A 71,882-nucleotide genomic window follows, 5' to 3' on the forward strand; every position below is an offset into this window, starting at 1 on the left:
GAGATGACCTGCAGTGTTTTCGTGAAGACACTGCACGTCATCTTGGATGCCTCTTTGACCGTGTTGACCTAATGGGACGGGTCACCAGTGCTGGATTCCTCCGTGTGCTGGACCTTCTTCCGACCCCCTCCTCACCTGAACCCCCTATGCGCCAGTCATCCTCCATGCCATCTTCCCACCCATGAAACACCTGGGTACCATGTGGAGCGGCCAGGCTGGTGGAGGACACATCCCTGCCACAGTCGGGAGCCGGACGTCCAGCAGGGGTGGCCACCACAACAACTGCACCCCAGCCGGAGGACGACGTGCAGGCAGCAAGAGCCAGGGCACAGGCACAGCAGCAGCAACAAGGTGGGGGCGATGATGGCTCGGGGCCATCAACATCTGAGGAGCAGGCATCGGCCAGAGGGCAGGAGGACCCAGGATTGGGAGTGTCTTCCGTGTGGCAGCGGTTGGGCCAGGTCATAGGGGCAGAGCGGCGGTGGGCGGAAGAGGCACGGCTCACAATAGTCAGGGCGGAGAACTCCATGCGGAGGGCACTGAGGCGGGCCGAGTGCCTCAAGGCAATTCGCAGGGAGTTGGAGTTGAACATGGCATCGTCCCTGCAAACCCTCGGGCCATGGAAGAGGACCACCTCCAGGACATAGAGCAGGAGTTCGATGATGCTCTGGCCCGGGAAATCGGAAAGTGAGCCGTCGGACTAGCCCGCCCCCATTGTATATAGTTTTTAGTGTTAGGTTTCATTTTCGTTTTGCTTTATTTTGGGGTGATTGGACTATGCACCACACTTTTGTATATAGTTATTTGTTAGGTAGTTTCTTTGATAGGTTCCATTTCTTTCGTTGGGCTCATGGACCCTTTGAAAATTCGTTGTAGATTGTTGAACATTGGATTTTTGAGAACTTTTTTGGGGGAAATCACCATGGATCAATGGATTTTACGTTTCCTTTGGATTTGCTTTGGTGGACGGAGAGTTTGGACGATTTTTCTTTTGTTTTTCTTTGGATTGGTTCTACATTTCATTTTATTATGTTTTGGACATGCATTTCATTTCATGTTTGACATTTTATTATGCTTTCATTTCATTACATTACATTAATTTTGTTCATAATACATTTAGATATTTTACTTCCATGTGTGGGATTCGCTCATTGGGTTCATGCATGTTAAGATGTGGGTTTACACAATCAATGGCACCCAGTGTGTGTGTGTGTGACAGACATGGGTTGATGTACATAGTTGACTTTTGGTTTGTGTCATGGAATAGGCATGTCAGTGTGGGGTGGCAAATTCATTGCGTCTCAAGACTGGGGTGGCGTGCTGTGGGATTTTGGTGGACATGAGGCCCATGATTGGGCATCTTTATGACGTGTTGGGGGGGCATGAGTCGGGGCCTGCTGGCAGGTGTCCGTCAATGCTGGGGGGTGTGGGGGTGCAGGGGGACATGAGTCGGGGCCTGCTGGCAGGTGCCCATCAATTCTGGGGGGGTGGGGGTGCAGAGGGACATGAGTTGGTGATCACTAGTGCAAGGTGACATGTGGCCTGGCTGGGGGCCTGCCCATGGTGGATGGGCTGCCTGCGGGACATGACCAGGGGTGCAGGGTAGTAACCTGTGGTGTGGGCTGCCTGCAGGGGCTGTGGAGGGGGTAGAGGGCACACCTGGGAGGACCCACACTGCCAATTCACATGTGAAACACCCTGCGCACCCCACTGAATTCACGTAGCCCGCTCTGCAAGCGAAATCGCGTGTGAAAATACATGTGCACCCCAGAAAAACACGTACCCCGCTCACCCAAGGCCTATCGCGTGTGAGACTCACCGCGCACCCCACTGGATACACGTACCCTGCTCTGCAAGTGAAATCGCGTGTGATACTCCCCACGCACCCCAGAAATACACGTACCCCGCTCGCCCATGGCCTATCGCGTGAGACTCCCAGCGCAACCCACTGGATACACAAACCCCGCTCTGCAAGCGAAATCGCGTGTGAAAGTACCCACACACCCCTCAGAATACACGTACCCCGCTCTGCAAGCAGAATCGCGTGTGAAACTCCTAGCGCACCCCAGAAATGCACGTACCCCGCTTGCCCAAGGCCTATCGCATGAGAGACTACCCGCGCACCCCACTGGATACACGTACCCCGCTCTGCAAGCGAAATCGCATGTGAAAGTACCCGCGCACCGCTCAGAATACACATACCCCGCTCTGCAAGCAGAATCGCATGTGAAACTCCCCACGCACCCCAGAAATACACGTACTCCGCTCGCCCAAGGCCCATCACGTGTGAGACTCCCCGCGCACCCCACTGGATACACGTAGCCCGCTCTACAAGCGGAATCGCGTGTGAAAGTACCTGCACATGCCAGGAATACTCGTTCCCCGCTCGCACGATTGCAGTGTAGCGGCCCTGTTAGCTGGTCCAAGTTTAGCGCGGCCCTTTGCGCTGCATTGGTTTTTCCGTGCGCAAGGGGCGTTCTTGGGGGCGTAACTGCCGCTGCGGGATGTTCTCTGCGCCAGCGCTCAAAATGGCTTGCCAATTCCATGAATACACGGTGTGCCAGAATGCTGTTTAGCGCACATGGCTGGCGCACGCTCCCTCTCTGCGCTGCTCGCGTGCATTGCCTCTGTGCTGAAATCTATTAATTACCCCGTTTCTCTTTTGGGCAAGTCACAGTGCATGAAATATCTACCATTTTGGAAAAACTCAAACCTACATCCTGTAGCCGTGATATTTTTCCTGCACCCTTATTTAAAAAGTTTTTCTATAGTATTGCTGGCCCGGTCAAATCCTTCATAAAGCTTTCATTCCAACAGGGGACTGTTCCAGAATGTATAAGAGAAACCTGGATTTCTTCCCTGTTAAAAAAGGATGGGCTTGACCCACACGAGCCACTTAACTACCGTCCTGTCACATGTTCCTTTCCTTCTCAAGATAATCGACAAAGTTGCCTGTATTCAATACGATACCTTTATTGAAGAGAGAGGCTTACTGTCGGCCAAACAATCCGGTTTCAGGAAACCTCATGGCACAGAAACCGCATTGGCTGACGTTAAGTCCCTGTTATCTGGGATAGTCGACAAAGGGAAAGTGGCCATGTTGAGGTTGTTAGACCGGTCTGCCGCTTTTGGTCTTGTCAAAAATGACAGGATGGCAGACAGGATAACTGAAGTGGGAGGATGTTCGCGGTCAGCAGCTTCCTGGTTTCGATCATTTCTGTGCCCCAGGAGATCAAGGGTGGACCAGGGGGACTATAAGTCAGAGGAATCAATTCTTGAATGTGGAGTTCCTCAGGGCTCCAGTGTCTCCCCCATGCTTTTTAACCTTTACTCAAAGCTTTGCTTTGATGCCCTAGACGATCTGTGTGTCAACTTTGAAAACTACACGGACAACGACCAGATAATCTTGGAACTTACAGGATCATAAGAGGCAGATGCATTTCAGGTCACTAAAGTTTACAATGCTATAAAAACCTGGATGCAGGACAGTTTTATGACACTTAATGATAAAAAAAAACAGATCTTGATTGCTGACAGTACGGCCAAATTGAAGGCTCTTCAACCCCAATGAGTAATTTCTTTTGGGCGGAGTCACTATTCATGTCGCCAGATCTGTTAAAACTCTGGGCATGTTCTTTAATAGGAATTTAAACTTTGAAAAACATGTTTCTAATATTAGTGCCAGTTGAACACCTACACCAATCATCTTCTCTGGCAAACTCGTCCTTACGTCTCGGAAGGAAATAGTGCCATGATCGAAAATCCACTACTGTAATAGCCTACTGGTAAGCACTACAGCAGTTAATATAAGAAAATAGCAGACAGCACAAATTGGAGTTGTTGCGCAGTGTCTGGTCCGAGACACAGAGAGCAGGTTACGCACGCACGGCAGAAGTTGCATTGGCTTCCCGTCCGTGAGAGGATTCTGTTCAAGGCCTCATGCCTTGTCTAGAAGTGCCTTGAAGGTACTGCCCATAGGTATCTCATGTCACGAATCAGGAATCAACAATTTAGATGCACCTTACAATCTAATAAGGATTTTTTATATCAACCTTGCTTTAAGTTGAGGACATATGGGGACCAGAGCTTTGATGCTTGGGGGCCCAGAATTTTGAATGGTCTCCCTTTGTCTATTAGACAAATGCTGTCTCTGGCCCAATTCAGGAAAGCCCTTAAGACTCCTCTTCGACAGAGGTGGCATGTAAGTCGTTTGCAATACTGACTACCCATTGACTATAGCATGCTGATGCTACCTGCTACTGCCCTCCCTTATTTGTTTTGTGTTTTGAGCGCTCTGAGGCCTGCGGGTTAGTTGGCGCTATACATAAAGAAATTAGAATAGAATAGGGATGCATGATCACAAAGTACCCTGGCCATATACTCAGTTTGTGCGTACTCTCCAAAATGCTCTCTCCCAGTGAAAATGTAACCGATTCGCGGGTGTACTCTGTGGAGCCGCAAAGTGTGTATCCCTGTGTTTCTACGTGTTGCTCTTCAGACATCTACCAGTCTACGGTCTTGCAAGAGGGTTCCCAGGGTTTGGCCCGGCGGTGCTGGCTTCTTGATGTTCCTATCTGACCTGTCCAGGGTAGGATCTAGTGTAGAGTCGAAGTCTCTGCCCCAAACCCATGTGGATTCCCTGTGTGCAGGGAGCTTGGTACATAGTGACAAAGAATGCCATGGCATTATGATTCGGGGCATAAGTGTTAATGAAGCAGACATCCTGGTTCTCCAGTAACCCATGTACTAAGACCAGTAAAGCCCCGCCCCCGATTGTCCTTTTTGTATTCTAGTGGCTGAAAGGGAACAGTAGGTGCCACCCAAATAAAAACTCCCCTAGCGTACGAAGATTAGGGCGAGCCATACATTTTGCCTCCCCATTTCTTAGCCAGTACAGCTTGTCTGTCTGTGGTGAGGCGGGTTTCCTGCAGCCTCGCTACTTTAATACCTTTCCTGATCAGATAGGTGTGTACCGACAGTCTCTTGACGTAGTTGAGGCCCCTTACATTCCAAGTAACTAATCGCAGCCCACTAGTTGCCATACCCGATCGAGACCAGGGCCACCTGTTTCCCACTGCCCTACCGCTCGACTTTGAAGGGGGGGTAGCCTAACCATGCCCACAACTGCATGTTTATTCCCATCCATGATAGTCATATTTTGACCCGTTACATAACCCAATATTTCCCTCCCACCTTGCCAGCTGCATGCTCCCCTTTCCCGCCCTCCAGCCTCCACCCCCAACTCTAGGCACTAGTCTGAACCCTTCTCTCAGGTGCCCGACAGCATCAATAACATCCCAACAGTAACTTTGAACTTCAAACAATAGCCCAGTGTCGATTCACCCCCTCACCCCTCCTCCTCCCATAGCATGCAGCGGCTTGATGCCTAAAACACAGCATCTTGTGTCTGGGTCATGTGGCACTCGCTGCCAGCAGCAGTTGCTCAGGCTCTTTTGGATGTCCCTGTACCCTGGTTCTGCCACACCCAGCATTTTGCTTCCAGTATCTCGTCTCCTCATCTAACCATGCAAGGAGAAAAGGATTCAGAGGCGTAGTTTGTAGTTCATGATCCTCGCTATTATCCATTTCGGGATGAGCCCACCTCGGGTCTTTTTGCAAGTGACCTGTGAGCTCTTTCCAGAGTTAATCCTTGCGTGAGAGTGCCTAGGCCGACTTCCTGCAGGAGCATGTTCTCAATATAGGATGTGGGGTCTCTGCCCTCTTCCCCTTCCAGGAGACTGAATATCCCAACATTGTTCCTCAGTGGCCTTCCCTCTGCGTGCTCCACTCGTGTGAGCACATCCGCTACCTAGCGTTGAGTTAGAGTGAAGTTGGCAGTGTTGTCCTGCAATTTCCGCTGTGGCCAAACAGTCTGCCAGTGCACACACATCCCGGCACAGCAGGACAATATCCACCATGACCATTCATTGTGCTCCATTGTCATCTGCAGGGCTGATATTGCTGCCAAGTGTTGGGAATTGGAAATTATCCAATCCCACCCCACTAGGCTTGTCCGAATTAGGTGACCTCTATACAAGGACAGGGGTGGAGCAGCCCCCACCTCTAGGGTGCGTATAAAAGCCCTATAGCATATAGCCATTGCCCTGCCCTGTGACTCCATTTTGTATTAGGCCCAAATACAGACATACTGAGAACTGCAGCGCTGGCATCCAGAGTTCACACAGCGGTGCCAAGCCATCAGCACACAAGACCAGCTCTGCACGAGCCCTGTTCCCACGGAAGTCCATTTCCCTTCTCTCCCTCCATTGCTGTGAATGCCTAGTATCACATTAAGGAATGTGCCCAGCATAGAGCGTGAAACAGTGCCAGCCCCTGCTATGCACCCATCCATCTCCACTAAACTGCCATTGGGCCTCTGATCCCTGGCCAGCCTGGCTGTAGTGAGCCACCCTCCACTGACCCGGCCCCCAGTCCCTAACCTCTCCAAGGCACCCACCACAGATCTACAAACACACACAACTGTATATCTTCCCAATAGCAACACATCCCCTGTAACATGAGGTAACAGGGAGGATAAATTGGAGCCAAATCCCCCAGGGAAGCCCTGATTGTGGGGGTCAATATAACCATGTTATCCCTTCTCTTAGACAACCCTTTCATAAGAGGTTCAGGTGCCTCCCAGGAGTGAACTATTTCCAGTTTAGCTTAGATAATAGTGTTTCTAATGTTCGCTCTAACCTTCACTGCAAGGTTGAGCCCAGCTGACCCACATGCACCAAGATAGACTGGGAAGAAACAGTCAAGCAGGCTTCGCTATATGTCTGCACCAACCAGCTGGGTGAATATCTATTGTATACGATTTCGTCACTGATGAGTTTGGCCTTTCTAATGTGCTGCCTGTGTTATTTTTTTTGTCAGAGCGCTCTCAGGCAGCAGAGTTCTTTGCCTGCATTCATATTATAGAACGTATCCCTAAACCCTTTGCGTTATTCCCTAGCAGATTGTATATATGGTGTGCCTTCAGATGTCTACACTTTCACAAGTTAGGCCCCTGTTGCTGCGTAACTAGTGGCGCTTTAGCCATGTCTCCTGGGCTTCCAGGCTGTCTAGTGTTGTCTCCTCCCTTGTTCGTATAGGCTTCCATTACAGTTTGCCTGACCTTCCCTTTGCAGCCTTTGTCAGGCATCTGGTCACGGATGTTCAGTAGGTTGGTCACACTTTCACCTGGCGGTGTAGGCATCTTCCGCCTTTGGTGGGGCATCTTCCCAGATCTCACTGAGGTGTCATGCGCAGGTTTCACTTCACACCCGGGCTTCTGCCAACTCTTGCTCTTGAACGTCCCTCTAGTTAGTTAGCGGTGCCCCTGCCAGGGTGCAAACCTCAACTCAGGTTGCACCAGGTGGTTCTGTCAATGTATGTTGCACATCGGGCAGTCGCGCAGTATTCCCTCCAGGTGAATCAGCGCACCCAGGATCACTGGCTTCCAGGCAGGGTGCATCTACTTGCCCCACAGCCCTATCTCCTCACCTTTTAGTGCCACTCCCTTTTCGGGTGCTTAGAAGGGTTACGCCAGTCTCCAGTTGCTCCTTGTTCTGCACCTGCCAGAGCGGTGCAGGCCTGCAGGTGACCGGCACCTAATGCTCCTCTTCCCCTCTCCAGCCTGCAGGCTCAGAGCACAGCTTACATATGTCCATGATAGCCCCAGAGCCAAGTCACAAGTGCTCACCAGTAGTGCCCTCCAGTTTCAGAGGGGGCGCTCCGGCGATTGCTCCCAGCAGGGCCTCCAGCACTGCTGCAGCCAGCAGTTAGGCCGTGAAGCAGGGCGGTGCGACACCCACTCTCTGGCGTCTGTGTCTCACCTTGGTCAGCACCCCTGGCAGTTCTATTCCACATTTTGGGTTCGGCACTCTCAAGCTCCGACCAGGTGTATGATCATCCGGCTGTGTGCCAGCTCCTCGCCCACTCACTGAACTTCGGTCTCATGTGCCAAACAAAGGGTCACTAGGACCCTGCGGCTGTCAATATTGGGTCTTGCCACCTGCTTCTTTTGAGGCTCTGTTCTCCCTCAGCTCCCAGATCACACCATGTGTGTGTGCGGTTTAAGTCTGTATCGTGTCAGCTGCTGGATTCTTTTTGGCAACAAAACAGGGCATTTATGAGAGGGTCATTTCATCACCTGCTGTTTCACTGGTGTTGCTCAGGGCTCCGCTCATATCCGCAGGGAGCGGTATCCAATATCCAAGTTGGCAATTGCCTTGTCAGGGCTAGGCACTCACAATTGTGAGCCAATCTGCCCCTTGTAATTAGTCCAACAGGGTGTGCTGCCAACCGTGTCTAATGCAGGGGTTTCCCTTGCTTGTTCCCCCTGCCACACTCCTATGCAGCAGGGAGTGTTACTGCAGTGTGCTGGGGAGTCTCATCACCTGCTGCTTCCGGGTCTTTGCTTGCCATTTGGGCTCTCCACGGCCTTGGGCAGGCTCTGCCAGGTGTCTGTATCCCAGGCTCTCCAATTGTCTCGCACCTTACTCGGCGGGGTCTTGCCAGCTACGGCAGCTGTGCTGTCTCTGGTCCCTTGTCATTCAGGCTGGTCCTGCCGGCTGCAAAACCACTGGTCGGGCCAGCTAAGAGTCTTCACCCGTGTCTGCCGGCTGGGAGGTGAATTAACAGGTCGGCTGGGACCCGGATGCCATCTTGGGAGCCACAGCTGCACTTTTCAGACTGCTCGTTCCTGGCTCATTGCAGCAGCTGCTGTGCTTGCTTCGCATATGTTCTCGGGTTAACTATCCGGTCCTCTGATTTCATGCAAATGAGAATTTTCGCAAAGGATCTGCCTCAGAATCATGCAGGAGCTACATGGAAGTGCTTCTTGTCTACATGGCTGCTAGTCCCCCCCTCCTCCAGTATACCCCATTACTTCTGGATTTTCTCAAGGGCATCAGTCTTCCACCTAGCTCTTGCTTCCTGGAGTACAAGCAGCGATGAATGCAAAGTGGTTGCAGGTTACCCACTACAAACTGCTGCAGCTGCCAAATTCGACCGAAATGGCTCAATGTAGTGCGAAAAGAACTGTTGACAGCAATGGAGGGTGGTGTATAGCAGTGGTACTCGCCAATGATGCCCCAATGGCACCCTCACTGAGGCAATAGAAGATTGCTTAGTCATATTCTCATGGAGAATACAAACAAATGGTGGCAGCAGACTCATAGTTAAACTACCTCATCTCGTGGGTCCACACTTGGCTGGCGTACTTTTAAAGTGGCTGTCCCTGTTAGGTAGAATTCTCAAGGATGTGCTAATTTCCCTTACTTTTTGAGACCCCCAGCAACTTTGCTGGATTTCTAGGATTTTAATTTCTACCTGTAAAGAGTGAGCCTTTTTCCCCACTCGTTCATGTATTTTGATGTGCGTTTTACTTGTGTTCTTTGGGTATGGAGTTTTAAAACAACTCCATAGGCATTGTTTTCCTGTGTGTGACAGCACCCCAGACTCCGGTCGACTTTTTGCCATTTCATTTTGGAAAGGTCCTTCTTGTGTTTGACTCTGCGCGCCAAACCAGGTTTGGTCCCTTTGTTTGTTGGCCTTTGGCGGGCTTCAGTGCTGAAGCTCTCTGGCGCTAGTGTCTGGGGTGGACAGGATGTGAGGGAGGTGCCCGAAACGCCCTGTGCTTAGTCTCCTAGGAGACCTGAATGCACTCTGGCGTGATTGGCCGGCTGGCTGGCAAGGACAGCCACCCTGCTGTGCGAGTGACAGCCAGGCTGGAATGAATGGGGAAAACATTAAAAGCAGGTCTCTGGGACTTGGAAAGCAGAGTCGACCACTGGAATGAAAGCACCGAAGACGAGCTGAAGGAGACGACTGCTGCAACTCCTGGTCCACCGGAGAAGCCCTGCTGCAAGTCCAAATTGCCTGAAACTCCATTGACAGAGAAGCCCTTCAAGGTTAACGTCTTCAGAGTTTAGTGGGGACCACCAACTCATAAGCCGCCTGGACACTGTCCCAATATGGTCGAATTTTCTCCAGAGTGCTGTTGAAAACCGGATAGCCAGAGGGAAGGATACCAGTTTGTGGTCTTTAAGGCACTCGCACCGTAAACCAATGTTTTGCAAGCTTGTGGCCTCTTCCCTGGGCAGTGCAGGAACCTCCAACATCCATGTCCCCACAACTGAAGCTCAGGAACAACTGCCTTTAGCTACAGCTTTTCTTCACTTACAAGTTACTGTGCAAGTGCAGTGCAGAACTCTGTTCGGCCGCGGTGAAAGTTTGTGAAACTTTCGACTTTGAGGGCGTGTCCTTCCCTAAACCACCATAACTTTTCACCTGCCCAAATTCTTCTTTTATTTATTGGCATTTTCAAATAAAACAAACAATACGGCCATACACGGTCATTTCGCAAGTAGTGGTGTCACGGTATTAGTTTTATGACGGTACAATAACCTTCTTGCCAAATGACGGTATATCATGGTTATCGCGGTATAGCAGGTGGAGCCAACTAATCTTAACAAATATTTTCTAAAAGGTCATAAATTGTCAGATTTATCATCACAAACAAAACTAGGCACCCAGGGCCAGAATTGGGCTTTTCAACATACTTTCCACTGAAATGCCACCCCTTGCTTCCACCAAACACGTGTGGAGAGGAGGGGAGCGGGGGCAGGGGGGAGCTCTGCTGCGACTGGCAAAGCAAACTGAATAGCTTTTCTTAAGTGGTCATTTAGGCTTTTAGCTCCCCCACTGGCTACTGGTGAAGATTAACATGTTGCCATCTTGATAACCTGCATGCCACAGATCAATGGAGGCTGATGGTAGTATACGCTTGTGCGCATACACACACGTACACGCACTCTCTTTACGTTACAGCCTTTAGTTTACTTGCTGGCGAAAAGGTGTTCAGTAATCACGGACATGTTACCCTTTGGTATGGCAGCAGGGAATACCCACAGAGACTACACAGACTAATTATATGTAAATTCAATGATAGAATCAGGGAAATCCCCCATTGTCATATTTTTAGAAAACATTATCCATTATAAATATATAAACCCCAAAGCCGCCAACCCAAAGTAAACCCTCTTCCTTCTTGGCACTGTATTTATTCTTCCTATTGCTAACATATTGATTTTGTGACAGGCACGTGTGGTTTATGGAATGGCATTAAAAACTGCTCCAACTGAAACTACTTGGCAGACGGCACATCCACATCCAACAGTGCAAGACCAAGACTGCGCAGCACTTGCTTACTGCAGCCTTTCCAAATTAGATTGAAAAGCACACTTAAAGGATAGTTCCGGGACTTTTTTTTTATTGTCCCTACGGTTCGGCCATGTGTTTTTAAGCATAACTCAGTAGATCGTAGAAAACTTTCCTATGGACCTTACCCGACTTTTCGTCCATTAACGCACTCGAAATCAGCCGCCATTTTCTGATAATCCTATCATTTCCCCCCCATCGCCCTGGCTCACCTGCTTTTGCGGCACTAAATCAAATCCCCCACCCCTGAAACAGACTATCAAAACATTCATATTCCCCGCCTCTATCCGTGACGTGACTGAGCTGCGTAGGCAAACGCGCCCAGGCGTCTTCTACGCGACTCCACACAGAACCCGGAAATCAACACAGATGAGCTCACACAACACAGCGCGCCACAATTGGGAATATGAAACTGTACTTTTAAATTAAACCGCAAGATTGTAAATTTGGTAAAGTACATTTATTTGACATCAAATGTTTTGAGAATATTCAGCGATTTGCATTTTTATTTGCTCACGTTCAAAAAGTTCGTTTTGAGGCACGGGATGTTCCTTTGCTGTACACAGGGTCTTAGATCATCTCACAATACAGCGCCACAATTCGGAATATGAAACTGTGGTTTAAAAGCAAACGGCAAGATTGTACATTTGGCAAAGTACATTTATTGGACATCAAATGTTTAGAGAATATTCAGCGATTTGCATTTTTCTTTGCTCTCGATCCAAAATAGTTCGTCTTGAGGCAAGCGATGTTCGTGTGCAGTACACAGGGTGCTGGTTTACGATAAAATAAGCTCTTCGGTCGCACTGATAATCGCATGGCTGTTCCAACAACGAGGCACTAGGCCACCACAACGGTCTGTATGTTGCATCTAGCCGTTAGTACCGCGTAAGGGCATACTTGTACTTGGCGATCGTCCCATAAAATGGTCAGGGTGGTAACGTTGTTCACGCGGAGAAGCAACTGGTGGTTGAAAAACCCATCCGCCGGTGTCTGGTACTCGTGACACATGCAATAATGAAGGATGTACCTGTTTGAAAAACATAAAAAATGAAATTAGTCTCACCATCAGATCTTTATTAAAATTATTCATTTTATATATTCGGTCGGGAAATTATTTCATAGCTAGGACAGTGCAACTGGGTATTATACGTCAAGGGGGGGCTGTAGGATACTGAGACAGTCCCCCAGTGCAGGGGTTGACAGGGAGGCAGTGCAGGTGGAGAGTGCAAGGGCCCAGGACCGAGGTCGCAGACAGTGGACCAGTTGTAGCAGGGGAGAGGGAGAGAGAAAGCAGAAGCAAAGAGGAAGGTTTTGAGGTGCTTCCGTAAAAGGAGATGGTTCTCCTCAAGATAGTGCGCGGTACAAAACAATATGCCACATAGAACGAACAAGTTTAAATTGCGGTATAAACTCATCTAAAGAGTTACTTACATTATATTTGCATTTTCCATTGTTTCTGTGCGTAAGGCAGCCCCGAAATACCACTCCTTCTATGCCGACGTTATTTCTTCTAATGAACGAACATTAAATGGCTATCGTTTCTGAAATTTTATTCATTATCGTTTCTTACGTTATTGCACCACACCCCCAAAAATAAGTCTTTCGGGATGGTCCCGGCCTGTCAAGGTCAAATAACAATAGAACCTTATACTGAGTCGTGGGCCATTCCGGCACCCGAGCAAAAAATCAAAGCAGCTGACCTTCACTTTGAACGAGCACACTTTGTTGACGGCCAACATTATGGTTATGTGCCAAGACCGCTAGAAGAGTCAGATTTATCATGCCCTCCATGCCAAAATGCAATCGTTTTGGCCTGTACTTTAGGCACATATTGTGGAACACCTCCAAATCTCCTGTGTGGCAGAATTCCGTGAGTCCCCTCAAATCTCTTGTTATAGTTTTATCAAATACAATCTTTTCAATGGCTTTGTGAGTGGGTGATGAAGGAATCAACCACTTCTTCTTCCGTGCCTCCTCTGTGGACAAATGGCCATGTTCACAATTGTTGAAATGTTGGTTTGTGTTCCAACGGTGAACGTTGGTACAGTGTAGCATTACTGACCGCCATTTTTCCAGTAGAATTTCCAACGACCCTCCACATGTTTTTGAGCTCCACCAAAGATGGTTGCTGATTGACTTGGACCACTGTGAAATACCTTGCATATCTTTTTTTTTTACCTGCAGCCGACATTTTTTTTATTGATTGTTTTTGCAAGATGCCAAACGTCAAATTGGTGATTTATATTTTTGTACTCTTCTCTCATTGTCTTGGCAATTGAAACGTGTCTGTCCGTGGCTATAAGGTCGATCACCATTCCCCGCGATTGTAGTTCTTGCAATGATGCTACAAAGCCAACTTTCTCCATGGCCACTGAGGATGTACTTTGTGACACCTGCACGACCACCGAACTCACAATTTTCTTACTTTCCATGTCCTGAAAGTGGTAGGTGCAGTACTTGGCTGAAAATCCTGGGCTGTCGCACTGTCCATCACCGGCTAGCCTGAACCGTTTGCCCGCGAATGTACTATCAATAGACATTTTTTCCATTCTCCAAGCTTCGCTAATGGCTGGAAATAGATAATCGGTTTGGTATTTGTAGAACTGAGTTTTCGCAATGAAATGGATTCCCACAAACTGAAAGAAAGACTAACTTTTTAAAACTTGAACCACTAAAAAGTGCAGCCGCTGCACAAAGTAGATTGCCTGCTGGCAGTTGCCCCAGCATGGGTTGTGCAGACCATGAGAAAGGATGATATTTTGTACAGGTGGCATGTATTTTAAGGTTAGTGCCTCGAATTGCACGAGTCACATTAATCAATGGCTCCCCACATACTTCCCCACCAACCGATGCCCACATTTCATCCTAATAATGATATCAATCAAACAACTATCGAATACAATGAATTTGGCCTCTTTCCTTATACTGTCACTCTGCATCCCAGCTGGTTCGGCCTGTAACGTTGAGGACATGTCACTCACATGAAAGGTAGAATCTCTGATATCGTCTTCCGCTATGTTGAGTGATATTGATGGTGTTTCATTGTCGTCCACTTCATTCTCTTCCATTGCAACATCTGTTCCTTCTCCGGCGATGGGTGAATAAAACAATTTCTTCAACTTTCTCGCGGTCTTAGTTTTTGCGGGTGTGGATTCTGTGAATTGATCTCCGACTGCATCCGAACTACCAGGAGGACATTCACTATCAATGGCTGGTGGTGGTATAGATCCGTTGTCAATCACTTCATATTCTTCCCATTGGCACAATGCATCTCCAGTCTCAAGTCCCTGCCAAAAGGTTTGACAAGCAACATCTCTCGTTCGCTTCACTGTCTGTGTAGATCTAGTTCGTACACCCACTCGCAACTAGAGGACAGATTGGAAAAGGGATGTTCAGTTTAAACACAACTTACAGTATTGAACTAATAACAGTGAAAAACAACATAATATAGTGACCAGGACACTAACCTTCTTTTGCTTAATTTTCTTTGAAACTTTCTTGCCTCGAACTTCAACATCAGGACGCTGTTGCTCCGACTCGTGTGTGCATGTCTCCACTTCCTCTTGCGCTGCAACGACTATATTTTCATGATAAGCACATCCATCACGCACTGACGCTCCATCGACTCCCTGAAACATAGAACTTTCATTAGTATGTATAATAATATCGAAAACACAAAATGTACTTGGGGACTAATACCCACGTACATCTCAATAGCAAAACACGAATGAACGCTTTGTGTAGAACACTCAAACGACAATTATTCACGCATTGTTTATCTAGTTAGATGGAACTGTCAAGATCCATACCTCGGGCTCCTCATAGACTTCCATTGATGATATTATTGAAGATGATGCTTCAGTAACTCCCTGAAACACAGTAATTGCATTAGTATGGTTTTCTATTTTGTTAAAAAGAACATAAACTTTGTGCAGGCGTCAACGGCTCATCTAAATAGACCTGCACAAATGATCAGTTGTCTAAAATAAATAATGGATATGTAAATATGATTCGATTTGCTCGATCGTTGGAAGTGTCACCACCCAGAGATCTGCATCAACTACTAGGGGTGATGTTCTTGTAGAAGAAGCTCCGTCATCTCCCTGAAACATAGTACTTGCGTTAATAAAGAAGGAAGTATAGCGGATGTAATCACGTCATATGATTTCGCTTGATCGAACTGTCAGTATCCATACCTCGAAATGCATAACAACATCAAGGGATGATGTAACTGCGGTGCACACTTCTGCAAGCTGTTGCGCCGACCCGTAACTGCATGCTCCCGCTTCTTCTTGGACTAATGCTCCATCGACTCCCTGAAACATAGGACTTTCGTTAGTAATGAACACAATATTGAAAAAAGAAGAGACATAGGAGGGCGACGACAGAAGGACATATCAATGACTAAAAACAAAAGAAACATTGTGTGTAACGACCAGAGCACAGAAACGAGTCACAGAATACTCAAAGTAACACACAGAGTAATGGAATCGAAAATCTGCTGCTGTGTGTTGTGAAACGGTGTGTTTATACTTATTGAGGAAAGAGGCGTCCTGCCATTTCCATGGCGACACTTTATTAGCTGAGGCGCAGCGATTGTTGACACGAAACGTGCTTTGGCGTTGGGAAATGGGCGGTACGCGTCTGCTGATGTCAGGCTCAGGGGCGGGGGATTTGATTTAGTGCCGCAAAAGCAGGTGAGCCAGGGCGATGGGGGGAAATGATAGGATTATCAGAAAATGGCGGCTGATTTCGAGTGCGTTAATGGACGAAAAGTCGGGTAAGGCCCATAGGAAAGTTTTCTACGATCTACCGAGTTATGCTTAAAAACACATGGCCGAACCGTAGGGACAATAAAAAAAAAGTCCCGGAACTATCCTTTAACGGTATGAACGGTATACTGGTATAAACAATGTGACGGTTATTATTGTTCAATTAAGTGGTTCACGGTATCTTTAACGGTATACCGTAATACCGTTACATCCCTATTCGCAAGTGCCTCTCTCTCCCGCCGCAGCAGCCTTGTCCTTATACTTGAGCAATTACGATCATTGTGCCATTCCCGTGGCCTAGCCATTGAGCGGTGGATTGGTGCTCGAGTTCTGTGAAGGAGATCGGTGTTGCGAGTCTAGTACGTCCGTTGTTGAAAGCAGGTACGCAATATGGACCCCAGATGTCTGGGGGGCGTGAATGGAGTGGGAGCGTCTTGATGAATTTAGTTTCCACATCTTGGCAGTACGTGATGTCTTTGAGCCAGAGTTGCGAGCTTGGTGGGGGTCCTCTGCCCCAATTATATGCCACCCTCTTTCGTGCCAGGACTAGGAGTAAGTTTGTTAGCTTTGACTGTGCTAGGCAGCGATTTGGTCAGTCCTAGCATTGTTATTTTCGGGTCTAGATCGAGGACCGTTCCTATTATTGCCGATGTTTTCTCCAGCACTGCCTTCCAAAAGTTGGCTACCGGTGGGCATGAACACGCCAGGTGTAGGACGTCCGCTCCCGGCTCTCCGCTTCTGTCGCACTCTGCCGATATAGTCTCTCTTTGGGCATGGAGTTTCGCAGGTGTGTGGTATGTTTGATGTAGGAAATTAAAAGTGAATCAGCTTGAATATTGAGTTGACTGGGCCTACATACTAAATCTTACTCAAAAAGTAGCATTCTCCCTCTGGGATTATGCTTCCAAGTGATTTTTCCCCCCCCATCTCCTTTTGGCGCCTGAACAGGGCAGGTTTGATATCGCTAAGGAGAGCTCTGTAGATGTTTGCCACCAAATGCCCTTCTCCTGGAGCCTGGATTGTGTTGAGTAGTGGCCAGACTGACGGTTGTTGTGGAAAAGTCGGAATTGCTGTCTGCAGTGAGTGTCGCAGTCTGAAATAGATGGTGTTGAGGGCGTTATTGCTTCCTCTCTCCTGGGCTTGTTGGAGGGACAGGAACATACCTTCTGGGAAGAGATCCTCCATAGTATTTAGTAGTAGTTTTTCCGTCCAGAGTAGGAAGACCTTTTCTGTGGTGATACGGATTCCTGGGATGTGTTTAATCGGAAGGGGGGAGGGGGGGAGAATCTGGATGTGACATTGCTTTTCTTGGCTATCTTTTTCCAGATTGGGTACGTGGTGGTGACAGTGTTCATGGATGGTTGGGTGACTGGGAATTGGCCAAAGATAATGAGGCAAAGGAGATGCGGCGTTGCCAGCGCGCTCTAACTGGACATGAGGCCTTATGAAATGCGTTGCATACCAATGGCTAAGGAAGTGGGCTTGGGCCGCCCAGTAGTAGAGCTCCATGTCGGGGAGAGCTAGTCCGCCCTGTCACTTTGCCAGAGTTAGTGTGGAATAGGCCACTCTCGCCACCTTGCCCACCAAGATGAGGTCAAGGATCAGGCTTTTGATCCCTTGTAGGAGCTTATGTGGGAGAAGTAGAGGGATGTTGGAGAAGAGGTATAGAAGTTTCGGTAGGATGATCATCTTCACTATTGATGATCTGCCCCAGATGGCCGAGTGGTAGGGATTTCCACCTGTCTATTTTGAGTTGAATAGCGTCCAGTGTGGCGTCGTAGTTGTCTCTTAGGACGTCTTTTGATCTGGACATATTGATACCGAGGTATCTCATGTGCAAGTGTTGCCACTGGAAGCCAAAGTCGTCAGTGAACTCAGTGGTGGCGGCAGTGAGCGGGAGGATGACTGATTTGCTATTGTTGATTTTTAGTCCTGAGAAATGGCCAAATTGGATTATTGCTCTCATTACCGGGTTCAGGTTCTCAGAGTTCTGGAGAAACGGGGCCACATCGTCCACATATAGCGAGATGATCCTTTTGTGTGGGTTGAATGTGAGGCCTCTATGGAGGAGGTGCATGCGCAGATCGGAGGCCAAAGGTTCCATCACTAGGGCAAACAGAAGTGCAGAGAGCGGGCATCCCTGTCTGGTCCCTCTTAGATAGATGTCGGCTGATTGGATTCCGCCCAGTGTGATGTTTTTAGTAAAGGAGTGAGACCAGTTGTATGAAGCATTTGCCCAATCCCATCCCTTCTAGAACTGTGAAGAGGAAGGGCCATTCGACAGTCGAAGGCCTTTTCGGCGTCTAGTAGCATGGCCACCGCATGGCGCTCTGGGTCTAGGGCTTCTATTGCGCCAAACCTTCTTATCCCGTAGGATGTGTACCTTCCTGGAATGATGCCAGCCTGGTCGGCCAGTACCATGGCGGGCCTAAGGGGTAGTAGTCTCTTGGTTAGGATCTTCACGATTTGATCGTTCAGGTTTATCAAAGATATTGGTCTGTATGAGCCACATTCTGTTGGGTCCATGCCGGGCTTATGTGGGATTATGTTGGCCAAGTAGAGTGTTGGCAGCAGTTGATCATTGGTTAAGGCCTCGTCATATAGCCCGAGTAGTGGGGCAAGGAGGTCTGCGTAGAAGTTGTAGAATTCTGCGGACAGGCCATCCGGGCCTGGTGCTTTTGTATTTGGTAGCTCTTTGATGACTTCCTGAATTTCTTCGATGGTGATTGGAGCGTTCAGTGGTTCCCTCAGCTCTGAGTCTGTCCAGTATAGTTCAACAGTATCCAGATATTGTTTCAGTTCAGCCAGGTTTGCGGAGTAGTTTGAAACAGAGCCTTTGGTAGGAGTTGCGGAATGCTTTGATGTCGGTCGTGGAGTGGACAGTACTGCCTGTGTGGTCGGTCACTGCTTCAATCGATGTAGGTTTCCTGTTGGCAGCTAGAAGCCTTGCTAGGAGGGCCCCGGGTTGTTGCCCTTCACCGTACTGATGGATTTTGTGGTGACTATTTAGGAATTTTACTTCTCTTTCTGCAGTGGCGCGGAACAGCTCTAGTTCCTTCTTGGTCGCCGCCAGGGCCTGAGAGTTGTCATCGGTTCGGAGTAGGCTCTCGAGTATCTCGAGTCAGGTTTCACTGGCATTCAGTTCTCTTCGTAACAGTTTAAGGATCCTGCATTCTTTGGTTATGCATATTCCTCTGGTGAAGCACTTGTGTTTCCCAGTGTCCCGGCGGAGGCCACTGATCCTATGTTGGTGTCCAGGAAGGACTCTGTTCGCAGTTCTTCTGCAAAGTCTTGCAATGCTCTGGGTTTGAACCTCCACAGTGAGGCTTGGTTTTGACCGTTTGTGATGTGTTACATTCTAGGGTCACCATGGCGTGATCTGACAGGGATCTCGGTAGGATTTGACAGTCTCCCCACTGCAGGCGGCTGTGAGTAGACACAAGGTAGTCTATTCTTATTCTTGAACTGGTGTTGTGAACCCAGGAATGGAAGGTTGAGTGTTTGGGTGTTTATTTCTCCAGATATCGATAAGGTCATAGGCCTTGCAGATTTCTATGATTTGCAGGCTCGCTTTGGACGCGACTGATTTTATCCATTGATGGGTTGAGTGTTGTGGTCTCCGCCCCATATGATCGTGGACCGCCTTGTTGCGTTCAGGTGGGTCATCACCCATTCGAAATTACTGGAGCCATCAATGTTTGGGCCATATGAGTTCACTAAAGTGACTTCTTCGCCATCGATTATACCGTGTATCAGGAGCAATCTGCCTCCGGTGTCCTTTTTCTCTGAGATCAGTCTAAAGTTGGTTGCTTTGTTAATAAGGATGGCCACTCCACTGGCATACGACAATGTGAAATAGCGGTGGCACCCCCAGTCTTTGGCCCATGGGTGTTCAGTCAGACGTAGGTGTGTTTCTTGGAGAGCCATGTCCATTTTATGACTGCAAAGGTATTGTGTTATTTTCCTCACTTTAGCCCGTTGGTTCCCTCCTTTAATTTTCCATGTAGCTACGGTGAAGGCACTGTCTTTTTACATCTGTCTGTACACTAGTTTCTCCAGTTGATTGCTGAGAGGCGTAGGACTTGGCATTGCGGCAGTGGGCGTGGTGTGGTCTTCTTGCGGGCTGCGCATGTAGATGGCCATGGATTTGGGAGAACTTGTTAACCCCCAACTTATAAAGAAACCCCAACTGTTTCTCGCAAGCAACCCCCAACTTGCTCGTCATTTTCCCCCTTTCCCTAAACATGTAACTAGTAAACTTCGATTGCTGTGCAAGGGGTGCAAGGGGCTTCCCAGGCTGTACAGCCTTGGAGTACATTGCTTCTGTGGTTATTCCGGTGCAAAAAGCTGTTCTGTATTTATAGGATTTGTACTTTTGCTCTTGAATGGTTTATGGTGGGTTTCTGTGGAATCTTTCCCTCTGTGCGCGTGGCTGATTGGGATTTTGTCCGGGGCAGCCAGCTCGGTCCAGGAAGTTGTTTGCCTCCTCAGGTGTTGGGAAGAAGTGCGCTCTACCTCCATGCTGCACCCTCAGCCGGGCAGGGAAGATCATGCAGTAGGGAATTTGATTGTCTGAGCCTTTGTCTAACCGACATGAAGGATCTTCTGTGTCTGGACTTCAGGGGAGAAATCGGGGAAAAAAGTGCATCTTCTCTCCATCGTGTTGCATTTCCCCTTTTTCTATGGCCAGGCGGAGGATGGTGTCACGATCCCTATAGTTCAGCAGTTTGGCTATTATCGGCCTCGAGGGCGCACCTGGAGCAGGTCTGGCAGATGGGACTGTGGGCTCCTACTATCAACATGTGGGAGAATGCTTCTTTGCCAAACAGGGTGGTGCAGAGTGACTCGATAAGTCTTCCATTTTGGATTGAGTCGTCTGCTCTCGTACCCCGACAATTCTGATGTTGCTTCTTCTCGACCGCCCTACCAGGTCGAGGTATCTAGCGATGGTTGCCTTCATCTGTGTTTCTAGTTGGGTCACTTTTGCCGGCAGGGTCATAGCCCCATCATCTAGATTGGATACTCACTGCTCCACTTAATTCAGACGTTCAGTGTGGGTGTCCATGCGGTGTTGCAGGAGATCTACTTTGGAGGCGAGGCCATCCATTTTACTGTTTAGGTTTCCAATGCCGGCTTTCAGATCGAGGAGCGCCTTGATGTCGGAAGTTTCCTCGTCCATTAGGTGTGAACTGGCCATCGAGGATTCAGGGTCCTCTTGGAGTCTGGGGGTCTTGGGGACTGTACCGGTTTTGAAGTTTAGGGATCTGTTTATCCCATTGGATCTGGGTGGTTGGGGAGACTGGATGCTGCAGGAGCTGTGCAGGAGCGCAGGGCGCCATGCCCGTGGCAAATGAGCTCGCAGTGTACCTGTGGGCCCCTCTGCAGGAGGGGTGTTGCCAGGATCCCTCGGTCATCTCGTAGCAGGCGCGTGATGGTGTTGGTCCAGAGGGGGGCCGGCAATCACAGCTCCCAGGCCCTCTCCTCACACGTGGCGAGGAGCGCGTCGCGGCCCGCCCAGCTCCACAGGCAGGGAGAGCGCGGAGGGAGGGGAGGCTCTGGGGAGGAGTGCACCGCCGCTGCTCGACTCCCACCACCCTCCGCTTCAGTAGTGGAAGATTCCGCTCTATCCAACTTCAATCCGGGGCCGCTGCTCACAGGCCCAGGTCTACAGCCTTGGTGCAGTTTGTGGGAGGATGGGGAGGGGGGCCAGGGCCTCGCGCCATGGCCTTCGGGACTCTATCCTCACCCTCCAGGAGATATTCGGGAAGCGGGATGGTCTGCCAATCAGGTCCCCGGCTCGACTCAGGTCCGCTGCACGGCACCATGCAGCTTGTTGGGGCCCCCCCCCCCCTCGGATTGGCTTTGGAGCTGGACACCTGCATTGGGGTCTTCCCTTCCCCGTTTTGATTCGGGATTGTGTAGCAGTGGGCCAGTGGTATCTCAGCTGGGAGGTCGAGCGCCAGGGCGATAAAGTACCAAATTACGGCAGGATTCCTCAGGATTTATTGCAGCCGTGCGGGAGCTTGCTAAGAAGCGGCCATCTTGGGTGGCCCTCTAGCGCCCTCTCCGCCTGCCCAAATTCTTCTAAGAACCGTGGCAAAGACTTTACTACCAGAACTATGCTATCCTATACAAGACTCAACCATTGACTTTGGCCCAGGCCTATTGAATTGCTGGTTGTAGTGAACTGAAACTGTTTGCCCTTCCTCTGCAAAGTATTTGTGACATCTTTCTTTTAACTTTTTTTTACCCTTTTTAAAGTAACTGAAGTGCCATTTTGCTCCCACTTCAGGGGAGCTTAACTTAAGAAACTGATTGGTTGTTTAGTGTATTAGATTGTGATATTGAGCTGCTCTTACTAGTGGAATGTTTTCCAACTGACTAAATAAATGTCTTACCAAGAAACCTTGAGTATGCATTTGTTTGAATCACTGATTGCTAGTCCTTTGTGTAACCTATTGTACTGCTCACTTTACTCTTGAGACAAGTCTGGCTGCTCAGCCACTGCTACATTACTGTCTAGTACAGGCTTGTATCAAAGGTGAAATGGTACTTACACTTAAACCTAATTGTGTGTAGTGTTCCTACTGCATATGATTCTGCCGAACAGTCCCCCTGGCGCTCATCGCCTTAGAAAGAGGAAGGGATACATGTCCATGAAGGTGGGTGGGGAGAAGGACAAAACAAGGGGGAATAAAGAAAACATACCACATTCAGAAGCATCCGAGGGATATGTAAAAGTGGGGATTACAGGGTCACCCCAAGACTTCAGGACTACAATGTGTTCTGGGTGGCCTCTTCCGCAAGTCAACAAGGTGCATGGTATTGGATTAACAAGGAAGAGTGAGACAGGACCAGAGCAACAAGGTTGTGGGTCCCAAGCAGGTAAGAAGATGGGCCAAACCATCACTTGATAGATCGAATGGGAAATGCAGTTATGGAAGAAATGCAGCAGTCAAGGGAGGCACACCAATCAGTTACAGTAACTAGTAAGGGGATGGGACATCATTTACAGCTGCACCATGTGTCTTATGTACTGCATGCGCAGATGCAGCTTGAGTTATAGAATGTAGTTGGGGTGGGGGCACCCAGGGGGAATAGAGACCATGGGACAGGGCTAACAGGGAAGGCAGTGGAATGTGAAGCTTGCAACCGCCATAATCATCCATAGGCCACAGGTAAGTAATCCACTTGAGATCTCACTGACAAACCCTGTATTTTGAGGCAATCATGTATTTAAAGTACTCCGCCCTCGCCGTGTGCTGGAGAAATGTTGCAGACCAGCCGTTCCCAGGAGAGGAGTCCAGCCAATAATTTAGGTCAGTGAGCCAGTCTGGGAAAGGAAGATCTTTAAATTGAAGGAGCAACAAAGCAAGGTTAGTTTCAAATTGCCCCTCAGCAATGAGCCTGTGAAGATGGAGAGCGGGGAGGGGACCAATCAGGTGGAGAATTGTGATGTCCTGGGGTGCAAGTGTCTTGTGCCCATGCCAGTCAGCAGGGCACCTCATGTGCTGTGTGAATTGTTTCCTCATTGCCAAACCCAGGTTGCATTGTGGTTAAAGTTCCGCTGGTCAGTACAACTAGGTCATGAAAGGGTAGTCATTGTGGGACGGATTGGGATGTGAGGATGGTCTCGGGCATAGGTGTCAAGAGGGCTTGCTCATATCAGGTTTGATTAATGTATGCCTAGCTATAGGAAGCAGACTGTCCCAATAAGCTTTGTAGGAACCAGTGTTGTCAACTCGTGCCAATAATGACTAAAGGAGTTGGCTGCGGTAGGTGGGACAGACAGCTCCCTCAATCAGTTCTGTTCCACTGCGTTCATTGAGTTGTGCTCTCCCAGCTGTGTGTGGAACTGCAATAAACCTTGTTACTTCTTGCTTGGTGTATGCGCCTCTTAAACTTCTTGTGGTGTTTTGCCGTGATCTGCTTGAGTTTTAACAAAGAATGTGCCTCATCACTATTATGTACGGACATTGAAGTTGAAATTCATTAAATAATATTTTTAAGTATTTGGTATACCAAAGTGCTAGCCAATTTCAAAGTTATCTGAAAGCAGAACTCTACAAAGGGCAACATGAGGGGTAGATTAAATGCCATATGGCAGAATCTTTGAGGGTGCAGTTGTGACCGAGGTAATCTATGCTATAGCCAGGATTAGTTTCCTCTTCGCGTTTCGCATGCTATAAAGTTGGAGATTTTTGCACAACTACATTAAAGTTGCTATTAGCGGAGGGATGAAAATCAGATCTATTCCTCTTTAAAGGAGCTGGTGAAGCTATGTGCAATTTTTGGACTATGATCAGGCAACTAGATTACAGAGAATCTGATTTTGCAGGGTCATTATAGCAATTGGTTCGTTCCAGTTTTTGACGCAGTTTCGTGCAGATTAAGACTGCAATGTAGTTTTCAGGGGTGCTTGGTGTTCAGGTCCCCAGTCCTTGGTTACAGTTTGGTCACGTTGTGGATGTTATTTCGAACCCACTGCTTGCCCCAGCCAAAGCACACTTCTGAGATCAGAACTAGCTCCATCAAGCAGTAAAACGAGACAGTGTGTTCCAATCCATGGAGTCTGCTGTGAGGGAATGGCTTGTTTGTATATCATTCCAAGAATGCCAGGATGGATTTTAGAGCCAGTGATGGTTCCATGGCAGGAGGTTCAGATACAGAGTCAAAGCCAAGGATAGATACTAGGCTACACTGATGTGTATGGGTGGTGGGAGCATACAGTCTGGCCACCGGCAAACAGGAGTTGAATGGGCAACTAGCAACCAAAATAGTTACAATAACTGTATAGGCTTATTAGGTTTAAGGGTCTGTTAAAAAACTACATTCAGACGAGGACAGTGGTGCTCGGCATTATAAACAGGGATGAGCAAATACATTGAATGATCGCCATCATGCAGTGATAGGAAGAAACATTGTCCTTTGAAAAGGAGCTTGTTAAACTGGGCATTAATCAGGAAGAGGTTTGTTGCACCATTGGCATGGCTTTAGGGCAACTTCTATTGGCAGTCAGGAGCATGTATGCGCATGTGTCACTTCTCTTTACACTAAAAATGCAAGCCAAACACCCACCCAAATGATATACAAATGCCAGTCAATTGACTGGTCCACATAAGGCATACCAATTAAGTGCAATGTATGCTGAGAAGCCACCAAGTACACCGATTAATTCAGACCTGAATGTTTAGTACCAAGCTAACAGGAAATTTCCTGCAGCAGCTTCACATTGGAAGTACTGTACCGTAAGAGATTTGTAGCAGTTTTCATGGTTAATAAATATGGAAGCATTGCCACTGTGAATAGATTTTATTGAAATTTGGATTTATGCATCAGCAATTGTAACTTCCACTTCTACACCAGGCTCAATACTGATGGATGTGATCTGCTTCACAATTTCAGAAGGACTATGAAGGTCAATCAGGCGCTTGTGAATTCGCATTTGGAAACGATCCCATGTCTTGGAACCTTCACCGCAGGGTGTTTTTCTGGTAGTGATTCGCAGAGTCTGTAAGAAAAGTAGTAGATTATCCAAAAATGCAAGAAAAAAACTGCTGATTTGGTCTCGTCACTAAGGATACTGTACACCTGCACAATCAGTAAATTACAAACTGGAAGAATGTATCAGTGGAAGAATGCTTAATGTGACTTCGATCAGAAATGTACAAAGCAGACAACAGCAGGAGCAATACTATATGGTCCCTTTAAAAGGGATAGCATAGGGATGAATGAGGTAGACACAGATGGCAATGTTAAGGGACAGAGGTCAGCATTTAAGATTCGCTCTAATGCACAATGCAGAGTGAGGGCAGTTGGGAGTTAGTTTGGATAGGGAGGGACAGCTAGAGACGTCTGCCACGTTAGCAGATTGGGCTTCAAGAGATGCTGTAGATTTCCAGTGAAAATTATATACCAGTCGAGACGGGGCAAGTAGGTCAAATGGAGTGAGAGGCGTGACAGAACTGACGCTGTAGGGGAGGCGAAGAAGCATGCTAACATCCAAGTTAGTTGTGGGATTGGGTGCAAGAGCATGGATACATTTATTAAATGAAGGAATTTGAAGATGGATGGCGCACATGAAGTGCAATGGCGACAATGGGTACAAGTGTGTGAAACTGGGTGGGGAGAAGATTGCATGAGAGTACAAGTGACAGTCTGGCTCAGTTCTCCATTTTGTCGAGCAGGTGCAAGTGGTTTTACCTGGTGGTGGCTGATAGGTGGCAAATACTACTGTTAACTGGTGGGTCTGGCAGCAGTCAGTGGCTGTGAACATTCAAGTTACTATCAAACACCATGGTTGCAGGCCAGCAGAAGATACAGAAAATGGAACTAGCTCGGCGAAAGCAAAGTGGAGACCTGGGCATCAGCAGACTAGGATTGCTAAAATCAAGGCGGAAATTAGGTTTCAGGGCAGTGTTAAAGCATGAAGAGGAGTGGGTCGATCCGAGGAACACATAGCAAAGCCAATTGTTGTAGTTCCATGAGAAGGAGCAGTTGGAAGAGGTTCATTGAAATCTAGGTTGTAAAGCTTGATGATTGATGCCTAGGCAGCAGATGCCTAGTGTCCAGGCAGCAGAAGGATCTTGAGACACTAGGACGGTGTGGGCAGTGTTAATTGGTGCAGGGTGACATCAATTATGGAGTGTTACTAGTTGGGAGCCATTAGCATTTTAGATGGTAGGAAGCAGTTGAGTCAGTATCGCACTGGGTTTCTTTCGAAAAAGGTTTTCTAACGGGGCGTGAGTGGATAGCAAGGATGAAGAGAGCAGTTGGTAACAAGGTCCCAAGTTCCCCATTTTGTTGTGGAAAGGTCTCGAAAGGAATGCAGGAGTTGGCAGAGCAAAAGAGTAGACGTTAGTGGGAGACCGATTAGAGGACATCATAGAGTGACAAAGGAAAAACTCGGGAGAACAGTGGATAAAGGGAGACATCTTAAATAATTTACTTGAGACCATACTAAATCAGTGATTAGAGCATGGCCTCCCAGGGAAAGTATAGAGGGGGAAATTAGATCCAGAAAGGGGATTCCATTTGAGAAAACCATCAAAATTCCCATGAAAAAATTAAGCAACTTATATTTTAGGCATATGATCTGTCAGGAATGTGTTATGGGAACACTCGTGCCAACCCTATTCTTCAGTGTGAACATATTTGTTATCACATTGACATTTCGAATGGATCACGCTGCACCTGAATTGAGGGTTTGCTGCCAACACTCAACAGCACAATACAGACATTAAAGTGCTTTGCTTCATTTGTACACCAAGTCAAACTACCAGCCAGCATTATCAACTGTTGCATGTGCAAAAATGTCACCTAAACAGGGCTTTGTCTATGGCAAGTCAAAAATAATTCATAGTAGCCAAGTGCTCAAAGTGAAGATGGTCTGTTAAAGAAAAACATCCAATTAAACATACATGAACATATAATCGTCCTGTATGACCAAATTAATCATAACATTAAGCATAAATAGACTTTGTGAAAGTGTCTTGGACTGAGATCAGTCCAAGTATGTATTTGTTTTGACATTATTAAAACATCACCTACAAATCAATTTTACTTTTAAGTCTCATTGTAAAACCCATAAAAAGCACAATACTGGGCTTGCCGGTTTGATTTAGACTTTCTCTATGTGAATTTATCTGTACCAGTTTTAGTCCCAAAAAATAAGATTCCTGAAAATAAAGATTTGGTAGAGACATTTAATTTGGTCATTTAACTCCGGTTTATATGTTAAATTGGTCTCATACTTGAAGTATCTGAAGCGTTGCACAATTGTCCACTGTTGATAATTCCATACTCCATGGAAAGTTAGGGGAGCCAAGACTTGCCAACTATTGATCCTTTTGATTAGCTTTCCTTATGATGGACAATGTCCAAGGTATTCTGCATGCAAAGAAACAGGATTATGGGGTCGATTTAAATGGGATGCAATCTACTGGGTACTTTAACTCCCTACATAATTTGCAGTCACCGTTACAATACTTTATGTACGATGCCAGATGTTAAAAAGCATGATTGTGTCATGTTAGAAAGACATGGTCATAATAACTATCAATTTCCATTTACTGATAATTCAGATTCCCAATAAATGTTTAACACATACAATACTTGTCAACAGTAATCCATCCATAACAGTTAGTCATATGTTAAAGTGACATCACATTGCTAAGACTCCAAATGTTTGTTCAGTAGATCCTGGCCAAAGGATAGTCTACATTAACTGTACGTTGCATGCAAGACCCTTTGGGCCAATAGCTATAAATGGTTGATTTAACAGCAAGAAGCCAAAATGATATGTACTTGCAGTTCAAGCAATGGTATTTTGGCCCACGAAATGTATACAAACGAAATTGGCTTCGAATCTATGTTAGGATGAAATATAATTCTCACCAATGCACACGAAATTATTCTAGAGCCAAATTCCAGAGGATCACTGTTTATGGATTACTATGTAGAACTGTACAAGAGACGTACAAATAGTTAATTACTTTTAACGTATGTTCCAGTTTTGCTTAATGGACAGTATCAGTAATCTTACTTCCACTTACCCATCCCAGAATCCCAATTTCATTGACAATCACTGATCAAGCTTTAGCTCTCAATCATGCCAGGCCATTGAGTCAAACTGGAAATTCTCGTGTACACCCACAAATACAGATTGGTTATTTACATACTTTGAGGTAGCATAAATAAAATAAGTCAATTTCTTATATTCTCAGGGATATTCCCACGGGATAATCTTTCCGCCCAACTAGAATCAACCATTGAATGCCGTTCATGTGTACCATAGTCTGGCAAGGATGATGAACCAAACACTTGGAGGCTCAGCAAAATAACAATTTGTTATGGATGAAATACTGTCGACAAGTAAGTGTGAGAATGATTTTAGAAAAAGGAACTATAATATCCCCTCGGGATTACTTTTACTACCAATTTACATTGCTAACAGGCTCAGTCAAAAGAAATTGTTATATTTATGACAATGCCTTTCAAATCATCATGGTTTTACAGAGTCGTACATAAACCATGCCAATAAGGACTACAGCAAATTATGTATGTCGTCATGTATGCAGCAGATGGAGTCACATTTAAATGAAAGCCAGTGAGTCATCAGAAGGTAAGCTAATCAAACTGCATACACAATCAATAGTTGGGGTGCCTAACATTTCACAGTAAAAAATTTTTTATCAACGGACCATATTGAAACGTGGACAATTACCCAATGCAGGACATCACAAAATTGGGATCATATCCTATAGAGAAAAAAGCAGTTTTAGAACCCAATTCTCCAACAAGTTCATAGATTTAACCATCACCAAAATGGAGCTCCAATATTTTTCCCAGACTAACAGACCATTTGAAATAAATTCAGGACTAATCAGAATAATGAGGTTAGCAGTTAGAACGCATATATAAAAAATTGTGCATTGCCTCAGTTTTTCCAGTACAATACCAATTTAGCATATAAACCAGACTAAAAAGACCAAATGAGATTTTCTCCAATTAGCCATCCTTCATTTTCAGAAGTTATTAACCCATCAGTGCATCCCGTTTTGCACCAAAACACTTGTTAGTAAGGATGTGTTCTTTGTGAATTCTAAAGCAGTCTAAATCAAACATTGGAATATTGTATGTTGCTCTTTGTTCGATTTCTTTAAATATAGATTTATTGGAGAATCGTGCAATTTTAGGTTTTCCCATGATTGTAGGGGATGATTTAACTACATCTGATCACCTAGGAATGTATTTATGCATGTCTTTAGTAGACAAAGGTTCAAGCAAGTTCTACAGGAGAGATTAATGTAGTTTATTACTGTCTTTGACACTAATTGCACATGTTTCCATTTGTTTCTTTCCCCTTTTCTTCAGAGAAAATATTCACTTTCAGCACTTGGATACCATGTTAAAATTAACTTGCCCTAGACAAATCCTGTATAGGTAAAACATTTGCAAGTGCACTAGTTGGTTAATGTTGGCTGGTAGTTTAGGTTATGATGTGGGGTACAAAAAAAGTTCAATATGCTTTTTTCCTGATTTAAATAGATGTCCTTTAAATCTTTTTTCCAGCGATTATATATTTATTAATATTTTAGTTGCTTTGATCACAGGGCACCTCCATATACGAATGGATTCATGTGTCTGACATTCTAGGCATCAAACCAGTAAAGAAAAATTCAAGCTGGCTCAGAATAGCGTATAGATCAATCACCATGGATTCATTTCCACATTATCCTCATAGCCAACTGCAACATAGCAACTGTTCAGAGTGCATCATATATCTAGATCACATCACTGGATATCCATTTTTAAATCCTGCATAACTGCCCTAGAAAACCATTGGTGTCCAGTCCCTTTGGAGCAATGTACAATGCATTTGATTTTCATGATAAACACCAAATGACAACGTTAGTTTTGACTACAGTTGGCATTAAAAATGACAAAACTGTTCTTGAGGAATTCACTTTTACCCAACCCGAGATGGACCCTCCCTACCAAAAACACTGCCACGCTGAAGGCCACCAAACGAACTGACTGTGCCGGCCCCAAGTCTTAAATTATCCACCAATAAACATACCAATTTAGCAACACCCCCAGTTCCAAACTTCTCACGCACCACATAACCAGGAGACTACAACAGTATAGTATAAATCACATGGCAACTTAATCCATCCTAAACATCGACTCACAGAACCACCGTTGGCCCTCCAAAACTGCATGCATATACCAAACAGCAAAGCTACCCACACTAGCCAAACACCACCCACCATCTTAGAACGAAGTGCCAATCGACCAGGAAAATGACTGCAACATATATGGTAAAGCCCATGCAAACATTAGTGAGGGGATCAGCCATTTCATTTTAGCAATTTAAGCTTGGATTTACGAAAACAAACATTAACTAAAGGTTAAAGACTCAAGCCTGACAAACATCACAGGGATTGTCAAATAAAACTAAATACCAACTGTATTCATGCTCCTGTTCTGCCTGCCACTTCAAACATGCTTACCTTAGTGGGCATACGAACTGGTCCCTTAACTTTCAGGTTCTTCTCCTTGGCACCTCTAATCAAGTCAGCACACACTTTAAAGAATTAAAACAAAACAAGTTTAGGAGGCAACATATTGACTGAAGTGTAAATGAAAACAGTTTGAAAATGGAGACTTCATACCACAGTAGTGAATTCTGAATGTGGTGGGTTAACACCCAAGTACTTCAGAGCAACCCTACAAGGTTGAGTAAAAAACAGCACCACTGAATAACAGTGCTACAATTAAACTTAGCGAGCACTTATTAACTACTTCAAAAAATCTATTTTATCTGCAGGGGCATTTCTGCTCCAATGTTGCATTGGTGAACAGCTCCTCAGTTGGCTCAGAATAGCGTATAGAAATATCATAGTAATTCATTTATGCATTGTATCCTCATTGCCAAGGTGGAGCTGTGATTTCCTAGACTCCCCATGAAGAGCCAGGTCAATAGGATTTTTACAAGCACCATGTACGGATCACTGGTTTATGAAAGAAGACTGGCACACCCAACTGCTATGTTGGCATACCTAATGTCCTAACTGCTTACTCGCACCCTAGTCTTACATTGCGACTTCCATCAACCACTCAAGGGGACCTTCGCATAAAAAAAGCACTGCAACAGTAGGTTTCATGCATGCTTTTACGCTAAGGATAATATAACAAAACACAATACAAAGTTCTGGGCAAAAGTGGTGAATGAATATATATCAGGTTTGTCCTGCAAGAGCTTCATTTGCAAAGACCAGATTTTGTTGGACGCTGCTAGCCAGAGTAGTCCTGTCCAGAGACCACCAGTTGTGAGTGGATGACATGTGTTACAAGGCTGAGAGCTTGATTCCACCCCCCCCCCCCCATCTGAAGGGACCATTGGGAGTCATCGGCTTCTGGTACAGGACAGCCTCTACCAACCACAAAAGTACCCAGGACCTCACTGCGTGGAGGATCCCTACAGTTGTGTGCCAACCTCCCCCATGTTTAAGATGCCCCCCACCATTTAAAAATCAATGTTTGGTTGCTACCTCGGCCCACGTTACCACAAAGGTTTTAGCCTCTCACCATTGTACTTTTACAAGGGATGAGTATTCATCACACTGGTGGCAGCGAGTTTGCCCTCGACATACACGTCAGTATGTTTGGTTCCCTATTTGTGTCCAGCCTAGCTGATAAAAATCAGGTCATCTAAGGGCTTCGTGGGTCCTCCACTAGTTAAGTGGAAGGCAATAACGAACCAGCCGAGAGGGTCAAATAAGTCGCACGATGACCAGCCATCCAGCATGCCCAGTCAGAACAAATATATCACAGAAGTTTTCCGGCGAACAATTTACCTTTCTCGAGTGACTTTACATTGCGACTGGTCAGCGTGATTCTGATACGATGGATTGCTACTTCCTGTTCGACAGGTGCTTTGCCGGCGTCTTTAAATGCCTGGGAAAAAAAACTAACAAAATGAAACATTCTATATTGCTAGGCCACCTACAACGGCTAACAAAAACGTGACTAACGTTCAAACGATAATAGCGCAGAGCGATGAATAACGCTGTACAAACATACATTCTACAAATTAGGCGTTTCACCATCACGTTTACTTAAGGGAACCATCACTGCAGCATAAAAGAAAAAAGCTGACACTGGTGATTTAAATACAGAATCGCAGGGCTCGAAACTACTGCCAGGAGACATGTAGTTGCCACTTGTAGCAGGGAAGAAAAGAAAAAGCTGTTAACTACTTCAGCAAATACTATACAAACCCCGACGTAAACTCTGATTTGGGAAAGTTGAAAGGCTAGTGTTGTAAGGCACACGGAGTTATATAGTGGGTTACAGTTAACTAGTGTGGATGATAGATTTTGGAGAAGGGTCCTTGGTTTGCCAAGGGAAGCTGACGCAGTGTGCTAGGCCCAGATTATTAAATCGTAGTTAAAAAAACTCTTAAAATGGTACCGGTTATATGCATCTACGGATACTGCTGCGGGAAGAAAAAGCCGAAACAAAAATTTGAGGCGCCTTTCCCGGATACCGATGCTGCTAGTTACCCCGAGGACGCAGACCACCCGATCGAGAGAGGCTGCACGCCAAAGAAATAAAATACAAGGTTGCGTCCCAACCACTGCACTGCACTATAGTATGGAGACCGCACAGAGCGGTACTACTGAATTAGAACACGTTGCAACTGCTTGTTGGCGGGCGCATTAATCGACCGCGCCACAGCAAATTCAGAACGGTCATGATGTGTGTGTGGGAAGACTCGAACGGCGGAGCAATACACGGCCACATGCTCCCCAATCAAATCAATATATCAAATCTCTCACCATGGCTAGATTTGTTTCCCGGCCGACTTATTCGTCCCTACAAAGACACGAACAGCGGTGAGCCAGGAGCTGACGTTAACGCTCACTGCGTGGATCGAAAAGAGAAAAAAAGGCGGAGCCGCAGTATTTATATGGCGCTTGCGCGGGCGTCCCACGTATCCGCCCCTCAACCCGGAATAGAAAGGCCACAAGGCATTGCCAATCCATCCCCGTTTGCTCGTTCCTGTTTTGGTGCAGTCGCAAAGATGTGAATGATAGCTTTGGAAGCAACAACGCTAATTGAAAATCAATTACACACCTGTATTCCATATTGTGCACATTAGGTCGAGCAGTTTATTGTACCTGTCATATAAGGTCAAATAAACGCGTGTTTGTCCGGGCTGTAGTTGAACCGGGAATCAATACCGCAGAAAGATGGCGGTAAAACTTCTATCGTTTTACGTAGTCCTCTTTCTTTGACAAACTTATTTTCTTGACAACAAGCGCCGAGTGCTACTTTTTAAAGAGTAATCACACATTTCTAAAACAGAAGCAGTGCACAAACATTATATTTCCTGCACCATAAAGTGAGGCGGGCATGGACGCCGTGGTCGACTAGAAGCGCAAAATCCCCAGAATTTCTTAAGATCAGGCTGTGTACATGTGCGTTAAATATTTACAGCCTCTTGTTAATGTTTAAATAAAGCCCACTTTAAAAATATATATTTTATTTCGTTTTTAGGGTATAACAAGACTTAATGCCCATTCCCACCCTAGTGCCCCGCCCCTCCGCCCCCAACAGCCTCACACCCGCAAGCTCCCAACACGCCCATTGCAATCAATGGGGCTTTCACCCTCCAAATACATAACCCCTGCAGCCGTCCATTTGCCTTTGCTCCCAAATATCTTTGCGCATGCACACAATGTTTTCACCCCCATGAATTGCCATGACACAAGATTTCAATTGGCAAAATTGGCCGCAGTTTTATTTCCATGACAACAGAAGTATTTGTACACAATAGTGACCTCATTCTGCGCGTGTGGCGTTTGCTTGCCGGATTTCCTTTGCTTCCCCCTATACTTGGTCTTGTAGGCCCCCAACTCCCCCGACCCATTGTACCTGTTCCTATCCTGCCCGTGCAGGGGTCCGTGGGTGGGGAGAGCGCCGTTTGTTTCCGGGGGGAAGCTGAGCCTTGTTTGTTCCTACCAGGCGCCCCCGCCGTTTAGGCCCAAGAGGCGCTGGTCCAGAAGAGCGAAGACCCATTCTGTTTCCTTCTGGCTCGTCCGGAGTCTATCATTTGTGCTTGGTTGCCCAAACACCGCCAACTTGTCATTTCTGACCTGGGTGCCCTGCGACAGCACAACCCGGGTGTCCTCCTCCTTGTATTTCGCGGGTGGGTGGGTGGAAACGAAATTCCTTGTCCGGTGGCGGCGACCGGGTCCCAGTGCCGGAGCGAGATGCCTGGTCCCTGGTCCCGCCTGCTTATATCCAGCAAGCCCCGCCCCCTTCCCTTTGTTTATTTTTCGCGGGCTTCCCGGCCCATTCAGCTTTGGCGCCGTTTCGCCCCCTTTGTCCTTTCCCCTTCCGGGTGAGGGCCTCCGCTCCCGGCGACATGACCCCGCAGGGGTTACCCTGCTGCCTCCTCCATTTTGCGGACGTTTTCCGTCGTCAGCTCCATAACCCCTGCAGCCGTCCATTTGCCTTTGCTCCCAAATATCTTTGCGCATGCACACAATGTTTTCACCCCCATGAATTGGCATGACACAAGATTTCAATTGGCAAAATTGGCCGCAGTTTTATTTCCATGACAACAGAAGTATTTGTACACAATAGTGACCTCATTCTGCGCGTGTGGCGTTTGCTTGCCGGATTTCCTTTGCTTCCCCCTATACTTGGTCTAGTAGGCCCCCAACTCCCCCGACCCATTGTACCTGTTCCTATCCTGCCCGTGCAGGGGTCCGTGGGTGGGGAGAGCGCCGTTTGTTTCCGGGGGGAAGCTGAGCCTTGTTTGTTCCTACCAGGCGCCCCCGCCGTTTAGGCCCAAGAGGCGCTGGTCCAGAAGAGCGAAGACCCATTCTGTTTCCTTCTGGCTCGTCCGGAGTCTATCATTTGTGCTTGGTTGCCCAAACACCGCCACGCCAACCGGTGGGTTCTCGCCCTCCGTTGGCTCCCTTCTCCCTCATTCCTTCTCACAATTCCAGCAATTTGGTGCAAATGTTCCAGAAAAAGAGCTCCATTCCTTTAGGGGATAAGTGCACCCCATCGGCTAAGAAATACTCGGGAGTCTTCCCGTCAATCAGCCCATGCCTGATCTGATAGAAACCTCTGCCCTTGCAGAATTTGGCCATCGCCCCGTTCAGCTTCCTCCTTGATTTCTCTACTGCCGAATGGTCTGCTGCTCCCCTCCATTGCAACCGCGGAATCACCTCGGACCAGATGATCTCCGTCTCCCCCATCTGTGCTGATATTTCCTGTAAAGAGCTTGTGATGTCTCTCAGCAAGGGCCCCCTCCCCAAGCTGGTCAGGTCGTTCCCTCCCAAGTGTATTACCAACACGTCCGGCTTCCGCCGTTTGTTTAGCAGCGTATGCAATTGCCCTATCAGCTGGGCCCATTTCATCCCTGGCACCCCGTGCCATTCGATCTTGAATTCTCCTGCCGTCAAGATTTCCTGCTGCTGGTTCCAGCTTGCCTTTGCCCTTGAGATGAATGAGTGCCCCACCACCCATACTGTGCGTCGCTTCCTTTGGTGCACTGCTGGTAAATGACATGGAGGGAACGGCATGGTTATCTTTACACTTTTTCCGGCCTGACATAACGTTTATAACATCCTGACGACCATCTCCCCAATCTCTTAATCTCTTCGGCCCCTAGCCCCCCGACTGATGCTGAGGTGGCGGCCCCAATCCGAAAGGAATGTGTCCCAAACTGGCCCCCTGCCATACCCATTTTCTCCAGCCCAAGAGACATTACTTTTCTGAACTGAAATCGGCTCAGTGCGGCCCATCCCCGTGAGTGAGCCATGGCGCCTCAGCCCCTGATGGCCGTCTCTGTCGCATAAAGTTTGCCGCTGCCACCACCGGGCAAACCCTGCTCGCTTGAATGGCCCGTACGGTCAGTGCCGTACCCTTTCCTTTCTGATCCGTCTTTGACCGCCTCACATAAATGACGACCTGCGCGCTCCCCACTTGGATGTCCCTGACGCGCAAGAACCCACTCCCTTTGCCGTTCTTGTTTTCCGGCACCAATTCGCTGATTCTGAGCGCCCCAAAAAATGCCACAGTAAAAGCCGCCGAGAAGAGCACACGCTCTGATTCATCCCGACATACTTCCCCCAGGCATTTAATTAATCCGTGCAATTTCCCAATATCGATTGGCCGTCTCTCATCCGGTTTTGCTGTGCTTTGCCTCGCCCAGCCCTTCATGGCCAGCATGACATAATGCTCCTTAGTGGGGTCCTTCTCCCCGTGTACTTTTGCATGATGTGCAATGGCTGCTAGGTGATAGCTTACCCAAGCCCGAGTCTTCCCTGTCTTCCAGCACCAGCCTATGAATGCTCTCACCGGGTTCTCCGCGGGGTCCCCCGCTAGTACCTCCTTTTGGAACTGTGCAAACCGAATCCAACAAGCCCTGTACCTCTTGGTTGTACCGGGTGCCAGGGCAGTTTCAACTAGTGCGGTCAGATCGCCCCAATCATCTCCCACCATTGTACCTTGAATGGGGTCATCTCCTCCCTTGCTTCGGGGCAGCTCTCCCGGAACCGGTCCCACTGTAAACGAGACAGAGAATCAGCGGCCGTGTTTTTTACCCCTGGAATGTGCCGTGCTCTAACCTCAATGTTTAACTCTAACAGACTCCTGGTGAGTTCTCTGAGGAGCCTCAGCACCCTCGGGTTACTGGACGATCCTGTGTTAATGATCTGCACCACAGCCAGGTTGTCCGACCATAGCGAGACCTTGGAATTCTGCAGCTGCCTGCCCCACAGCCTGAATGCAACCACTATGGGGAATAGCTCCAGAAGCGTGATATCTTTTGTGACCCCCTCCTTGTGCCATTCCTCTGGCCATGCCATGCCGCACCATCTGTCCCCCAGAATTGCCCCGAAACCCAGGGACCCGGATGCATCCGTGAACAGTTTGAGCCTCTGACTGCTTGCCCATTCCGCCCTCCAGATTGCCACCCCGCTGGACTCTGACAGGAAGCCATCCCACATTCTGAGATCCTCTTTTACCTCTGCACCCAATCTGACGTGCTGCGCGGCATGTTGTAAACCCACCGTTTTTAGTTCTATACTTCTGGCAAATGCCCTCCCCGCTGGTATCACTCTGCCTGCAAAATTGAGGTTTCCAGCCAGCACTTGCAATTCCCTCAAGGTTGCTTTGTTTCTACCCATCAGCTCCCGAATCAAGCCCCTCAGTTTTTTAACCTTGTCCTGAGGGAGCCTACACTCCCCTTTAACTGAATCGATCTCGATCCCCAGAAATGTCAATGTCGTTGCCGGCCCCACGGTCTTTCCTGGTGCAAGGGGAACCCCTAGTCGTTCCATTTTATTTTGAAATATCTCCATCATGGATCTGCACTCATCCGTCCCCTCCCTCCCCACGAAGAGAAAATCATCCAAGTAGTGCAACATTCCCCCATCTTTTATCTCCTGCCGCACCGTAAACTCCAGAAAGGAGCTGAATGCCTCAAAATATGAGCAGGAGATGGCGCACCCCATGGGGAGGCATTTGTCATAGTAATACTTATCCCCCACCTTAAAACCCAGCAAGTGGTGACTATCCTCGTGGATCGGTAATAGCCGGAAGGCAGATTCTATGTCAGCTTTCCCCAGCAATGCCCCTTCCCCTGCCGCTTTTACCATTAGTATCGCATCCTCCAGGGAGGCGTACTGCACCCTGCACTGTTCCTCTGGGATGCCGCTGTTCACTGACTGGCCTTCGGGGAAGGATAGGTGGTGTATCAGGCGGAATTGACCCTCCCCCTTCTTCGGCACCAGTCCTAGTGGCGATACTACCAGATTGCTCATGGGGGGCCTAGAGAATGGGCCGGCCACTCTCCCCAGCCCCACCTCTTTGTTAACCTTCCTTTCCACCACCTCAGGATTCTCCAGAGCCGATCGTAAGTTGGCCGACTCCCTTCCCCCTTGAGAACCTGCCCCCGGGATCCTAAAGCCCCACCTGAACCCTTGCCATAGCAATTTTGCGTCGGCTTTGTTATGGTACTCATTTAGGAAGGGAGTCATGGCAAGAAGGCTAACTGGTGTGGGCAATGCCCTTTTAATCATACATTTGTCATTCATTGTTACCACAGCATTGCCTTGTTTTGTCGGCGCATCACTCAACATTCCCTTTATTCTTTTGTTTCCCTCCCTCCCCGGGTTTAGCCTCTCCCGGAGTGGCCCTGCGGGTGCCCGTACCACCGCCCCTCTGGTGCTTGTACCTGCACGTTTTCCCGTATGAGCAATACCCTTCTGCAAACCGCCAGCAGACTTCTGGCTCCCCCTGGTGGGCTGCTGCCCGGTACCCCCAGGAGGAGGGCCCGCGAAAGGACCCTCTGCCCCGTTGAGGGAACCCGCCTCTGCCTCTCCCACCCCGAGACTTCTCTCCCGGTGACTCGTCCTGTGATTCCCTGCAGGGCACCACTTTGTCCATGTACCCCCCAACATCCATCTCGTCCCATGACATTGCTGGCCATATTTGCATTTTTAATCTAAAGCCCCGGTCATACTCCAGCCATCCCTCGCCTCCATACTTCTGATACAAATCATGCACATATTGCTCGTACGCTATCATCGCCAATGCATCCTGCGGGTACCTCTCCAACATTACTGACATATACATCCTATAAGCTTTTAGCCAGTTGTTAATGGAACGCTCCACCTTGGTGGCCTCCCTGTCCCTTTTCTCTTTTTCCTTTTCAGACAGTTCCTTCAATCCTCCCCCGGTGGGGACGATCCCCAACAAATCAAAGATGTCAATGAATTCCTTCCTCCACAACCTCTCCTTGATCCCCCATGGAATGTGCCACACCAGCGAATTCACCGTAGCCCGCATAGGTGCGAACCCTGGCATTGGCCTCCCATACTGGGTTGCCTGCCCCCACAGACCCCCGGTTTCACTGCTGCTCAGGCCTGCTGCTACGGGCTGCGCCGTGCTCAGCCCCCCTACCAAGACTGCACCAGGCCCTGCCTCCTTCTGCGTCCCCTGAGCCCCTGCCGGCGACCCAGAAGCCAACTGCTGGGCTCCTTCCCTGCTTACCGACGTCCCTAGCCCCTGGTTTGTCCATTCTTGACCCCACGGGAGCCCTGCCAACTGTGCTTGCTGCCCGCCTCCCATAGGTGGGCCCACACTGGGCAGCCCGACAGATAAGAAACCCCCGGGCGGTATCCCCCTCTTCTGCGGCAATTGACTCATTCCACCTGCCTGTGCCCAGCCTTGCGAGCTACCGCTGCACCATGGCCCTCCCAGCCCTTGTGATGCCCCCAGATGCGTGGCTATACTTCCTTGAGACAGTCCCCCTACCACCATACCAGTACTGGGCACAACATTCGGCATTTGCCCCATTTTCCCCCATGCTTGCATGCATTCTAACACCATACCTTTCACTGCCTCCAGGGATGTTGCTCCTCCACCCGCGACATCCACCGTTCTGGTCGCAGGAGCGTCGGGTGGGCTCACTCGATTCCCTGGAGCCTCAGCAGGTGTAGGAGCCGTTAAGGCCGCATCCTCCTGCGCCCTCTCCTTCTGCCGTGGTCTCTTGGTGCTGCTGGCCTGCTCCTTGCTCGCTTTAGCCCTGGCCGTCATTGACCTTTTCCTTTTGCTCCCCTGGGTCTCCTCTTCATCTTCTTCCTCCCCCAAGCTGTGGATCTCGGCCTCGATCGTTGTGGCCTCGCTGCCACTGTCCTGAAACATCAGGGGGGAGCTTTCCACCCCCTGGCTGCGCCCCTCCTGGCTAGGTTGGGCCACCATCCTGGACATCCAGTCCGGGCCATGGGTTGCTGCTGCTACCCTGGCCAATTCCATGAATGACGCCAGATCCATTTGTCGGCCTCGCAATGGGTCAACCGCCTGCCTCTTGCTTCTCCTGCTTCTCCTGGGCCGCTCGACGCTGTTGTCTGTATCCAGTGTAGCCGCTCCTCCCCTGCGGCTGCCTCCTTGCGGCCTGCCGAATGCTTCCGTCCTCTTGGAGGGAGGGCGTGGGCGTCTGCGTGCCCCTGTGCTGGCCCCTCCGCCCGGCACGTTTCTGTCCGTGAGGGTTGGGCGGGGGATTTGGGGGACCGTTGAACCCTCCAGCGGGCTCCCCCTCTACCTGCTCCCCCGACCGGGTTGCAGCCTCCGGCGGGCCGTGTGACCCGGCCGACTTTCTTTGTCCTCTGCCTCCGGCCGTCGCTAGGCGGGCTCCCCAGCAGCTCTGCTCCGCCTTCGACCCTCGATACCTGGTCCTGAGCTGGGCCCGCCTTCTCACGCCGCTGCTTCGGGTCAGCCGCGCTGCTCCTCCGTGTCCGCCGGCTGTCTCTCCCTGGCTGCGCGATCCCGCCTGCCGGCTCCTTGCGGTCGACCTCCCTCCGCGCTCCTGGCTCTGCTCGGCTCCTTCTGCTAGGCGGGCGATCCCGTCAGCAGTCCTCCGTCTCTTCTTCCAGCCGCGCCGCAACTCTCGATCAGCTGGGCCGCCCTTCCACGCCGGCCGGCTGTCCTCCCACGGCTGCACGATCCCGCCTGCTGCTTCCTCGTAGCGCTTTCCCCGACGCGCTTCCTGGCCCGGTCACTGGTCCTCCTTCCTTCTGCTGGGCAAACGAAATTCCTTGTCCGGTGGCGGCGACCGGGTCCCAGTGCCGGAGCGAGATGCCTGGTCCCTGGTCCCGCCTGCTTATATCCAGCTAGCCCCGCCCCCTTCCCTTTGTTTATTTTTCGCGGGCTTCCCGGCCCATTCAGCTTTGGCGCCGTTTCGCCCCCTTTGTCCTTTCCCCTTCCGGGTGAGGGCCTCCGCTCCCGGCGACATGACCCCGCAGGGGTTACCCTGCTGCCTCCTCCATTTTGCGGACGTTTTCCGTCGTCAGCTCCAAAATCGGGTGTTTTCACCCGCCCAGGCCAGGGGCCATGAAAGGTTGAGAACTATGCACCTGCCCTAGATATAAATAGTACACAATTGATCATTTCATGACTCCACACCAGTCCGATGTTCTATACAACTTATCCGCTTGGCTGAAATATTTATTTATTTTTACATTTATAAGCCCAGGGACATCTAGATGCAGGTTAGGTTAGAAGTGTTACGGTGATCGTGTCTCCTTAAGAGACCGACACCTTGTCACGTGAGCGCCACAGCGTGACGTAGCACGTAAGGGGGAGGGAGCAAGAGGGATTCAGTATTCGTATGTATGAGCAATAAAGACGACGTACATTTCAGCTCGGTGTGTCTGTCCTTATTAGCGTGCCCCCTCCGGGCATAACAACTGGCGACGAGGTGCTCTACCGGACCGCCGAGCCCTCCTCATCCTCCGCTCGCAGCGATCCCGCTCAGCAGAACGCTGCAGGCATTTCCAGCCTGCCGACGACCACGCCTTATCCCAGGCCCGCCTCCTCCTTACGCTGCAGACATTTCCAGCCTGCCGGCGACCGCGCCTGATCCCAGGCCCGCCTCCTCACGCTGCAGACATTTCCAGCCCGCCGGCGAGCGCGCCTCATCCCAGGCTCACCTGCTGTCACGGACCGACCCCGGCCCACTCCGCATCATCGGCGCGTGTGATCCCACACCCGCCCCTCCTCCCACACGTTCAGAAACAGCGCCATGCGGCCACGGACAAGTGCACAGTTAGCAGGCAGCCAAATGGAGGCCGCATAAACAGCAACACACGCCGTCAAGGGCCCACTCAGTCCAACAAAGGTGAACACGACCACAGGCCTGGGCCCTCTACACTCCCAGGCGTCCTTCATCTCCACGTGGCCCATCCTCCAGCATCGGCCTCACACAGGAGAAGACCACTCGTCCAGGGTGCACATTCAGTGCCCCCACGTCTCGACAGCACGGCAATCCGCCAGCGGTCACAACCAAGGCCCAGAGGACTCCTGAAAGATGTGGGTGATGCCATACACTGACAGCAACAGCATAGGACAGCAGACCCAAACCCTTCCCACCTGCTGCATACCCTGCCCACCACCACCACCTCGCCATGAGCTCGCCCCAGGATCAACAAGCTCCAAACGCACCAGCTCCGACAGGGAACACTGCAACCACGGCATGGCGTATGCCCCCCCTTTCTCCATGATGCCACAAGCGGACAAGGGCCCACGGTGGGTTGAGTGGTTAGAGGGGTTTATAGTCATAATGTCGACAACAAAAATGTCGACTTTTTTTTCAATGCATTTTTTTTTTAAATGGGGGGCTTCCCCCCCAACCCCCCTTTTTGAATTTTTTTTTAATTTTTCCCTTTTTTTTTACTCCCGAACCCCTAAAATAAATATATAATTAAAAAAACCGAAAGTCGACATTTTTTTTTCGACATTTTTTTGTCGTCATTTTTGTCTGTCGACATTTTTTTTTCGATATTATGACTGTCCACCGGTTAGAGGACTTTAATACCTTTATAGATGCCGCAGGGGAAGAAACGTCACCAAGGCTACGCAGTATGTTCCTAAACCTAGCAGGTAATGATATTAAAGTCCGATTAAAGACTGTCCCAACAGCTGAACAGGCTGATTTCCCGTCAATAATTGCAGCCCTAAACAGAATACTGATAATTGAGCCCAACAGGGACTATGAAAGGTACATATTCAATCAGTGCACGTAAAGGATTGATAAGACCGTAGACAAGTTCATCACCCGCTTACGAATAAAAGGAGCAAATTGTCAATTCGATGCCTTCTCACTTGACAAGGCCATAAGATTGAGAGTAATTGAAGGATGTACATCCCAGACCCTAAAAAAGCAACTCCTCAAAAAGCCGATCACCATTGATGAAGTAAGTCAGATGGCTAGGATTCTAGAAAGGGTCGAGAAAGAAGTTACTCAGATATAAGGCACCACCTCGTCGAAACAAGAGAAGAACGAGACTGTAGCGGCACTGCAGTCCAGCAACAGCAGACCTGCAGAAAGAGGCACTAACCCCAACTATTCCATGACACCGAGAACTCAACGTCAATGATACCACTGTGGGATGGCTTTCCCTCACGCCGGAACCTGCCCCGCGCTATTCCAGAGATGTGGCAACTGCGGCAGAGAGGGACACTTTCAATCAGTCTGCAGGGAAGGCAGACCATTTCCGACACAAAGACCTCCCATTGCTCCCCAATTCAAAATACCAAACAGAAACCCACAAGCCCAAGCCTACCAAACACGACCATATCACCAAAACCCAAGAAGATACGTCGGAGTGGTCGAAGACGTCTACCCAGCAGATGAGAACCAGGGCAATGAAGTGTACGAGCAAGTATCTCACATCAGAGACGAATACGATGGATCCCCAGCACATCACTCCCACTATGAGGCGGACCAACAAAGTGTGCATTACCTCCACGTCCACTCTTCCTCGTCCCAGTACTTACTTCATGAGGCACCTGCCTCCGACACAGGACCTTCTTCTATTTCTTTAAATCTCTATAACTCCTCCCCCACATCCATGTCACTCAGTTTAATTTTTCCTGCCTCCGGCAGGTTGGACTTTTTCTTCCCGGTGCGGGGCACCAGGGAGCACCGATTGCTGGCCCCCTGGGGGGGGCTGTGTGGCGGGGCCCTCGGCTCCCTCAGGTGCGGCGCTGCTCCTGGGCCCCCTGCGGGGCTTGGGGTCACAGTTGAGCTGGATTGCCTCGCTCGGTTCTTTGCTGGGCTCCGGACCGCAGCGTGAGCATTGTGTCCCGGGTCCTGCACGGCCGGGGGAAGGTAAGGAGAGGGGAGGACTGGGCTTGATGTTTTTCCCCTCTCCTCCTGTTTTGGCCATCTTGATTCGACTTGGCAGTATGGGCTAGCCTTCCCTTTTGTTGTGAGGCCTCTCTGCTTCTTGTCGTGGGGTGACAGTGGCAGAGAGTCTTTGGGAGTGCGGGGGCTCTGTTCTGTCGCAGGCATGTCACATACCACCTGCCCCTCAGAGACACACGGCCCAGGATGCACCGGATGTTAGCTGCATTATCTGGGGGAAGGTAAGGAGAGGGGAGGACTGTGCTTGATATTTTTCCCCTCTCCTGCTGGTATGGCCATCTTGACTCCTTCAACATGCCGTTTTCCTCGTGCTTTGTGTGCACATCTTTATTGGAAATGATGGCAAGCACTTGGCAGTATGGGCTAAGCCTTCCCTTTTGTTGTGAGGCCTCTCTGCTTCTTGTTGTGGGGTGACTGTGACAGAGTATTTGAAAGTGCGGGGGCTCTGTTCTGTCACAGGCATGTCACATACCACCCGCTCCTCAGAGACACACGGCACAGGATGCACCGGATGTTAGCTGCATTATCTGGGGGAAGGTAAGGAGAGGGGAGGACTGTGCTTGATGTTTTCCCCTCTCTTGCTGGTATGACCATCTTGACTCCTTCGAAAGGCTGTTACCTCGTGCTCTGTGTACACATCTTTATTGGAAACGATGGCAAGCACTTGGCGGTATGGGCTAGCCTTCCCTTTTTGTTGTGAGGCCTCTCTGCCTCTTGTCGTGGGGTGACTGTGACAGAGTATTTGAAAGTATGGGGGCTCCGTACTGTCACAGGCATGTCACATACCACCCGCTCCTCAGACACACACAGCCCAGGATGCACCGGATGTTTGCTGCATTCCTTGCGTGCTGCCTGTGAATATGGCGCAGATTTGGGCACGTCTGCAAGCGGCCGGAAGGGTACCGGCCTGGCATAGTCTACACTTCGGGTTCGAGTCTCAGCGGTGCTGACTCGGTCCTTCATCCTTCCTAGACCGACGCATTGGAACGATTTAGAGCATGGGGCTACCAGCTATTGGATACAGGTCTCAAGCCACCTCTCAGTCATGTGGCTTGTTAGTGGTGTGTTTGGGTCTGTGCTAGCTATGGACGCAGACTCCTTGTCCTGTCCTCTTCCTCTAAACTGCGCGAGGGAAAGTCAAAGGAGTTGATTTGCTTTTCCCTTGTCCGGCATGGGATTATGGAAAATGCATCATGGAAGTAACGGCCATGCATGGGGTTCCCAGTGTCTCTTCTTTTAGGGCCTAGGTCCTCCGGTGCCGACGTGTTGCTTTCACGCCTCCTCTCAGACTTTTGGGAAGTGATAGGGCACATGGTGGCACATGTCTGTGCTTAGAGGGGTTCTCAGAGCCCCTGGTGCCGGTGGAGGGGGATGTCACTTCAGTGGGTTTTCCAGTATAGGCATACCTCAGGTAGGGGGTTGCCTTTGATGTCGGCTATCCGGGATGGATTGCTTTGCCCCGCTTTGTGACAGTACTCTGCCCTTTTGACCCCAGCCTGGTGGCTCCTCTGTCGGCTGAGGGGGCCATAGTCTGCTGGACTTCTGGGCTGTCCAGTATCTTCCTTTTGATAGGTCAGATCTTTTTGTGGGCTGACAAGCATGCTGTTATATTGTGGCGCAGGCCTGTTTCAACGTCCTGTGATTTCCCTCTGGTGCAAGTGCAGTGACTGGCGGTTTTCCCTGGCTCCTCGTCTCTATCTTCTCGGAGGTGTATGGGACCGGTGGGGTGCGGCTTCCTGGGTAATGGGCTCCTTCTGGAGGGGGTATCAGTTGCCGTTCCTGTCTCCTCCTGTCGAGGTTTGCATGGTTAGGACTTTGGTACCCAGCTCACGGTCCAAGTAGTTGGCCATGGGATCCGTTCTTTCCGAACGGTTGTTGTGGGTTACCGTCTTGCCCGTTCCTCTCCCTGTTCAGGGTCAAGTTTTCTACTTGCGGGTGTTCCTGGTCCCTATGCCTTCTAGGATGTGTCACCTGCTTATGGGTCTCAAGACCCTCCACTGCTTGTCCGGACGTCTGGGGAGAGCGTACTCTGGATGTTGTGCAGGGGGGGCGCTTGCTGGCTGTTCTGGGCTGGGTTCTCAGAAGGCAGTATGTCTCGGCTCGCCTGTTGCTGAAGTTACGGGGCACGTGGCGTCTTGCATGTTTTCCAGTTCCTTGAGCCCGTCTTCTGTTACGTCTCCTGGTGTCTTATACTCTCTCCCACTGGCTCCCGACATCTCGGCTTTCGTAGTTTTGTTTTCAGTGTCCCCAGCGCTGTGAGTGTCCCTGCTATGGTGGCGGGGGGTTTCAGGTCTACAGGCTGAGGTGTGCATGGTCCTTCCTCCTGTGGCCTCTCCTACTACCAACACCAGCAGAAAGGGTCTACATTGGGGGTCCTCTCAGCTCAAGGGTTGTGAGATCTGGGGAGAGCCGGCGATCATCCAATTGGCAAGAGTTGTGCCATTGTCCAAGCTCTGGTGTACTTCGAGGAGTTGCTGGACGGTCGGCGGTTTTTGGTCCGATCGGACAATACGACGGCCTCGGCATATGTCAACTGCAAAAGGGGTTCCGGCCACTCCTTGAATGCTCTGGCAGCGCTGATAGGCACCTGGGAGGACTCTCATCTGGTGTCTCTGGTGGCCTCACGTATCAGAAGGGTGGACAATGTTCAAGCGGATCTTCTCAGACGCCGGTTTTCACTCCTCTGCGGAACTGGTCCTGTTGGCCCAGGTCTTTGCGGTGACCTGTGTCAGATTATGGTCCCTGGTTCTAGACCTGTTTGCATCCCCGGCCTCAGCAGAAGTTCCCCTCTTCTGCTCTTGGTTTCAGGCTGAGGGGATTGGGGGATGGACGCCCTCTCTGTACAGTGGCCTTGGGGTTTTCCTTTATGCCTTTCCGCCTATTCCCCTTCTGCCCCGGGTGGTTTGGCGCATCAGAGTGTCCAGGGTGACTGTGTTGTTGTTAGCTCCGTTCTGGTCCCGCCGGAGTTGGCTCCCCTCTCTGTTGGAGCTTCGGTCCTAGGAACCTTGGCTGGTTCCGAGGTGGCCGTGTCCCCTTCAAGGGGATCTGCGGTTGGAATTCCACCGGATGCAATGGGCGGTGTGGCTATTGCTCAGTCTAGGTTGATATCTCAGGGGTTCTCAGATCCTGTAGTTGAGTACAAATGGATGCTCTTAGACCCTCCACTCTGAAGGTGTTAGGCAGACATTGGGGCCATTTCCGAGACTGGTATGGACGGTCTGGGATCCCTCCCCTGCGTTCTGGCCTCTGCTATCCTTCGGTTCCTCCAGGAGGGGTTTTGACAGGGGGCTGGCAGTTTTTACAGGCTTCGCTCTCAGTGGGCCTCCATGAAATTCCTTTTGGGGGACTCTGACGGTCACTTGGATGGGGAGGTGTTGGTGGGGAAGTTGATCCAGGGTTTTTCTTCTTCCCGTCCTTGTGCTGATAAAGGGCTTTCCTCTTGGGATCTCCCTCTTGTATTACGGTTCCTTCACGGGCCTCCTTTTGAGCCCATTTCCGAGATTGATATCAAACATCTTACACTGAAATCTGCTTTTCTTATTGCCCTCACTTCTGCCCGTAGGCTTGGGGAGATTGGGGCTCTCTTATGTCACGCTCCTTTCCTGAGGGTGCTCCCAGACTCGGTGGTGCCGGGGTGTGGTCCGATGTTTCTCCCTTCAGTTGTCTCTCGGTTTTCACACCTCTCAGGGTCTGGTTCTCCCTGACTTCTTTCATGATCCAAGAACGCCTGAGGAGGTGGCTCGGCTTAACATTGATGTCCGGCGGGACGCGTTGGAGTATTTGGCCTGGTTTGCTTTTTCCACCAATCTGATAGTCTTCTGATTGCTTGTGGTCCGGCTGGGGCTGGGCATAACGCATCTGTGGTTTCCATTTTCCGGTGGTTCCGGGTTGTGATCTCTAGGGCCTATGTGGCTTCTGGCCTGCCTGTGCCTGCGCACTATCAGGGGCGGTCTGCCAGGGGTTTGGCGGCTTCCTGGGCCGATGCAAGGAGGGTTTTTCTCTGCAAGAGATTTGTATGGCTGCCGCCTTGGCTGGTCTAGGCATTTTTCATCAACCGCTCTGGGTTGAGTTTCTCCCACTCGGGGGTTCGTTCCTTCGTGGTTGGAGTTTTGTCTGTGGGGATGTGATTTAAGAGTTATTGTGAGTGTGTTTTGCTGCACTGTTTTTAGCTCTGTGTCTCATTGGGACCTTTTCGGCGTTGCTGCTTTGGTATACCTCATGAAGTAAGTACTGGGACGAGGAAGAGTGGACGTGGAGGTAATGCTCTGATTACTTACTGGTAATCTTCATTACTCCTAGTCCTACTCTTCCTCGTCACAGTACTGACGACCCTCCTCACCCTCCCTGCAGGGAAGGTCCCATGCTCCGGCTTGGTAATATGAAACTGAGTGACATGGATGTGGGGGAGGAGTTATAGAGATTTAAAGAAATAGAAGAAGGTCCTGTGTCGGAGGCAGGTGCCTCATGAAGTAAGTACTGTGACGAGGAAGAGTATGACTAGGAGTAATGAAGATTAACAGTAAGTAATCAGAGCAATATGAAGTCGATCAATATGATCAGTACCCGCATGACGAATACGTCAATCTTATCATGAACGAAGGTGAAGCCTGCGAGGCACCCAAGATACCGGTTGACATAGGAGGGAGGCAATTCTGCTTCCTCGTTGACTCAGGAGCCACCGTCAACATAATGGGTGAGAAACAATTTCACCAAATCCCCAACAAGCCAACCTTGACGCAGTCTGATTCCAAGATATATCAATGGGGCGCTGCTACTCCTCTACAAACAATTGGATTTTCCAGCCGTCGTCTCATCCACGACAAGCACCCCACCACGACAAGCATACACGTCATCCGCAGCATGACCAAAGGTAGATGCCTCCTCAGCTACAGGACTGCCTCTTGCTTAGGGCTCATAGACATACACGTGCAAGATGGTGACATAATCCACTTGACAAAACCAACAGTGGAAACAAGAGAGTGCATGTTCAACGTCCAACTAGAATCCAGGCATACAGAGATGATATCAAAAGACAACATCATCGAAGAATTTCCCCTCATCAGCAAGGGCCTAGGGAACTTAAAAGGACCCCCAGTAAAACTCCACATAGATCCCACCATCCGACCCGTACCACAACACCCGAGGAGGGTTGGTTTCCACCTTTAAGCTGCAGTGTCAGCCGAACTCAGCCAACTCCTAGAAGATGGAATAATCAAGCCAGCCACGGGCCCAACCCCATGGGTGTCCCCACTGGTAATAGTGCCAAAGGACGGAGGACGACTCAGACTCTGCGTAGACATGCTAGTGGCCAACACCGCTATTCAGCGCGAACGACACCCTGGCCCCAGAATTGAGGACATGATAGTCCAACTGAATAAATCCACCCTCTTCTCCAAATTGGACCTCAACCAAGGTTAACACCAGATGGTACTTCATCCTGAGTCAAGGGGGATCACTACTTTTGCTACGCATGACGGACTATTTAGTTACAAACGTCATAATTTCGGCATATCTTCAGCCGCAGTAACTTTCCATGAAGCCATCAGACAAATCATTTGCCCAATCAAAGGAGCACTGAATTACAGTGACGACATCTTAGTGTATGGACGCTCACGAGAAGAACATGTCGCCCTTTGTGCTACGTGCAAGGCCCTCCAGGATGCTGGCCTCACGTTGAACGTGGAAAAATGCAGATTCAGCAAAAGCAAGCTAAAATTCTTCGGCCACATATTCTTTGCAGACGGAATGACCCCTGACCCTGACAAAGTGGCCACCATTTTCACCTTACAAGCACCAAGACAGATAGCAGACATACATTCCTTCCTGGGCATGGTAGGATACTCCGCAAGGTACATACCGCATTACGCCACTATCACTGAACCACTCCATAAACTTCTCCAGAAGGACATGCTCTTCACCTGGACATCAGAATGCCAAGAGGCATTTGACACCATCAAGCAGTCCCTAGCAGAAGCCAGAAAACTGGCCTACTTCGATCCAGACTGGCATACCGAAATAGTAGTCGATGCAAGCCCAGTGGGGCTAGGAGCCGTACTCGCCCAGACCAACAAAGTTGTCACCCACCCGAGGCACGTAGTGGCCTATGCCAGCAGGGCGCTGGCGCCCCCCGAGTCTGCATACTCCCAAGAGGAAAAAGAGAGTCTGGCGGCAGTCTGGGCATGTGAACACTTTCACAACTTCATAATAGGGAAAAGATTCACCCTCATTACTTTCACTGTTTGGAAACCCACGAACAAAGATGCCACCCAGAATTGAACGGTGGGGCATTCGCTTACAAGAGTATGACTACCACATCATACATCGTCCTGGGGGTGAGCACAACCCAGCCGCATATTTGTCGAGACAGCCCACAGGAAAGCAAACACCAAGACAGGGTGACATGGAATACATAAGCTACGTCACCACAAGCGCGCTACCGTCAGCGATCTCACTAGAAGCCGTCGCACTTGCGTCAGCAGCAAATCCATCCATGGCCCTGGCGATTGAACTCACTGTACAAAACAAGTGGAAAGACTACAGGAGGTCACTGTCAACGCATCCGGGGCCAAACCGAGACAAACTAGAGAGGTTTGCAAAGGTCCACACCGAGCTGGCTGTGAAAGATAGAACCATACTCCTCAGAGGATGCAGAATAGTAATCCCAGCGGCCCTGCAGTCAGAAATAAACAAGACAGCCCACGAGGGACACCGGGGAGCAGACAACACCAAACGTCACCTACGCTGCCATGTTTGGTTCCCTTTCCTTGATGCCCTAGTCGACCGTTGGGTAAGGAACTGCATGGCGTGTCAATACACGGCCAGAGCCGAAACACCAGTACCCCTACAGCCGATACCAGAACATCCATGGGAAAAAGTGGCAGTGGACTTTTATGGTCCCCTAGAGTCAGGAGAAACCTACTCTTATTCATTGATGAACATTCAAGGTTCCTAATCGTAAATAGGTCTTCATCTACAGCCTTCGCACAAGTCGCAGCTATCTTCGACGAAGTCGTGAGCGAATGGGGCAAACCTGACGTCATCAAGTCAGATAACGGCCCGCCCTTCTGCGGCCACGATTTCACAACATTCGCCAAGCACTTAGGGTTCAAGCACCAGAAAATAACACCCCTAGGCCACAGGCCAACGGAATGGCCGAGAGATTCATGTTGTCGATCAAAAAGACATTGCAAAGAGCCCGACTAGAAAATGTCGACCGACACCAAGCCTTATGCAGGATGCTTCGAGATTATCGAAATACGCCCCATGAGGCCACAAACAAGACCCCAGCCGAACTTATGGTAAAGTACCAAGTTCGCACACGAATCATACAACATCCGATAAACAAACCAGAAACAGATCCGGAAATACTAAGGCGAGACGCAGAGAGGAAGGAACGAGCCTGCATCTAAACAGACGAAAGGCGAGGAGCGCGCCCAAAAGACTTTCAACTAGGAGATGAGGTGCTGGTGCAACAGTCAACAGTCAGGAAGACTGACTCAAGATTCGCCTCACAGCCATTACAAGTCACGGCGATCAAAGGAACAATGGTGACTGCTGAAAATGAAGAACAAAAAATAACACGGAACAGCTCAAATTTCAAGCGTACGACAACCACGGAAAATTAGAGACTTCAGCCTCCGGATCCCGAACCAATTCCAATAGATCCGCAAGACACACCGTGGACGCCTCCAAGATTCTCCCCTTGTCCAGGAACGAAGAGCACAGAGAGGCCCCAACGAGCGTGAAGAAACCAGCACGCCTGGTTGGAGAATGTTGTAAGGACATTTTGTCCGCGGGTGATGTCCCAGTGATCGTGTCTCCTTAAGAGACCGATACCTTGTCACGTGAGCGCCACCATGTGACGTAGCACGTAAGGGGGAGAGAGCAAGAGGGATTCAGTATTCGTATGTACGAGCAATAAAGAAGACGTACATTTCAGCTCGGTGTGTCTGTCCTTATTAGCGTGCCCCCTCCGGTCATAACAAGAAGTACATCGGGAACAGTGAACAGGAGGATGTAAAGTTAGCTAATTGTAGTGGTCTCGATGAAGACAGGATAGTACTGTAAGTGGTGTTATTTGCACACCACATAAACTGTTAACAAGGGGCACATAATGTCCATAAGGGGGAAGGGCTGTACTCACATTGGTTGCTGTCCATGTGCCCTACAGTTTACTCACTGTGGGGTGAGTGTGCACAATGTCAGCACAAAAGCAAACTCCCAGAGCACCCAGGTGGCTTCCTTCAGCCTTGGCATTACGCTCTGGGAGTTGTGTCCACTCTGGTTGGGCTCCAGGTCACTGGAGCTCCCTGGATCAGGAGCAGCGCTGGGGTGCTCCGTTCACTACGCTGCCTGCCGGATTGTGCCAGCAGCGCATTGCTCCGCACTTCTCATTTCCCGAGATCTCGCGAGATCGTCTTCTCGCGATGGGAAGTCCCCACACTAATGTTCAGTCTTGACTTCGGCAGCAAGTCAAGGATGATTAATGAGGCATGAAACGAAATAAGACACAGAGCCAAAAGTAACAGTACTATCACTTTAGTAATTAAGCACAAACTGACCCACTGCCCATAGCCCTGCCCACCTCCTGTAACACATGGGTCGCAGCCCACTAGAACAGAACAATAGATAGGAGACTTGACTCCTCTCAACAATGAGAACAGTAGAAAAGGGACATTACAGCTAATATCATTCTCAAAGTCCTTGGTTCGAAGCTGCTTAGTAATTGTGTATCAAATTTCCCCAAGTTACATGTAACTTGAGCAGTTTCTCCATTGCAGCAATTTCCCATAGCTTATGTAGCCATTGGCCCTTTGATGCTGCGTCCTTCTTGCCCCACATTGAGGTGATCGCTAATTTTGCCACCAATGTCATTCTTTATTACATGTAGCTGATTGCCAATTCCCTCCCCCTGAAAGTAATCCTAGCAGAAGAAAGGCTGGCCCAAGTACACACCGCAACCCCACTACTTCATAGATCACTTATGTGTCTTTCCACAGCTAACCTAATTTTGAACAGCTCCCCATGATATGAGTTAGCATAACCTTATGTCCACACCCGCTCTAAAATGTGCTTGCTGACTTGACTGTTGATTACATCTTAATAGCTTGTCTAGGGATCATACCATCAGTGTAGTATTTCAACATGGACCTCTTAATGTTGGGTGCATATGGACCCTTTCCATGCGCTGCAGTAAATGTTTTTCCATTTCTGTTGCGAGATATCCTTACCTAGGTCTTTTTCGCCCATTTCCTTTTGGAGGGCCATTCCACGTCTCCGTGGGTGTCTATGATGCAGTTGTATATCTTCCCCACTAGCCCCTTCATGCCATCTGACTCTTGCAGAGTCTTTTCGAGTGATGTGAGTGGCCTTTATGATGGGGTGGTACAAACAGTGCCTAATTTTTTATTTCTTTTTCATTTAATGTGTTTTGGACCCAGAACCTTTCACATACAATTATCACACCATTAAAATTATTCATATAAACGTAACAGAAAAAAAAGTAATACATTTCGTACAGTACCCCCATACTCGAATCAAATACAAGATAAGTAAACATCGAAACAAGCTCAAACTTACTACTGCTCAAATACCAGCTTAGATTGCTGTAGTTTTCTTTTCTTAGCTGCACCAATCATCATGATTTTGGTTTTATCCTCCTTAATCACCAAGTCGTTGGAAGTTGCATAGCTCTGTAGTTCCCCCAGTTGTCTTTGGAGCTATAGGCATCTGGTCAATTAGGATTAAATCTGCATACAGTAATCTCAAACATTTCAGTAGTCCCACTTGTGGAGGAAAGGCTCTAGCAATGTGTAAAAACTCACCAATAACAGAAATAAATAAATTAAAAAAGGTTTGGTGCCAGAATGCACTCTTGTGTTAATGTTAAAGGTATTTATATAGCACAACATCACCAACAGAGTTGGTCTCCAGGCGCTCAGGCGGACCTGTAAACAAAAAGGTGGGGGGGGTGTTAGTGGGTGAAGAGGGCGTAGAAAAGTGAGAGGTGGTGTACTGTTGGCAGCTTCAGTTTGTGTTTCACCGTGCACTTAGCTTGGGTGTGCATATAGGATCTGAGCGGGTCATCGCGTGCTTTTGTTGTTGCAGTGTGGTGAAGTCTGTGCGGTGTGCTTTGAGAGAGGTGGTTGTGTGGGTTTTTGTGTGAATTAAGTGCCGAAATTTGAGGTTTTGGTTAGTGGGTTGCATGTCTCATAATCTCTGTAGTTTAGTTTATGTATCAGGTTGTCATACTGGGTTGGTATATTCTTTCTCTTGGTTTACTGATTGTCTAGTTTCTGTGGTGATACCATGGCTGGTTCCAGCAGATTAAATTCGCTAAGTACCCCAGGTTCGGCGAGCATTGTGCCCCAGTTCGAAACTGGTGTTATTTTATCCCTATGAGGGATCATTGAGAAACTTTGGAGAACTGAACAAATGAAAATGACATAATGATTGAGGGGGGAACACAGTGAATGACATAAATGAAATAGTGAGAATGGATGAAGCGTATAGAGCAAACGAATACACTAAGTGGAAGCGGGCAGGAGTGGAAGAACAGACGACTAGAAAAATCAAATGAGTATGGTGACCGGATGAATTAGATGAACATAATAATGCCAATGAGTATGAAGAATGGTGGGTTGTGTAGAGTGGTCGAGCGTATTGAGTTGATGGATACGTATAGAATTAACGAGCGTGCAATTACAGAGAAGCGAACAAAACGCAAAACGGCGTAGAACTATATTGAACGGCCAAACGTATAGACTTGATGAACATTCGGCCAGACGAACGTGTGAGAGCGAACGAACATGTAGAGAGGATGAGCATGGGGATCGGATGAGCATGGGGTGCGGATGAGCGTGGAGAATGGATGAGCGTAAAGAACGGACGAACGTTGAGAACGGATCAGCGTAGAGTGCGGATGAGCGCGAAGTTCGAATGTGCACTGAGATCGGATGAGCATGGAGAGCGGATGTGCATGGAGAGCGGATGAATGTGGAGAGCAGGTGAGTGCGGAGAGCGGGTGAGTGCGGAGAGCGGATGAGTGTGGAGAGCGGATGAGTGTGGAGAGCAGGTGAGTGTGGAGAGCGGGTGAGTGCGGAGAGCGATTGAGTGTGGAGAGCGGGTGAGTGGGATGAAGCGGAGGAGTGTGGAGAGCGGAGGAGTGTGGAGAGCGGAGGAGTGTGGAGAGCGGAGGAGTGTGGAGAGCGAAAAAGTGAATGTGTAGTGTGGATGAGTGTATGGAGCAGATGTGTATGTGGAGTGGACGAGTGTGTGAAGCGGATGAATGCGTGGAGCGGACAAATACATAGAGCAGATGAGTGTGTGGAATGGATGGACACGCAGAGCAGACGTGTAGTATTGTCAAGCCGACGAGCAGTATGTTGTGCCGATGATTGGTTGGACTGGATGAGTGTTGTGGATTGAATGAGGGTATCTGGACGATTATATAGACGCGGAAGAATGTATGTGGTGCTGTTGAGTCTGTGGAGCGGATGAGTGTACAGAACAGATGACTGTGTGGAGCGGACGAACGCATGGAGCAGATGGATTTGTAGAGCGGATGAGTTTGCTGAACGGAGCAGTATGCTGAATGGATGAGTATGTGGAGCTGAGGAATAGTATGTTGAGGGTATCAGTGGGTAGACCTGAAGAGTGAGTAGATCAAATGAGCGTACTGAACAGAGGTGTATACAGAGCGGTTGAGTATACAGAGCAGACGAACGCGTAGCCAGTCAAAAGTACAAGCGCGGGGTAGACTGGAGTGCATGCGCAAGGACAGGAGTGCATACGTATGGAACACATGAGAGCATGCGTGAAGCTCACTGGAGAATGAAGGACAGACTTGAGCATGCAAAGTGGACCAGAGTACATGAATATGTCGAGCAGACATGAATGTGTAGGACAATCTTGAACACCTGAAATGAACAAAAATGCATACAACGGACCTGCCCGCACAGAACTGCGTGACAAACATAATATGCTTTGGAATGCAGGGAACGTTTGAAAAAACATACATCATACCACACCCCACGCTTACTCTCTCCCTTACACCACCACTCAACTAGAACACAGAGATACTATGACACCATTCGGTATAACTGTTCTCATATCTACATTTCCCGCTCACTCCACATCACTCTAAGTAAACATTGCTGGTTTCACACCCCCAGCCAGGCGTTCTCCTCAGGCCTAACGCAACCACACTCACTCTGGATAAAGCCGGCCAGAGCGAACACATACTCCTGATCTCTCAACCACCACACCTACCGCTAAGAAGCAGCTAGCACTTGAATTCCGCACCAGCTGCACACCTACCTGGTGCGCACACGCACTTTTTGGACTCTCTCTACTCTCTCTACTGACCCGAACTTCGGTTCCCAAGGGCGTTCAACCTACCAGCGCCTTCAGACCATACAAATGGTATATAAGGCGCTATATAAATGCAAAATAACATAACCTAACCAGCTCCTTGCTATCTATTTGCTGTTCGTGGGCCATTGGGTGGTATAATCTTCTCTTCCCTTTCCTGACTGTCTAGTTTCAGGGTTGAGGCTGGCCTACATCTGAGTTTGACTTTAGTGCACCCAGGGGGCAAGCATAATCCCTGCTTAGGTAGTGGAGTTATATTATCATTCCCCGCTCCTTCCTATCTATTGTCAGTGGTCCATTGCTGCCTGTGCCTTTGAGGATGCCAGGTGCTATTGCTGGGTCATACCCAGCTCTCCCTTCCGATTGTTCTGGGTGTTCCTTGGTATGGTTTGGTGTGGTGTTTTTAATTGATAAGTGGATATGTTACAGATCCGTATATCCTTATTTTATGAGGGTTGATGATTTAGGGAGTCAGGGTAGGTTCTTCTTTCGGCCTAGTTCCTCTGTCTATGTGCTTATCGGCATTCTTTCTGGTTATGGAGTGAGGAGCCATGATTTGAGGAGTTTCCTGATTTGTAGGTGATCTCTTGTGTTCCGTATGTTCTTTGGTATTTCGTTCCAGGTTTTTGGGACGATGTGAGAAAAAGAGGATCCTCCGAGTTTCCTCTTGTTGTATGATTTTGGTTCCAAGTGGACGTCGCTTCAGGATCTGAGTGGCCTTGCAGTGTGATGCACATTTAGGTTTCTTCTGAAGAACTCTGCACCTTGGTCATGGATTGCTCTGTGCGTTATACTGTTACACCTTTTCGTCATCGCTGCTTTGTACACTTACATAGGTGGAAAATGTGCAGTTCCGCGCTTTGTTGTGCAGATGCGCGATCTATTTCTGTCAATACCACCAGTTCTAGCGGTACTGTGGTTCCACGTCATCAGTGCACGTCAAGGACAGGTCACATGATTCTTCCACGCAACCAGCTGACTATTACGACATGTCATGTGACGCTATATCAGAACCGAAGGCTTTCGCCTTCGCGCGTCGCTTCTGTATTTCAGGACGCTCCGTAAGTTCGAACTCTAGGCTCTCCCTATTCTAGTGTATTCAATCTTGCATGGTATCTACCATTCCTTTTTCTCTCTTACCTTATAGTGTGCCCTTCCAGCGCTTCCTTCCAACCATCTCTACCTTTCACTCCGAGAACCCTCCACCTCTCAGCAACAACTAGATTCCTCCAAATCCATCCGTAAGAAACCCCTCTCTTCTCCCAATCGATTCTATCATTCCGCTGTCCTCCTATATTCACCTGTTGTTTTCTCCCGTTAGAACCTGTGATACAGCCATCAAATCGGGAGGTCTGCGCCTTGGATAAACCACCTGTCTGCAAGGATCTCCGACAACACACCTAGGGTTTTTTCCCCCTTGAGGGTTTCCCTGGGGGTCCTGCCTCTTCCTGTTGAAGTTTCTTTCTTCCCTTCCAGCAGAGTGGGGGTCTCAGGACTCTCAGGGAGGCTTTTCAATTCCGCCGCTGCTGTCCCGGTTCCGGCTTTCCGACCAGGTTAGTGGAGTTTTATATCTCATTCTGGACTATCAGATTAGAGTGTTACAGTAAGCGACGCCCTATAAAGAAACTCTCTAGCTTGGTCGGAGCGGCGGTGCAGGGATGGAACAACAAATGCAGCAGCTAATGGCTGCTATGCAGTCTATGTCTATTGAAATGCAGAGTCTTAAACAGGACAATGCACAATTAAAACAACAGTTGACTCGGGCCTTTTCTGAAACCCCTCCCGTTACTCTCTCCTTGGGCAAGTATGATGGTGACCCACATAAGTTGAAAGAATTTCTTGATAGTTGCATCATTCAGTTTACGTTCAAATCTCGATTCTTTCCCACGGATAAGGACAAGGTAGGATTTCTCATTTCACACCTAACGGGTCCTGCCCTTGCTTGGGCTACTCCGTTAGTCACTTCCGGAAACGCTGTATTGGATTCCTATCCAGCGTTCTCCAACAGTCTCAGGTCCATGTTTGGTCGACAAGAGATTTCGGTAGCCACGCAGGAAAGGCTTCTTGATCTCAGGCAAGGTCAGAAGGACCTTATGTCCTATATTACTCGATTTAAACAGTTATCTTCAGAAACCGGTTGGCCTGATGACGGACTACTCACTCTCTTTCGACGAGGACTTGCGGAGGATTTGAAGGATGAGGTGTCCAAGATCCCACGGCCCGCGAATCTGGCGGAGATGATATCTTTGACTATGCAAATAGACTACCGCCTTCAAGAGCGTTCTATCGAAAGGAAGAAAGGGAAAGGTCCTCGTCTCAACCCTGATATCTTGGCCCTACAACATAAGACCACTCCTTCTGAGGAACCCATGCAGATAGGATCTGTTAGAGGTCCTATTTCAGCCATAGAGAGAGAACGACGGAAGGCCTTGAACCTGTGTATGTATTGTGGGTCTTCTTCCCATTTGTTACGAGATTGTCCTGTTGTCCCTCCTCGCAGATCCAGACCTTTGCCGTCGGGAAACGCCAAGCCCCTACCGTAAGGGGAACCACGGTAGGAGTACAACTTCAGGGTTCCCCGATAGAAGAAGAGTCCACTTTTGAACCATTGGCTAATAACCCCTCCATGGTTGTACTTTCATTGACCATCTTGTTGCCTGACCGTAACTTGATGGACATACCAGCTCTGCTCGACTGCGGAGCCGCTGGAAACTTCATTGATGATAAATGGGCAGCTAAGAACGGGATAGGCAGAACTCCTAAACCCTTTTCTACACCTATCTTAGGAGTCGATGGTAGTCCATTAAGCTCGGGACCTATACGAGAACAGACCAAACAGCTAACTTGTTTGATCGCCTCTCATAAAGAGTCATTGGTGTTCGATTTAATCAGAGCGGCTCACTTCCCCATTATTCTTGGTCTGCCTTGGTTGCGATTACACAACCCCTACATAAATTGGAAGGCAGGAACACTTTTTTTGGGCTCGGAGTACTGTGTCACACATTGTCTTTCACGCAATTCGGTAGGCCTATATATTCCATCAGAGTCTCCTCCTACCACCGAATTGCCTTCCATCGGTCATTTGAGTATGATTCCCAAATGTCATCAACACTTTCTCAGGGTGTTCTCAACTCCCCAGTTTCCAACACTTCCGCCTCATCGAAGGGATGATTGTCATATAGACCTGCTTCCAGATCAACCGGTTCCGTTTGGACGAATGTATGTTTTGTCCCAACGGGAGAAGAGTGCCCTTCGAGAGTATCTCCATGCTAATATTCAGAACGGTCTCATTACCGAATCTAAATCTCCCGCTGGAGCTTCTTTATTTTTTATTCCAAAGAAAGATACAGAAGAATTGAGACCGTGCATAGATTATAGAGGGCTCAATAAGATCACTATTCCTGACAAGTATCCCATGCCATTGATTAAAGACATTCTTGAAGCCGTCCGTGGAGCTACTCTCTACACTAAATTAGATCTCAGGGGAGCCTATCATCTCATCAGAATCGCTCCGAATGACGAATGGAAAACGGCCTTTCGAACCCCTTTTGGACACTTCCAGTACCAAGTAATGCCCTTTGGCCTGGTTAATGCGCCGGCTGTGTTTCAACGGTTTATGGATCACCTTTTCGCCGATTTGCTGCTTCATTGTGTCGTCATTTACCTCGATGACATTTTGATATTCTCAGACACTCTTGAAGACCACATCCAACATGTTAATCTAGTTCTGAGTCGTTTGCAGACGAACCATTTGTATTGTAAGGCAGAGAAGTGTGAGTTCCATCAAGCTCAGATAACCTATCTTGGATTTGTCATCTCTGCAAATGGGATCTCTATGGATCCCAGAAAGGTTTCTGCCGTGCTAGATTGGCCAGCTCCTTCCACCGTCAAGGAGGTTCAGCGATTTCTCGGATTCGCAAATTTCTATCGGAAGTTCATTCCTTGTTATTCTGAGACGATTCTACCCATTACTCGACTACTCAAGAAGGGGATCGTCTTCTCTTGGAATCCTTCTGCCCAACAAGCCTTTGAGACCTTAAAGGGTTTATTCATCTCCGCCAGGGTCTTACTCAACCCGGATCAATCCCGCCAATTCATCCTTGAGACAGACGCTTCTCATCACGCTCTAGGAGCTGTCCTTCTACAAACAACTGATTCGGGGGAGGAGAGACCGGTGGCCTATCTGTCAAAGACGTTTACCTCCTCAGAACTACACTACTCTGTTCTTGAAAAAGAGTTATTGGCCATAAAGAAGGCTTTCGAAGAATGGAGACATCTTCTACTAGGATCTCCCCATACCATTGTGGTCCGTACAGACCATCAGAACTTGAAAGTACTACAGCAGGCTCAAACCACCAATAGTAGACAAGCACGGTGGGCGTATTTCTTTCTGCCTTACCGAATCGAATTCACCTTTCTCCCAGGAAGCCAGAATCTCAGAGCCGATGCCTTATCTCGAAAGAAACCACAGGTTTCGCAATTCAGCTCAGAGAAGATGTTTCCTCAAGCAAGATTTGTGGCAGTCATTTCCGACTTTCTTCAACTACTAAAGCTGGATACCATTAAGAATCAATCTGAATGTGAGAATCTTCTTTATACCCACCATCTTACAAAGGATCAAGGATTGTATTTCCACGCAACACAGGTCCTAATTCCTTCTAGTGTTCTTCAATCTGAGGTTCTTCGGATGTGCCATGACTCCCGAGCTGCAGGTCACCGGGGAATACAGACTACTCTGGATTTGATACAACGTTATTTCTGGTGGCCAAACCTTCAGGTCGATGTTCAAGATTATGTAAATTCCTGTACAACATGTATCCAGTCTAAGGCTTCACGAGCTCCTCCCTTTGGCTTACTTTCCCGCATGCCGATTCCCGAGAAACCTTGGCAAATCATCTCCACTGATTTTATAGTGGATCTTCCCCCTTCCTCAGGTTACACGACAATAATGGTCACCATTGACTACTTGACCAAGATGGCCCAATTCATTCCCTTAGTCAAATTGCCAGGGGCAGCCCAAATGGCTAGGATCTTCATTTCTGAAGTGTTTTCTAGACACGGCCTACCTGAAGTCATAGTCTCTGACAGAGGGCCACAATACACTTCTCAATATTGGAAAGGAGTCTGTCACTTCCTAGGCATTAAGAGGGCACTCAGTTCGGGTTACCATCCCCAGACCAACGGGCAGACGGAGCGTCTTAACCAAACTCTAGAAGGATACCTCCGCTGTTACGTCTCAGCAGCTCAGGATAATTGGTCTGAACTGTTGTCTATCGCAGAATTTGCTTACAACAATGCCAAGCACACTGCCCTTAAGACTAGCCCCTTCTTCTGTTCATACGGGTTTCACCCTTCTTTTGTCCCTACCATTACTCCCTCCCCCTCTAAATTACCAGGGGTGGACTGTTTGATAGACATCATCCAGTCTGGCCAAAAGAAGGCTCGGTTGGCCCTTCAAGAAGCTCAGGATCGAGCCAAGCGGTATGCAGACCAACATCGACGCAAATTTCCAGAACTACAAGTAGGGGACAAGGTTTGGTTGGCCTCTCGGTTTCTTCCGAAACACTTAGTCCCTTCTAAATTATCTCCTAGGTTCTTTGGTCCTTTCAAGTTGGTATCTAAAGTAGGCTCGGCAGCAGTTCGACTGGCTCTCCCGGCGGCCTGGTTTCGCATTCATCCTGTTTTTCATCTATCTCAAGTGAAACCAACTGTAGCTGATCGTTTCCAACGCTCCACAAAGACCATTCCACCTCCGGTGATCACTGATACCGGGACAGAATATGAGGTGGCCGGTATATGTGACTCCCGCTACCGCAGGGGTCAACTACAATTTCTTATTGACTGGAAGGGGTATTCTCCGGCTGAAAGAACGTGGGAACCTGCTTCTGGTGTTCACTCTCCCCTTTTGATTCAACGTTTCTTTCGTTTACACCCGGGGAAGCCCGGATCGCCCCCCAGGAAGAGAGGGCATACTGTTACACCTTTTCGTCATCGCTGCTTTGTACACTTACATAGGTGGAAAATGTGCAGTTCCGCGCTTTGTTGTGCAGATGCGCGATCTATTTCTGTCAATACCACCAGTTCTAGCGGTACTGTGGTTCCACGTCATCAGTGCACGTCAAGGACAGGTCACATGATTCTTCCACGCAACCAGCTGACTATTACGACATGTCATGTGACGCTATATCAGAACCGAAGGCTTTCGCCTTCGCGCGTCGCTTCTGTATTTCAGGACGCTCCGTAAGTTCGAACTCTAGGCTCTCCCTATTCTAGTGTATTCAATCTTGCATGGTATCTACCATTCCTTTTTCTCTCTTACCTTATAGTGTGCCCTTCCAGCGCTTCCTTCCAACCATCTCTACCTTTCACTCCGAGAACCCTCCACCTCTCAGCAACAACTAGATTCCTCCAAATCCATCCGTAAGAAACCCCTCTCTTCTCCCAATCGATTCTATCATTCCGCTGTCCTCCTATATTCACCTGTTGTTTTCTCCCGTTAGAACCTGTGATACAGCCATCAAATCGGGAGGTCTGCGCCTTGGATAAACCACCTGTCTGCAAGGATCTCCGACAACACACCTAGGGTTTTTTCCCCCTTGAGGGTTTCCCTGGGGGTCCTGCCTCTTCCTGTTGAAGTTTCTTTCTTCCCTTCCAGCAGAGTGGGGGTCTCAGGACTCTCAGGGAGGCTTTTCAATTCCGCCGCTGCTGTCCCGGTTCCGGCTTTCCGACCAGGTTAGTGGAGTTTTATATCTCATTCTGGACTATCAGATTAGAGTGTTACATATACACATTGATTTGAACTTGATCCGCTGTTTGATGGGTAGCCAGTGTAGCATTTTCAGCGCTGGTGTGATGTGTTCTCTTCTAGGTAGTTTAAGGAGCAGTTTGGCCGCCGCATTCTGTATGCTTTGGAGTTTATTTAGGAGTCGTTCAGGCAAGCCTAGATATAGGCTGTTGGCATAGTCTAGTCTGGACATGATGAGGGCGATGACAGCAGTTGTTTTCTTAGTGAATGAGAGGAATGGTAGGATCCTTTTATCCGATCACAGGAGAAAGAAAGATTTCTTGATTAGGGCGTTTACTTGTGGCTCTTGAGTGAGTTTGTTGTCTATCAGGACTCCCAGGTTTTTTACAGTCGATGAAGGAGCTGGCGTTTCATCAAGTTTGGTTGGCCAGGGGATGTATAGGTTGTCTTCTCCGTTTTTTGTGATGATCATTATTTCTGTTTTGCCTGGGTTGAGTTTAAGGTAGTTTAAGTTCATCCAGTTGTATATTTCATGAAGGCAGTTCTCTAGTGTTGCGTTGTCTTCTTCTGAGTCTTGTATTTTTTGTAGATTATTTGTGTGTCATCAGCATAATTGTAATAGGTGAGGCCATGTCTTTCGATGATTTTAATTAGTTGTGACAGGTACATGTTGAATAGTAGTGGCAAGAAGGATGATCCTTGTGGGACTCCGCATTATGATTCTCGTGGGCTTGATTGGTAAGGTTTCATCCATATTGTTCCTGTTCTGTTTGTTAGGAAGGACCTGACCCAAAGTAAGGCGTTGTCAGTGATTCCAAATTCTTCCAGTCTCATGATGAGGATGTCGTGGTTAACTGTGTCGAATGCTGCAGAGAGGTCTAAAAGTATCAGAGCGGTGCTGTTGTTTGAGTCTGCGTTAGCTTTTAGATCATCCCAGATTGAAATAAGTGCTGTTTCTGTTCCCCTCATCGGTCTGAAGCCTACTTGTGCCTCGTTTAATAGACGATGTTCTTCTATGAAATCTTGGGTTGTTCTATATATGTTTGTTTCCAGGAGTTTAGCTGGGTAGGGGATGTTGGGGATGGGTCTGTAGTTGGAGAGGTCCTCTACATTTCCTGTTGTATCCTTGAGGAGAGGTTTGATGTAAGCTGATTTGAATGCTGAGGCACTCTTCTTGTTGAGATTGATTGGTTGAGGACGTTCCTGTAGTATTCCATTGGTGTTCCTTGTGCGAGGACTGATTTGTAGATGTCAGGGGGGCAGGGATTTGCAGGGGAGCCAGATTTGTTGCTTTGGTTTACGAGTTTGGTGAAAGTCTCCACTGATATGTGCGGGAAGTTTTGGAGTTTTTCCTTATGTTCCTTTCATCGGTCAGTGTCTTCAGTGTAGTGGTTGCATGGTCTGTTTTGAATGGTCTGTTGGATGGTCATGATTTTATTTTTGAAGTGGTCTGCGAAGTCACTGCATAATTTCATCGATGGTATTGGAGTGTTGTTGCAGCCGGGTTTTTTTTTTATTTCGTTTATGAGTTTAAACAGTTCTTTTTGGGTGTTTGGTGCTTTGAGGATTCTGTTGTCGTAGTATTTCCTTTTTGCTTTTTGTATTGCCTTTTTGTATGAACGGGTATGTTGTTGAAGTTTGAATTTTTTTCTGCAGTCTTCTTTTTATTCATTTAGGGTGGCAGCAAAAAATGGACAGGCGAACATCGCCAGACAGGTACAATACAAGTACAATAAGTATACAGTGCAGGTAATCAGGAGTTACAACACAGATGAGCATAGCCATTGAGCACTTTTATAACATAAACACCAAAAAGTCCCGGGCTATGGTGGAGGTGTGAACTCTGGTCGGCGGGGAGAGGCGGCCAGGGGAGATGTGGCTGGTGTCACATTCAGATCTGACATATAAGAGCGGAATCTGAGCCAGATATTCCTGGGCCTAGAGTGTGTGGGTTGTAGGCGAGACCAAGTTTCCTCCGAGTCAGAAGCCCACGTGACCGCTCTCAGCCATTGGGTGTGTGTGGGAGGCCAGGGGCGAAGCCAGCACAATAGGATGGAGCGGACAGCAAGGAGCATGCAGAGGCCCGCTAGTTTTCTGGAGTTCCGAGGAAGGGCCGGGAGGTCGTGAAATAGGCATACCACCGGGGAAGGATTGATGGGGTAATCGAGCATGGCCGACACCGTCGAGCAGACCGTCTCCCAAAACTGTGAAAGGCGGGGGCAGGACCAAATCATATGGATGTAATCAGCCGCATCATGGCCACACCTAGGGCAGTTAGATGGGTGATCGCTGGACATGTGGTGCAATCTGAACGGGGTGTAGTGGAACCTATGTAGGATTTTAAACTGTATCAATTTAAAGCGGGAGTTGAAGGACACCCGGTGTATGCGCCCAACGCTCATCAGACATTTCAACGCCCAGGTCCACCTCCCATGCCCGCCTCAGCTTAGTGAATTCTGGAATAGATCTGGATTGCAGCATGGTGTATAGTCTAGATATTTTACCTCTAGTGGGTGAGGGTGAGGTGAGCTCCTCGATGATAGGGTCATCCGGTGGTAGAGCCGGGAACATCGGATAATTGTGCTTAAGGGTCCTGCGAAGAGATGAGTATTGGAGCCACACACTCCGGCCTCTTCTCAAGGGCAGTGGGAGGTCGGGCCATTCGACAAATATTCCCTGATCGAACACATCTCGCAGCAGCTCATATCCCGCCTCAGCCCAGCGTTGGACCATGGCCGATGGCACCCGTGGGACCCCAGGTAGGAAGTTCCAAAGAGGGAGGTTACCATGGAAGGCGTGAGCAGTACCAGACAATTTCCATGTTTTGGACAGTGCCAAGGATGTGCAGGCAACCGGGCTCTGTGAGTCAAGCTACAGAGGGGTGGGCTGTATCAACAGGGAGCGAATGTCACGGTCACAGACTGCAAGTTTCTCGAGTTTGACATGTGTGGGGGGGGGTCCGTTACGTCGAACCAGTAGGATGTATATTGAATTTGGGATACCAGCCAGTATTTAAAGAAGTCGGGGGCACTAAAGCCTCCGTAAGCCATAGGGGTAGATAAAGTGTCCAGTTTAAGGCGGACCGCGCCCGAATGCCAGAGAAAGGAATTGACCGTGCGAGTCAGCTCCCGGAAGAAAGCACCCCCCGGCCACAGGGGAATGTTATCAAACTTGTAGAGTAACTGGGGTAACACCACCATTTTCAGTAAGCCTACCCTGCCTGCGAGGGATATTGGGAGTTTGTCCCAGGCTAGGACCTTAGATGACAAATGTGTGAGATACTTTTGATAGTTCTCGTTGAATGTCAGCGCTCGATGGCGCGTTATCTCGATCCCCAAATAAGTGAAAGTAGACTGAGCCCATGTGAACCCCAAGGTGTCCGGGGGGGGGGGAGTGGATTCTGTAAGAGGGAATAGTGTAGATTTCGAGCAATTCACCTTGAGGCCAGAGATTCGGCTGAAGTGCTTGACGTCCTCCAGTATTGGGGATAAGTTGACAGAGGGAGAGCGTATAAGCAGCAAGGCGTCGTCGGCGTATAGAGACACTATGTCCGCCCGGCCCGCAGTACGGAGTCCCCTATGTGCGTGGAATTGACGGAGCATGTCCGCGAAGGGCTCTATTGCTATAGCGAAGATCAGGGGAGAGAAGGGGCATCCCTGTCTCGTTCTCCTAGCGATCCCGAAGAGGGGGGAACAGTGGTCACCCGTACGGACCCTAGCCACAGGGTCGGAGTAGAGCAATCTGACCCAGGAGAGAAAAGAGGGGCCGAACCTACAGCTCTCAAGGACCCGCCACAAGTACCTCCATGAAACCAAATCAAACGCCTTTTGCATGTCGAGGGTGGCCGCTACCGCCTGTGTCTCAGGGTTTATTCTGTTAATTATGTTGAAGAGACGTCTAAGGTTCAGGGAGGTAGAGCGGCCGGGGATGAAGCCCCCCTGGTCCGGATGGATGACAGATGGCAAGAGGGGAGCTAACCGGAGTGCCAATGCCTTAGCAAATATTTTGACATCGCAGTTTATAAGTGAGAGCGGGCGGTATGAACCGCATTGTGAGGGGGATTTGCCAGGTTTCAGAAGTACTGTAATTGTGGCTTCACGAGTGAGGGGGGAAATACCCCAGCGTCAACCGACTCCTCCCAGAGAGCTAATAGGTGAGGAAGCAGAAGTTTTTTATAGCGCTTATAAAATTCAACTGGGATACCATCCGAGCCAGGGGCCTTCCCCGAGGATAAGGAGTCAACTGCATCAGAGAGTTCCTCAAGCGTGAGTGGGGAATCCAGAGAACCCGCGGACTCCAAAGAGAGAGTCGTCAAGGGAAGGGTATCGAGGTAGGAGTCGATCTCCTCTGCCGGCACCTCATCAGAGTTGGAATATAGAGTTTCATAGAACTTGAAAAATTCGTTGTTAATGTCTTGTGAGGCGACAGCCATAGAGCCGTCCGGTCTCTCAATCCCAAGTATATGCGGGGACCCCGTCTCGTGACGAATCAGTCTCGCCAGAAATCGGCCAGGTCGCTCACCCTCCCCGTATCTCCTCGCCATGCCAGGGTTGTCCAAGAATTTTTGTTCGCGCTCCGCCAGGGATCGGAACGTATCCAGCTCCACCCCGATGTCAGCCAGGGTTCCCGGAGTGGAGTGAAGTGAACATTGAGCCTCAAGGGTCGATAATTTGGATTCGCTCTCTGCAAGGTTTCTACGGATCGATTTGAGAACACCGTTCTCCTTCGACAGCGCCACCCCTCTAATGTAAACCTTGAAGGACTCCCATAGAGTGGCTTGTGATGTTACCGATCCTGTGTTTGTCTCAAAGAACTCCTCGATAGATAGCTCGAGCTCAGAACAGAATTCCAGATCTAGCAGGGAAAGAGGCTTCAGCCTCCAACGTCGGGCACAGCCCGGGTCCGGCCCCCAGTTCATGGTAATGGTCACTGGAGAGTGGTCAGACAGGGTCCTGGGGAGAATCTGTAGCTGTATGACATTCTTAACCAGGACATTGGAGATCACCCACCTGTCGATACGGGAGTAAGAGTCATGGTCCGAGGAATAGAAAGAATAAACGCGGGAATCCGGGTAAAATAACCTCCATGCATCGACCATGGCGAGCCGGGGAAGGGACGATAGTGCAGCGTAGGCTGCTCTAGAGAGCTGACGAGGCTTGGACCCAGACCTATCGAGGGTTACATCGAAAATTTTGTTGAAATCCCCCCCCCCAGAGGATGGGGACAAGGGGAAAGGTATCAAGAAGAGACAAGACCTGTACATAGAATTCTGGATCATCTATATTGGGGCCATATATGTTCAGTAAGACTATCTCCTTATTTTGAAGCATAGCATGCAGCAGTACATATCTGCCCTGAGAATCTATGTGTGAGGAGATGAGAGTGAACTTGAGACTCTTATGGATGAGGGTCATGACCCCGCGGCTTTGGGAAGAGAAATCAGTGGAGAATCTGTGGGGGCCCCATGATTTGGCGAATCTTATGCACTGTTCCGTGCGGGCATGTGTCTCCTGTAAGAAGAGAACCTTGGATCCATGACGCTCGGCCAGTAGCAGTAGCTGCCTCATCTTTTTGTAGTTACCCAGCCCCCGAACATTCCAGCTCATAAAAGTCAAGTCGCTCCCAGAAATTGATGTGAGAGTAAATATATCAGAGAAAGTACCAATAGCCAATGGGCCAGTTTAACCATCCTGCAGTAACAGTCGCAGAGTACCACATCGCGGTCCGTAATTGCTGCCAACGCCAAGCTTTTTGTAACATAACCCCCAACATGTCCCACCCCCACCCACATCCCCCCCCCCAAACAGAGGGATGACAATCCCAAAACCACCCAACAAAAACCAAACCAACGGCATCAGCGCCTGGGGGCCTGTGGGCCGGATTGGCCGTGTCTCTCCGGGCACGGCAGGGTAAGTGAGATGAAAAGTGCCAACAGTGAGAACTTTGTACGTAGCTTGGGCGGAGATATTGCACATGTTAGTGCGGCACGTATTCGTGAGAATGATCATTTTAAGCAGGTTACAGAATATAAAAACAGTGTGGCTCCGGTATAGGAAGGTCGCAGGGTGCGGGCCCTCCTTGACCGGGCAGGAGGGTAGCAGTAGGATCTTGGACAAAGAGGGGGTATTAGCCTGGGAAATGTTCATCCAGGAACTTGGAGGCCTCTTCTGGAAGAGTGAAGAAGAACACCCGGTTAGCGTGTTCTACACGGAGTTTGGCGGGGTAGAGCATGGCGTATTTAACTGAAAGATCACGCAGTCTGCGTTTTACCGCCAGGAAAGTCTTGCGCTCACGTTGAACAGCCACCGAGAAGTCTGGATAGAGGTGAATCCTCGCACCACCCAGCGAGAGCGCACCCTTGAGCCTCGCGGCCCTGAGGAGGGCATCGCGATCACGAAAATTCAGCACACGGGCTATGATGGGCCGAGGAGGAGCGCCGGGCTTGGGTTTAGCCGTTAGGGCTCGGTGCGCACGCTCTCTGGAAAATTGCAGGGAAAGTTTGGGTGAATCGAGGAGTGTCAGCAATGTATGTTCAACAAAGTCTTCCATTGATTCATGAACTTCATTCTCAGGAACGCCGATGATACGAAGGTTATTGCGCCGTGATCAGGATTCCAAGTCCTCATTCTTCTTTTCCACGTCGAGGACCCGATTGGAAAGGGCGTTGACCTCGGAGCGCAGAGCACCCAATGCATCCTCAGCGGAGCCCACCCTTGTCTCGACCTCCGCCACCCGGCTATCCGTCCTTTCAATATGGGCCTTGATAGAGGATATTGTGCCGTTCATATCATCTAGTTTTGAGTGGAGTGCGGTAAAGCCCTCTCGGATAAAATCCATCATGTTTTGGGACTCCGGTGCTGTGGAGGATGATGATGCCGCTGGAGCCTGCTCGGTGGTTCTCTCCGGCGGTCTCACCGATGACTTTGCGAACAGATTGATGGAGCTCTGTCTCTTTGAGGCCCCCTTGGTGATCTTGGCAAGGTTGGAGTTCCAATAGGGTGGGTGGGGGGTTCCAGCAGCTCGAGAGAGGGAGGTATGGGAACCTCGCGGGACGTGATTTTCAGAGGGGAGTTCAGCGCCTTTAGGCCCGTTATGTTGGAGACGTGGCGGTCAGTGGGGCCCGTGAAGACAAAGCCCGGAGAGATCAGGTGAGAGCGACCCACGGATCGAGAGCAGTGGCGCGTAGTGGTCGCCGCGGGAGCCGGGTGGTAGTTCAAGCGGGTCTATGGGGGGGGTAGGGAGGAGCCCCGACCGGCCCCCCAGCAAGATGGACAGGCTGAGATTCCAGAAAAGCCAAGTAAAGTGTACCAAGTCCCGAGGTTTTTCAGGCCATGAGGACCCTCAATGTGGATGACAATACTGCTGTGGGTGACTGGGTCAATTGGGACAATTGCCAGATCCGCAGGAGAGAGGGTCCCCCAGGCGGTGCAACTCCAGGGCGCGGTCGGCTGCGCTGAGCAACAGCACCAGCACACAGCAAGGTGGACCCCAAGGCAATGAGGCCGGCGCTACCCCCAAGCGCCACGTACCTTACTGGGCCCGGGGCCCTACAGTGTGTGTCAGCAGGGGGAGCGCGGTGCTAGGCGTCCAGGAAGGCACCGCAGCTCGACCCCTCCGTAGTGGTGTCCCTGGGGGGGGGGACTCCAGCCGTCGGTCCCCACGGTGAGCAGGTCCACCGTCCGGAAAGGGCCAGGCCACAGCGGTGGTGATGACACACCGCGAGGCGGCGCCGGGTGCGACGCGGCCGCGGCCGTGTGTGTGCCACCCTCCCGCGACGACAGAAAGCGCAGGGTCTGGGCTCCAGGGGAGGCCCCACAGTCAGTGCCCCCCGGCGGGGGTAGGCGATGATCCTCTCCGGAGCTTGTGGAGGCTCCAGCCGTCAGAGAAGCCCGGCCCGTCCCGCGGCCGAGGAAGGACGTCAGCCCGAGGCCGCTCCGCAGGTGGGGGAGGGGCGGAGAGGTAACTGGATCTCGGGGTCCCCGGCTCCGTTTCGCGCCGGGGTTCGATCCGGATGGAGCACGGATCGTCCTCGGTCGTGTCGTGCCCTTCTGGGTCCGGTGCGGATCAAGGAAGGTGCCGCAAAATAGGATGCTGTGACTGCCCGCCGCGGAGAGTCACGTTCAGGCGGCCATCTTGTTCGGCGCTCAACAGCGCCCCCCCCTGCAGTCTTTATTGATCCTCCATTCTAGTTATAGTTTTCATTTTTTTCCTTTTCATGGCGCCTAGTAGTGGGGTGAACAATTTTGCCATTGCTCTTTTGCGGGATGGATTGAAAGGTTTTTCTTTTGCAATCTCGTTGATTGTTGTGGTGATCCAGTTGTGAAGTATATCTATTTTAGTGTCTAGGTCAGCTTCACCTAGACACTTGTTTGTGGTTGTTGTTTGTGGTTTGGTAATCTCCAGTCGTTCCGTTAAGTTGGAGTTTATTATGGTTTTTCTTTTCATGATGATTGGTAGTTTTTCTTGTTTCCTAGTTATTGGGGAGGGCCGTGTGATTATGAAGGGGATGATGAGGTGTTCGCTCCAGAGGATCTGAATAGGTGGT

The 71,882-nt window shown here is 49.2% G+C and overlaps 1 protein-coding gene and 2 non-coding genes across 3 annotated transcripts; all 3 read right to left on the reverse strand.

The window, feature by feature from the left end:
* Positions 1-25,280: 25,280 nt before the first annotated feature.
* Positions 25,281-33,466, reverse strand: RPS20 (ribosomal protein S20). The gene is made up of 4 exons (XM_069621068.1): positions 33,329-33,466; positions 32,345-32,444; positions 30,998-31,071; positions 25,281-25,494 (listed from the first exon to the last, which is right to left on the reverse strand). Exons 1-4 carry the CDS (start codon positions 33,329-33,331, stop codon positions 25,312-25,314), a joined length of 360 nt encoding a protein of 119 aa, XP_069477169.1. The 5' UTR covers positions 33,332-33,466; the 3' UTR covers positions 25,281-25,311.
* LOC138499049 (small nucleolar RNA U54) lies at positions 30,167-30,231 on the reverse strand. Its single transcript, XR_011279097.1, has one exon. It is a non-coding gene; the product is annotated as a small nucleolar RNA U54 (small nucleolar RNA).
* LOC138499048 (small nucleolar RNA U54) lies at positions 31,356-31,421 on the reverse strand. The gene has a single exon (XR_011279096.1). It is a non-coding gene; the product is annotated as a small nucleolar RNA U54 (small nucleolar RNA).
* Positions 33,467-71,882: the final 38,416 nt, after the last annotated feature.

The sequence above is a fragment of the Ambystoma mexicanum genome, chromosome 5q (genome assembly GCF_040938575.1).
Source record: "Ambystoma mexicanum isolate Mex_15411 chromosome 5q, UKY_AmexF1_1, whole genome shotgun sequence".
Classification (NCBI taxonomy): domain Eukaryota; kingdom Metazoa; phylum Chordata; class Amphibia; order Caudata; family Ambystomatidae; genus Ambystoma; species Ambystoma mexicanum.

Bases quoted from the DNA above. Each gene is read 5' to 3' on its own strand.
- RPS20 (XM_069621068.1), bottom strand. The intron at 31,072-32,344 runs GTAAATTGTTCG...AATTCTTTAAAG, and splicing joins TGTAAAGTCACTCGAGAAAG to TGTGTGCTGACTTGATTAGA. The intron at 25,495-30,997 runs GTAAGCATGTTT...CTTTTCTTACAG, and splicing joins CAGTTCGTATGCCCACTAAG to ACTCTGCGAATCACTACCAG.